We start from the raw sequence: 65,051 nt of genomic DNA, 5'->3' as shown, positions 1-65,051 counted from the left end.
TCCCCCTCTCTTGGTGTTCCTCCTCTATTCTCCCTCTCTTGGTGGTCCTCCTCTATTCTCCCTCTCTTGGTGTTCCTCCTCTATTCTCCCTCTCTTGGTGTTCCTCCTCTATTCTCCCTCTCTTGGTGTTCCTCCTCTATTCTCCCTCTCTTGGTGGTCCTCCTCTATTCTCCCTCTCTTGGTGTTCCTCCTCTATTCCCCCTCTCTTGGTGTTCCTCCTCTATTCTCCCTCTCTTGGTGTTCCTCCTCTATTCTCCTTCTCTTGGTGGTCCTCCTCTATTCTCCCTCTCTTGGTGTTCCTCCTCTATTCTCCCTCTCTTGGTGTTCCTCCTCTATTCCCCCTCTCTTGGTGTTCCTCCTCTATTCTTCCTCTCTTGGTGGTCCTCCTCTATTCTCCCTCTCTTGGTGTTCCTCCTCTATTCTCCCTCTCTTGGTGTTCCTCCTCTATTCTCCCTCTCTTGGTGTTCCTCCTCTATTCTCCCTCTCTTGGTGGTCCTCCTCTATTCTCCCTCTCTTGGTGTTCCTCCTCTATTCTCCCTCTCTCGGTGTTCCTCCTCTATTCCCCCTCTCTTGGTGTTCCTCCTCTATTCCCCCTCTCTTGGTGTTCCTCCTCTATTCTCCCTCTCTCGGTGTTCCTTCTCTATTCTCCCTCTCTCGGTGTTCCTCCTCTATTCTCCCTCTCTTGGTGTTCCTCCTCTATTCTCCCTCTCTTGGTGTTCCTCCTCTATTCTCCCTCTCTTGGTGTTCCTCCTCTATTCCCCCTCTCTTGGTGGTCCTCCTCTATTCTCCCTCTCTTGGTATTCCTCCTCTATTCCCCCTCTCTTGGTGTTCCTCCTCTATTCTCCCTCTCTTGGTGTTCCTCCTCTATTCTCCTTCTCTTGGTGGTCCTCCTCTATTCTCCCTCTCTTGGTGTTCCTCCTCTATTCTCCCTCTCTTGGTGTTCCTCCTCTATTCCCCCTCTCTTGGTGTTCCTCCTCTATTCTCCCTCTCTTGGTGTTCCTCCTCTATTCTCCCTCTCTTGGTGTTCCTCCTCTATTCTCCCTCTCTTGGTGTTCCTCCTCTATTCTCCCTCTCTTGGTGGTCCTCCTCTATTCTCCCTCTCTTGGTGTTCCTCCTCTATTCTCCCTCTCTTGGTGTTCCTCCTCTATTCTCCCTCTCTTGGTGTTCCTCCTCTATTCTCCCTCTCTTGGTGTTCCTCCTCTATTCTCCCTCTCTTGGTGTTCCTCCTCTATTCTCCCTCTCTTGGTGTTCCTCCTCCATTCTCCCTCTCTTGGTGTTCCTCCTCTAGTCTCCCTCTCTTGGTGTTCCTCCTCTATTCTCCCTCTCTTGGTGTTCCTCCTCTATTCTCCCTCTCTTGGTGTTCCTCCTCTATTCTCCCTCTCTTGGTGTTCCTCCTCTATTCCCCCTCTCTTGGTGTTCCTCCTCTATTCTCCCTCTCTTGGTGTTCCTCCTCTAGTCTCCCTCTCTTGGTGTTCCTCCTCCATTCTCCCTCTCTTGGTGTTCCTCCTCTATTCTCCCTCTCTTGGTGTTCCTCCTCTAGTCTCCCTCTCTTGGTGGTCCTCCTCTATTCCCCCTCTCTTGGTGTTCCTCCTCTATTCTCCCTCTCTTGGTGGGAGCCGGGCACTAGGAATCTTCTCAGGAAGCCGGGAGGGCTAGGAATCTTCCCAGGAAGCCAGGGACACTAGGAAACTTCCCAGGAAGCCGGGGACACTAGCAATCTTCCCAGGAAGCCGGGGACACTAGCAATCTTCCCAGGAAGCCGGGGGCACTAGGAAGCTTCTCAGGAAGACAGGGATACTGGGGGGCACTAGGAATCGTCCCAGGAAGATGTGGACACTAGCAATCTTCCCAGGAAGCCGGGGGCACTAGCAATCTTCCCAGGAAGCCGGGGGCACTAGGAATCTTCCCAGGAAGCCGGGGACACTAGGAATCTTCCCAGGAAGCCGGGGACACTAGGAAGCTTCTCAAGAAGCCGGGGACACTAGGAATCTTCTCAGGAAGCCGGGGACACTAGGAAGCTTCTTAGGAGGCCGGGGACACTAGGAATCTTCCCAGGAAGCCGGGGACACTAGGAATCTTCTGAGGAAGACAGGGATACTGGGGGGCACTAGGAATCTTCTCAGGAAGACTGGGGCACTAGGAATATTCTCAGGAAGACAGGGCACTGGGGGGACACTAGGAATCTTCTCAGGAAGCCGGGGGCACTAGGAATCTTCTCAGGAAGCTGGGGACACTAGGAATCTTCTCAGGAAGCTGGGGACACTAGGAATCTTCTCAGGAAGACAGGGATACTGGGGGGCACTAGGAATCTTCTCAAGAAGCCGGGGGCACTAGGAATCTTCCCAGGAAGCCGGGGACACTAGGAATCTTCCCAGGAAGCCGGGGACACTAGGAATCTTCTCAGGAAGCCGGGGACACTAGGAATCTTCTCAGGAAGCCGGGGACACTAGGAATCTTCTCGGGATGCTGGGGACACTAGGAATCTTCTCAGGAAGACAGGGATACTGGGGGACACTAGGAATCTTCCCAGGAAGCAGGGGACACTAGGAATTTTCCCAGGAATCCAGGGACACTAGGAATCTTCTCAGGAAGACAGGGATACTGGGGGGCACTAGGAATCTTCTCAGGAAGACAGGGATACTGGGGGGCACTAGGAATCTTCTCAGGAAGCTGGGGACACTAGGAATCTTCTCAGGAAGACAGGGATACTAGGGGACACTAGGAATCTTCTCAGGAAGCCGGGGACACTAGGAATCTTCTCAAGAAGCTGGTGGCACTAGGAATCTTCTCATGAAACTGGGGCACTAGGAATCTTCTCAGGAAGACAGGGATACTGGGGGGCACTAGGAATCTTCCCAGAAAGCCTGGGAAACACTAGGAATCTTCTCAGGAAGCCGGGGACACTAGGAATCTTCTCAGGAAGACAGGGATACTGGGGGGCACTAGGAATCTTTTCAGGAAGCCGGGGACACTAGGAATCTTCTCAGGAAGCTGGGGACACTAGGAATCTTCTCAAGATGCTGGGGACACTAGGAATCTTCTCAGGAAGACAGGGATACTGGGGGGCACTAGGAATCTTCTCAGGAAGCCGGGGGTACTAGGAATCTTCCCAGGAAGCCGGGGACACTAGGAATCTTCCCAGGAAGCCGGGGACACTTGGAATCTTCTCAGGAAGCCGGGGACACTAGGAATCTTCTCAGAGTGCTGGGGACACTAGGAATCTTCTCAGGAAGACAGGGATACTGGGGGGCACTAGGAATCTTCTCAGGAAGACAGGGATACTGGGGGGCACTAGGAATCTTCTCAGGAAGCTGGGGACACTAGGAATCTTCTCAGAAAGACAGGGATACTGGGGGACACTAGGAATCTTCTCAGGAAGCCGGGGACACTAGGAATCTTCTCAGGAAGCCGGGGACACTAGGAATCTTCTCAAGAAGCTGGTGGCACTAGGAATCTTCTCAGGAAACTGGGGCACTAGGAATCTTCTCAGGAAGACAGGGATACTGGGGGCACTAGGAATCTTCCCAGAAAGCCTGGGAAACACTAGGAATCTTCTCAGGAAGCCGGGGACACTAGGAATCTTCTCAGGAAGACAGGGATACTGGGGGCACTAGGAATCTTCCCAGGAACCCTGGGAAACACTAGGAATCTTCCCAGGAAGCCGGGGACACTAGGAATCTTCTCAGGAAGACAGGGATACTGGGGGGCACTAGGAATCTTTTCAGGGAGCCGGGGACACTAGGAATCTTCTCAGGAAGCTGGGGACACTAGGAATCTTCTCAAGATGCTGGGGACACTAGGAATCTTCTCAGGAAGACAGGGATACTAGGGGGCACTAGGAATCTTCTCAGGAAGCCGGGGGCACTAGGAATCTTCTCAGGAAGCCGGGGGTACTAGGAATCTTCCCAGGAAGCCGGGGACACTAGGAATCTTCCCAGGAAGCCGGGGGCACTAGGAATCTTCTCAGGAAGACAGGGATACTGGGGGGCACTAGGAATCTTCTCAGGAAGCTGGGGACACTAGGAATCATCTCAGGAAGACAGGGATACTGGGGGACACTAGGAATCTTCTCAGGAAGCCGGGGACACTAGGAATCTTCTCATGAAGCTGGTGGCACTAGGAATCTTCTCAGGAAACTGGGGCACTAGGAATCTTCTCAGGAAGACAGGGATACTGGGGGGCACTAGGAATCTTCTCAGGAAGCCGGGGGCACTAGGAATCTTCTCAGGAAGCTGAGGGCACTAGGAATCTTCCCAGGAAGCCGGGGACACTAGGAATCTTCTCATGAAGCTGGTGGCACTAGGAATCTTCTCAGGAAACTGGGGCACTAGGAATCTTCTCAGGAAGACAGGGATACAGGGGGGCACTAGGAATCTTCCCAGGAAGCCAGGGGCACTAGGAATCTTCTCAGGAAGCCGGGGGCACTAGGAATCTTCTCAGGAAGCCGGGGGCACTAGAAATCTTTTCAGGAAGCCGGGGACACTAGGAATCTTCTCAGGAAGCTGAGGGCACTAGGAATCTTCCCAGGAAGCCGGGGGCACTAGGAAGCTTCCCAGGAAGCCGGGGCCACTAGGAAGCTTCCCAGGAAGCCGGGGCCACTAGGAAGCTTCCCAGAAAGCCGGGGGCACTAGGAATCTTCTCAGGAAGCCAGGGGCACTAGGAATCTTCTCAGGAAGCTGGGGACACTAGGAATCATCTCAGGAAGACAGGGATACTGGGGGACACTAGGAATCTTCTCAGGAAGCCGGGGACACTAGGAATCTTCTCATGAAGCTGGTGGCACTAGGAATCTTCTCAGGAAACTGGGGCACTAGGAATCTTCTCAGGAAGACAGGGATACTGGGGGGCACTAGGAATCTTCTCAGGAAGCCGGGGGCACTAGGAATCTTCTCAGGAAGCTGAGGGCACTAGGAATCTTCCCAGGAAGCCAGGGGCACTAGGAATCTTCTCAGGAAGCCGGGGGCACTAGGAATCTTCTCAGGAAGCCGGGGGCACTAGAAATCTTTTCAGGAAGCCGGGGACACTAGGAATCTTCTCAGGAAGCTGAGGGCACTAGGAATCTTCCCAGGAAGCCGGGGCCACTAGGAAGCTTCCCAGGAAGCCGGGGGCACTAGGAATCTTCTCAGGAAGCCAGGGGCACTAGGAATCTTCTCAGGAAGCCGAGGGCACTAGGAATCTTCCCAGGAAGCCGGGGGCACTAGGAAGCTTCCCAGGAAGCCGGGGCCACTAGGAAGCTTCCCAGGAAGCCCGGGACACTAGGAAGCTTCTCAGGAAGCCGGAGACACTAGGAAGCTTCTCAGGAAGCCGGAGACACTAGGAAGCTTCTCAGGAAGCCGGAGACACTAGGAATCTTCCCAGGAAGCCGGGGCCACTGGGAATCTGTTAAGGAAGTCGGGGACACTAGGAATCTTCTCAGGAAGCTGAGGGCACTAGGAATCTTCCCAGGAAGCCGGGGCCACTAGGAAGCTTCCCAGGAAGCCTGGGCCGCTAGGAAGCTTCCCAGGAAGCCGGGGCCGCTAGGAAGCTTCCCAGGAAGCTGGGGGCACTAGGAAGCTTCTCAGGAAGCCGGGGGCACTAGGAATCTTCTCAGGAAGCCGGGGGCACTAGGAAGCCTCCCAGGAAGCCGGGGCCACTAGGAAGCTTCCCAGGAAGCCGGGGACACTAGCAATCTTTTCAGGAAGCTGAGGGCACAAGGAATCTTCTCAGGAAGACAGGGCACTGGGGGGGGGGGGGGGCACTAGGAATCTTCTCAGGAAGACAGGGATCCTGGGGGGCACTAGGAATCTTCTCAGGAAGACAGGGATCCTGGGGGACACTAGGAATCTTCTCAGGAAGACAGGGATCCTGGGGGGCACTAGGAATCTTCTCAGGAAGACAGGGATCCTGGGGGGCACTAGGAATCTTCTCAGGAAGCCTGGAGGACTAGGAATCTTCTCAGGAAACCGGAAGGACTAGGAATCTTCTTGGAAACACCGGGGGATCTGGCACTAGGAACACTGACCCAGGCAAAGCCCGGGTTAAATACAAAGGGAGAGGTTTGGCTGGTCTGGGCGTGTAGAGAACTGAACGGTGGGGATATCCAGGTGTGATGGGAGAACAGGTAACAGGAGAACCTTGCAGGTTACATCCATGTAACTACATATACCAGCATGCCTCCTGTTTTTATAAATAAAAGAGACGGATCTACAGCAAAGCTGTTGCACATATTCACTTTACCTTTGCTCCTCCTTCAAATACTTGCTTCCCCTTTGCTCCGTTCCAGCTGCACATGCTCACTTCCTCTTCGCTCCACCCAATTGCAGTTGATGTGTTTCACCCTACCAAGTTTTAATCATTGGGGGGGGGGGGGGGGGGTGATCTGTAGTCCTGTCCTAGGGTGACAACATTGCTCCTCCATATATACAGTACAGTGAGTGTTGTCACCCGGGACAAGAAGTGTGTTGCTGGCAGGATCCCTGGGTGAAAATAAAGGAAAAGAACCCAGAAAAAAAACAACCAACGTTTGTTCTTGGGTTTAGATAAACTTTATTAGTACTCATCTACACACGGTCTACGGTGATAACACCCTATTGTACTGATCACACCAGACACCACCGACCAACCAGAATACCCCTTATGGGCGGAGCTACCGGGTATAAATCTTCCTCCTCTGTGCCACACACCGGACAATTCAGTCTACGGAACGTCACCCCCCCAGATTACCGCCCACCATCAACTCATATCTACTGAGATTCCCTTCTTCCTGATACATTTCCCGCACTCGTTGCATGGAAAAGGAAGGTTGCCTGTGTGAATTCTTTAGCCTATAAGAAGCTAATTTCTTCATGGGGAAACATTTCCCGCACTTGGTGCATGGAAAAGTCTGGAGTATAAGAAGCTAATTTCCCCACATGAAACATTTTCCGCACTATCAATAGGAGATTGGGGCTTCCTGTACCCACCAAACATTTCCCGCACTCGGCACATGGGAATGCTGTTTAGCCGATGTGGGCCTTCTGGTGTCGGATCAGCTCAAAATTGTATATATATAGGATTTGGGGCAGTCTGGAGACTGATATGTTTTTTCAAGTGCGGGAGATCCACCAGAGGAGCAGCCCAAAGATGAGGATCTGAGAAGAGCGTCTAGGCGGTGTGGGCCTTCTGATGTCGGAGGAGCTCGGACTGGTATATATAGGATTTGGGGCAGTCTGGACACTGATAGGTCCTCTTCTTGGGGTGACTCCTCTGATGGATCTCCCGCACTCGGGGCGCTCCTAGGCGGTGTGGGCCTTCTGGTGTCGGAGGAGCTCGGACTGGTATATATAGGATTTGGGGCAGTCTGGACACTGATAGGTCCTCTTCTTGGGGTGACTCCTCTGATGGATCTCCCGCACTCGGGGCGCTCCTAGGCGGTGTGGGCCTTCTGGTGTCGGAGGAGCTCGGACTGGTATATATAGGATTTGGGGCAGTCTGGACACTGATAGGTCCTCTTCTTGGGGTGACTCCTCTGATGGATCTCCCGCACTCGGAATGCTCCTAGGCGGTGTGGGCCTTCTGGTGTCGGAGGAGCTCGGACTGGTATATATAGGATTTGGGGCAGTCTGGACACTGATAGGTCCTCTTCTTGGGGTGGCTCCTCTGATGGATCTTCATCTCGCACTTCGTATTGAACGGCATCCCGCACTCCACACAGGACAGAGACGTTTCGCTCAATTTCTGGTGTCTTTCAAGACTCATTTTCCGCGTGAAGCGTTTCCCGCACACCGTACAGGAAAAGGGCTGTTCCCCGGTGTGGAATCTCTGGTGGTTGACGAGCGTAGATTTGTGAGTGAAGCGTTTCCCGCACTCGGGACAGGCAAACGCTTTCTCGCCGGTGTGAAGTCTCAAATGGATATTGAGGTGTCCTTTTTGTGAAAAGCTTTTCCCGCACTCTGGGCAGGCGAAGGGCCTCTCGCCGGTGTGGACTCTCAGGTGACTGACAAAATGGGCCTTGTCTATGAACGACTTGTTGCACTCCGCACACGAGAAACGAGTCTCACCCTTGTGAATTCTACGGTGGGCATACAGACGGTCTTTCTGTTTAAAGCATTTCCCGCACTCTGGGCACGAATAGGGGCGGTCTCCGGTGTGACTTTTTTTATGTCTGTCAAGATGCGACTTCGCGGTATAGTCTTTCCCGCACTCCGAACAGGAGTAAGGCCGCTTCCCGATGTGAACATTTTCATGTCTGATGAGATTTGATTTGGTCTGAAAACACTTCCCGCACTCTGAGCATATAAAAGGGTGGTTCTCGTTGTGGGTTTGCTGATGTACGAGGGGTGATGACTTATCGGGAGAAGACTCCTCGGGATTAGGTGCATCTAAAGACCTCCCCATACTGTCAGGACTACATACTTCATGCTTGGCAACGTTTTCTGGACACGGATGTCCCATCGAGGATTTCCAGACAATGATGTCATCTGCTGGAGAGAAAACTTTATTAGTATTAGAAACTCGAACAAATTTCATGTTCTCCAGTCATTTATACAGAATACAAATCTGAAGAACATACAAGACAACTTCATGGTGAGGAATGGAGGAGGACCTTTCATATGGTGTCCAGTATCTCCTCCTCATTTGTAGGGAACATGACATTATATTGAGGAATGGAGATGGACCTTTCATATGGTGTCCAGTATCTCCTCCTCATTTGTTGGGAACATGACGTTATATTGAGGAATGGAGATGGACCTTTCATATGGTGTACAGTATCTCCTCCTCATTTGTAGGGAACATGACATTATATTGAGGAATGGAGATGGACCTTTCATATGGTGTCCAGTATCTCCTCCTCATTTGTTGGGAACATGACGTTATATTGAGGAATGGAGATGGACCTTTCATATGGTGTCCAGTATCTCCTCCTCATTTGTTGGGAACATGACGTTATATTGGAGGAATGGAGATGGACCTTTCATATGGTGTCCAGTATCTCCTCCTCATTTGTTGGGAACATGACGTTATATTGGAGGAATGGAGATGGACCTTTCATATGGTGTCCAGTATCTCCTCCTCATTTGTTGGGAACATGACGTTATATTGAGGAATGGAGATGGACCTTTCATATGGTGTCCAGTATCTCCTCCTCATTTGTTGGGAACATGACGTTATATTGAGGAATGGAGATGGACCTTTCATATGGTGTCCAGTATCTCCTCCTCATTTGTTGGGAACATGACGTTATATTGGAGGAATGGAGATGGACCTTTCATATGGTGTCCAGTATCTCCTCCTCATTTGTTGGGAACATGACGTTATATTGAGGAATGGAGATGGACCTTTCATATGGTGTCCAGTATCTCCCCCTCATTTGTTGGGAACATGACGTTATATTGAGGAATGGAGATGGACCTTTCATATGGTGTCCAGTATCTCCTCCTCATTTGTTGGGAACATGATGTTATATTGAGGAATGGAGATGGACCTTTCATATGGTGTCCAGTATCTCCTCCTCATTTGTTGGGAACATGACGTTATATTGAGGAATGGAGATGGACCTTTCATATGGTGTCCAGTATCTCCTCCTCATTTGTTGGGAACATGACGTTATATTGAGGAATGGAGATGGACCTTTCATATGGTGTCCAGTATCTCCTCCTCATTTGTTGGGAACATGACGTTATATTGGAGGAATGGAGATGGACCTTTCATATGGTGTCCAGTATCTCCTCCTCATTTGTTGGGAACATGACGTTATATTGAGGAATGGAGATGGACCTTTCATATGATGTCCAGTATCTCCTCCTCATTTGTTGGGAACATGACGTTATATTGAGGAATGGAGATGGACCTTTCATATGATGTCCAGTATCTCCTCCTCATTTGTTGGGAACATGACGTTATATTGAGGAATGGAGATGGACCTTTCATATGGTGTCCAGTATCTCCTCCTCATTTGTTGGGAACATGACGTTATATTGAGGAATGGAGATGGACCTTTCATATGGTGTCCAGTATCTCCTCCTCATTTGTTGGGAACATGACGTTATATTGGAGGAATGGAGATGGACCTTTCATATGGTGTCCAGTATCTCCTCCTCATTTGTTGGGAACATGACGTTATATTGGAGGAATGGAGATGGACCTTTCATATGGTGTCCAGTATCTCCTCCTCATTTGTTGGGAACATGACGTTATATTGAGGAATGGAGATGGACCTTTCATATGGTGTCCAGTATCTCCTCCTCATTTGTTGGGAACATGACGTTATATTGAGGAATGGAGATGGACCTTTCATATGGTGTCCAGTATCTCCTCCTCATTTGTTGGGAACATGACGTTATATTGGAGGAATGGAGATGGACCTTTCATATGGTGTCCAGTATCTCCCCCTCATTTGTTGGGAACATGACGTTATATTGAGGAATGGAGATGGACCTTTCATATGGTGTCCAGTATCTCCTCCTCATTTGTTGGGAACATGACGTTATATTGAGGAATGGAGATGGACCTTTCATATGGTGTCCAGTATCTCCTCCTCATTTGTTGGGAACATGACGTTATATTGAGGAATGGAGATGGACCTTTCATATGGTGTCCAGTATCTCCTCCTCATTTGTTGGGAACATGACGTTATATTGAGGAATGGAGATGGACCTTTCATATGGTGTCCAGTATCTCCTCCTCATTTGTTGGGAACATGACGTTATATTGGAGGAATGGAGATGGACCTTTCATATGGTGTCCAGTATCTCCTCCTCATTTGTAGGGAACATGACGTTATATTGGAGGAATGGAGATGGACCTTTCATATGGTGTCCAGTATCTCCTCCTCATTTGTAGGGAACATGACGTTATATTGGAGGAATGGAGATGGACCTCTCATATGGTGTCCAGTATCTCCTCCTCATTTGTTGGGAACATGACGTTATATTGGAGGAATGGAGATGGACCTTTCATATGGTGTCCAGTATCTCCTCCTCATTTGTAGGGAACATGACGTTATATTGGAGGAATGGAGGAGGACCTTTCATATGATGTCCAGTATCTCCTCCTCATTTGTTGGGAACATGACGTTATATTGAGGAATGGAGATGGATCTTTCATATGGTGTCCAGTATCTCCTCCTCATTTGTTGGGAACATGACGTTATATTGAGGAATGGAGATGGACCTTTCATATGGTGTCCAGTATCTCCTCCTCATTTGTTGGGAACATGACGTTATATTGAGGAATGGAGATGGACCTTTCATATGGTGTCCAGTATCTCCTCCTCATTTGTAGGGAACATGACGTTATATTGGAGGAATGGAGGAGGACCTTTCATATGATGTCCAGTATCTCCTCCTCATTTGTTGGGAACATGACGTTATATTGAGGAATGGAGATGGATCTTTCATATGGTGTCCAGTATCTCCTCCTCATTTGTTGGGAACATGACGTTATATTGAGGAATGGAGATGGACCTTTCATATGGTGTCCAGTATCTCCTCCTCATTTGTTGGGAACATGACGTTATATTGGAGGAATGGAGATGGACCTTTCATATGGTGTCCAGTATCTCCTCCTCATTTGTTGGGAACATGACGTTATATTGAGGAATGGAGATGGACCTTTCATATGGTGTCCAGTATCTCCCCCTCATTTGTTGGGAACATGACGTTATATTGAGGAATGGAGATGGACCTTTCATATGGTGTCCAGTATCTCCTCCTCATTTGTTGGGAAGATGACGTTATATTGAGGAATGGAGATGGACCTTTCATATGGTGTCCAGTATCTCCTCCTCATTTGTTGGGAACATGACGTTATATTGAGGAATGGAGATGGACCTTTCATATGGAGTCCAGTATCTCCTCCTCATTTGATGGGAACATGACGTTATATTGAGGAATGGAGATGGATCTTTCATATGGTGTCCAGTATCTCCTCCTCATTTGTTGGGAACATGACGTTATATTGAGGAATGGAGATGGACCTTTCATATGGTGTCCAGTATCTCCTCCTCATTTGATGGGAACATGACGTTATATTGGAGGAATGGAGATGGACCTTTCATATGGTGTCCAGTATCTCCTCCTCATTTGTTGGGAACATGACGTTATATTGAGGAATGGAGATGGACCTTTCATATGATGTCCAGTATCTCCTCCTCATTTGTTGGGAACATGACGTTATATTGGAGGAATGGAGATGGACCTTTCATATGGTGTCCAGTATCTCCTCCTCATTTGTTGGGAACATGACGTTATATTGAGGAATGGAGATGGAGCTTTCATATGATGTCCAGTATCTCCTCCTCATTTGTTGGGAACATGACGTTATATTGAGGAATGGAGATGGATCTTTCATATGGTGTCCAGTATCTCCTCCTCATTTGTTGGGAACATGACGTTATATTGAGGAATGGAGATGGAGCTTTCATATGATGTCCAGTATCTCCTCCTCATTTGTTGGGAACATGACGTTATATTGAGGAATGGAGATGGACCTTTCATATGATGTCCAGTATCTCCTCCTCATTTGTTGGGAACATGACGTTATATTGGAGGAATGGAGATGGACCTTTCATATGGTGTCCAGTATCTCCTCCTCATTTGTTGGGAACATGACGTTATATTGGAGGAATGGAGATGGACCTTCCATATGGTGTCCAGTATCTCCTCCTCATTTGTTGGGAACATGACGTCATATTGAGGAATGGAGATGGACCTTTCATATGGTGTCCAGTATCTCCTCCTCATTTGTTGGGAACATGACGTTATATTGAGGAATGGAGATGGACCTTTCATATGGTGTCCAGTATCTCCTCCTCATTTGTTGGGAACATGACGTTATATTGGAGGAATGGAGATGGACCTTTCATATGATGTCCAGTATCTCCTCCTCATTTGTTGGGAACATGACGTTATATTGGAGGAATGGAGATGGACCTTTCATATGGTGTCCAGTATCTCCTCCTCATTTGTTGGGAACATGACGTTATATTGGAGGAATGGAGATGGACCTTTCATATGGTGTCCAGTATCTCCTCCTCATTTGTTGGGAACATGACATTATATTGGAGGAATGGAGATGGACCTTTCATATGGTGTCCAGTATCTCCTCCTCATTTGTAGGGAAGATGACGTTATATTGAGGAATGGAGATGGACCTTTCATATGGTGTACAGTATCTCCTCCTCATTTGTTGGGAACATGACGTTATATTGGAGGAATGGAGATGGACCTTTCATATGGTGTCCAGTATCTCCTCCTCATTTGTTGGGAACATGACGTTATATTGAGGATTGGAGATGGATCTTTCATATGGTGTCCAGTATCTCCTCCTCATTTGTTGGGAACATGACGTTATATTGAGGAATGGAGATGGACCTTTCATATGGTGTCCAGTATCTCCTCCTCATTTGTTGGGAACATGACGTTATATTGTGGAATGGAGATGGACCTTTCATATGGTGTCCAGTATCTCCTCCTCATTTGTTGGGAACATGACATTATATTGGAGGAATGGAGATGGACCTTTCATATGGTGTCCAGTATCTCCTCCTCATTTGTTGGGAACATGACGTTATATTGAGGAATGGAGATGGACCTTTCATATGGTGTCCAGTATCTCCTCCTCATTTGTTGGGAACATGACGTTATATTGTGGAATGGAGATGGACCTTTCATATGGTGTCCAGTATCTCCTCCTCATTTGTAGGGAACATGACGTTATATTGAGGAATGGAGATGGACCTTTCATATGGTGTCCAGTATCTCCTCCTCATTTGTAGGGAACATGACGTTATATTGAGGAATGGAGATGGACCTTTCATATGGTGTCCAGTATCTCCTCCTCATTTGTTGGGAACATGACGTTATATTGAGGAATGGAGATGGACCTTTCATATGGTGTCCAGTATCTCCTCCTCATTTGTAGGGAACATGACGTTATATTGGAGGAATGGAGGAGGACCTTTCATATGATGTCCAGTATCTCCTCCTCATTTGTTGGGAACATGACGTTATATTGAGGAATGGAGGAGGACCTTTCATATGGTGTCCAGCATCTCCTCCTCATTTGTTGGGAACATGACGTTATATTGGAGGAATGGAGATGGACCTTTCATATGGTGTCCAGTATCTCCTCCTCATTTGTTGGGAACATGACGTTATATTGAGGAATGAAGATGGACCTTTCATATGGTGTCCAGTATCTCTTCCTCATTTGTTGGGAACATGACGTTATATTGGAGGAATGGAGATGGACCTTTCATATGGTGTCCAGTATCTCCTCCTCATTTGTTGGGAACACTGAGTTGTCAAAGTATTAATTTTTCTGGTGAAAACTTAAGATCTACCACAGTTCTATCCTACAATATGATGTTTTACACCAATTTTAGCATTTCTGCTGTCCTGGTCTACACTTTATAAATCAGTCCAATCTCAGGGATGTCATGATCTGCTATATCTTGGCCCTGTTATCAGTCTCGGCATTTAGTGTTCATTACTCACCTGGGCTGATATCAGGAGAAGAGTCCTCCTCTTTAACTGTCACCATCATTCCAGCCTCCTCCATAAACAGAGTACCCATCACATAGGTCTCTTCTTCTTCCTCTTTAATCTTAATTTTCAGTTCACTCAGATCTTCAGCCTAAATCAAGAAGATGAAATATCACCCGACTCTACAGGACAGTAAATCACTTCACATGGACTTGGGGTCTCAATCGGTTCTATCTACCTGACTGCATTGTGCGTAGCAGTGACCTTCCTGTGTGGAATCCCGGGAGTCCAGGAGGCCGGGACATCTCTCTGGTGGGTTTTTCTTGCTGGATCCGTCTGTAGGAAACACACACTGACTGAATACATTGTCTCCTCACCTTTCTCTTTCTAGAACAAACATTTTTTCCATTACTCACCTGTGCTGATTTTTAGTGAAGATTCTTCTTGTTCGGTTGTCACCATCACCAGATCCTCCTCCATGGACTGCAGACCATCCCTCTCATACGTCTCCTCTTCTTCCTCTTTGACCTCAAGATTGTTATCCTTCAGTTCTTCAAGCTAAATTAACAAAATAATTTCTGTATGATGAAACTGCATAGAGGCATTAAATCTTGGAGTCACTTTTACATTTTAGACCTTCGTTCCCATCTACCTGATCAAGGATGAAGTCCTCTTCCTGTGTGGGATCCCGGGAATACAGAGGACGGGGACATCTCTCTGGTGGGTTCCCATTACTGGATCCATCTGTAGGAAACACACACACTGACTGAATACATTGTTTCTATGTGTTTATCAGATGATGGGGGATCTAGGTGGAGCCTCCGTACTGCTCTCTCCTTTACAATAAAGTCTCCTCTTACCCGGTGATGTGAGGGGCGGCTGATTGTCCATCATGACGTCCTTGTAGAGATCCTTGTGTCCTTCTAAATACTCCCACTCCTCCATGGAGAAATAGACAGTGACATCCTGACACCTTATAGGAACCTGACACACACAATGATACAGTCACCATCCAGACACATCCCTTGTCTGTTACTGGATAATGTCCCAGAATTCCCAGAATCCTCCTCACCTCTCCTGTCAGCAGCTCCGTGATCCTATTGGTCAGTTCCAGGATCTTCTGGTCACTGTCTCCCGTAGGTTTCAAGGACTGAGGAACCTTGATGGTGAGATGATCACCAGACTTCACAGGAGGAAAACTCTGTATCAAAAAAGTAACAATGATGTCATGTGACCTCCCAGAATCCTCCTCACCTCTCCGGTCAGGTCTGTGTTTTATTAATAGAGATAAGAGTGATGTCATGTGACCTCCCAGAATCCTCCTCACCTCTCCGGTCAGGTCTGTGTTTTATTAATAGAGATAAGAGTGATGTCAGGTGACCTCCCAGAATCCTCCTCACCTCTCCGGTCAGGTCTGTGTTTTATTAATAGAGATAAGAGTGATGTCATGTGACCTCCCAGAATCCTCCTCACCTCTCCGGTCAGGTCTGTGTTTTATTAATAGAGATAAGAGTGATGTCATGTGACCTCCCAGAATCCTCCTCACCTCTCCGGTCAGGTCTGTGTTTTATTAATAGAGATAAGAGTGATGTCATGTGACCTCCCAGAATCCTCCTCACCTCTCCGGTCAGCAGGTAGATGATCTCCAGGGTGAGGTTCAGTATTTTCTTGGTCATGTGATCTTGCTTCCCATCCATCGTCCTGGATTTGGTTGTTGGTCGCTGAGGATCTTCCTTCTGTTGATGGACAATAAGGTGACAATGGTCCAGGTTGTATTGGGATGGGATGGGATGGGAAGGGCGTAGGGGGTTACAAAGGCTAAATTATACACGTGATCAGGTAATAGGAATCCCCATACTGACTGCTCTGTAGTAACCTGGGAGCTGATTACGGTGGGATGTCCAGGTTTTGTGGTGGTCATACATGGTCTTATGCCACATACACAGGATCGGAATTCCACTCAAGCTTGTGTTGCCTACACACGGTCACACCAAATTCCGACCGTCAAGAACACGGGTGACGTACAACACAACAAAATGAAGCTCAGTGCTTCCGAGCATGCATCAAATTGTTTCCGAGCATGCGTCAAATTGTTTCCGAGCATGCGTCAAATTGTTTCCGAGCATGCGTCAAATTGTTTCCGAGCATGCGTCGGAAATTTTGCGTGTCGGAATTGCCGCAGACGATATGAATTTCCCATAGAAACTTTTTCCATCGAAAAAATTGGCAACCTGCTCTCAAATCTTTTGCTGGCCGAAATTCCGCCAGCTAAAGTCCGATGGAGCCTACACACGGTCGCATTTTTCCTGACCAAAAGCTCACATCGGTCCTTTGCTGGCGGAATTTCCGATCGTGTGTACGCGGCATCCGTTTCCTACACATCGCTTCAGTTAACTAAATAATAACTTGGCAGTGATGCCGGATTTATGTCTCTTTATCTTCTATAAAAGGAGTCACTACAGCTCTGTGATCCCCATTGATGGATCCATAAAAGGTGTGACTATCCATCCAGAAGTCAGATGTCCATGTAGAGTCTCGGTTATGGGACTACTTCTACTTCTGTGGAGTTTCAGTGTAGTTTGTGTCATGGCAGATGGTGGGTGTAGCCGAAAAATGAAGGCTGGGTCAATACACAAAGGAGTCCTGATCAAAATCCATATCAGACCCAATGAGTCTGCTATGAAAAGGTGGGGAGAACATTCACCATTACATTTTATATTAAGCTATCCCCGCTTCTTGGCTTACATGGTGAGGATTCTCAGGCGTGTTAAGTGACTAGTGGCAGTGACATCGTTGGTTGCTAAGGACTTGGCCGTGCTTGCACCCGCCACCATCCTTAGCAACCATGACAGCGGGAAGCTGTGTAATGATGGAAGTAATAACGCTATTATAGATGACGTTCATCTCCCTCCATATGGGTGAATGTCCAGGCGTGTGTCTCAATGCCTGAACTCTCCACGCTCATTCTCAACTTGGGCAGGGTCCGAATCGTGAGCTCATCTCTCATTCTCAGCACCCATCTGTGGTCAGAAAGTAAGACCAGATAATTCTGGGTTGGCCGAGTCCTCTGTGGTTGGACCTTCCCAACACCTTCAATAGTTGGAAAGTAAGACCAGATGATGCTGAGTTGGCCGTGTCCTCTGTGGTTGGACCTTCTCAACACCTTCAATAGTTGGAAAGTAAGACCAGATAATTCTGGGTTGGCCGTGTCCTCTGTGGTTGGACCTTCTCAACACCTTCATTAGTTGGAAAGTAAGACCAGATGATTCTGGGTTGGCCGTGTCCTCTGCGGTTGGACCTTCTCAACACCTTCATTAGTTGGAAGTAAGACCAGATAATTCTGGGTTGGCCGTGTCCTCTGCGGTTGGACCTTCTCAACACCTTCATTAGTTGGAAAGTAAGACCAGATAATTCTGGGTTGGCCGTGTCCTCTGCGGTTGGACCTTCTCAACACCTTCATTAGTTGGAAAGTAAGACCAGATAATTCTGGGTTGGCCGTGTCCTCTGTGGTTGGACCTTCTCAACACCTTCAATAGTTGGAAAGTAAGACCAGATAATTCTGGGTTGGCCGTGTCCTCTGCGGTTGGACCTTCTCAACACCTTCATTAGTTGGAAAGTAAGACCAGATGATTCTGGGTTGGCCGTGTCCTCTGTGGTTGGACCGTCTCAACACCTTCATTAGTTGGAAAGTAAGACCAGATGATTCTGGGTTGGCCGTGTCCTCTGCGGTTGGACCTTCTCAACACTTTCAATAGTTGGAAAGTAAGACCAGATAATTCTGGGTTGGCCGTGTCCTCTGCGGTTGGACCTTCTCAACACCTTCATTAGTTGGAAAGTAAGACCAGATAATTCTGGGTTGGCCGTGTCCTCTGTGGTTGGACCTTCTCAACACCTTCATTAGTTGGAAAGTAAGACCAGATGATTCTGGGTTTGCCGTGTCCTCTGCGGTTGGACCTTCTCAACACCTTCAATAGTTGGAAAGTAAGACCAGATGATTCTGGGTTGGCCGTGTCCTCTGCGTTTGGACCTTCCCAACACCTTCATTAGTTGGAAAGTAAGACCAGATGATTCTGGGTTGGCCGTGTCCTCTGTGGTTGGACCTTCTCAACACCTTCATTAGTTGGAAAGTAAGACCAGATGATTCTGGGTTGGCCGTGTCCTCTGCGTTTGGACCTTCCCAACACCTTCATTAGTTGGAAAGTAAGACCAGATGATTCTGGGTTGGCCGTGTCCTCTGTGGTTGGACCTTCTCAACACCTTCATTAGTTGGAAAGTAAGACCAGATGATTCTGGGTTGGCCGTGTCCTCTGTGGTTGGACCTTCTCAACACCTTCATTAGTTGGAAAGTAAGACCAGATGATTCTGGGTTGGCCGTGTCCTCTGCGTTTGGACCTTCCCAACACCTTCATTAGTTGGAAAGTAAGACCAGATGATTCTGGGTTGGCCGTGTCCTCTGTGGTTGGACCTTCTCAACACCTTCATTAGTTGGAAAGTAAGACCAGATGATTCTGGGTTGGCCGTGTCCTCTGTGGTTGGACCTTCTCAACACCTTCATTAGTTGGAAAGTAAGACCAGATGATTCTGGGTTGGCCGTGTCCTCTGTGGTTGGACCTTCTCAACACCTTCATTAGTTGGAAAGTAAGACCAGATGATTCTGGGTTGGCCGTGTCCTCTGCTTTTGGACCTTCCCAACACCTTCATTAGTTGGAAAGTAAGACCAGATGATTCTGGGTTGGCCGTGTCCTCTGTGGTTGGACCTTCTCAACACCTTCATTAGTTGGAAAGTAAGACCAGATGATTCTGGGTTGGCCGTGTCCTCTGCGGTTGGACCTTCCCAACACCTTCATTAGTTGGAAAGTAAGACCAGATGATTCTGGGTTGGCCGTGTCCTCTGCGTTTGGACCTTCCCAACACCTTCAATAGTTGGAAAGTAAGACCAGATAATTCTGGGTTGGCTGTGTCCTCTGTGGTTGGACCTTCTCAACACCTTCATTAGTTGGAAAGTAAGACCAGATAATTCTGGGTTGGCCGTGTCCTCTGCGGTTGGACCTTCTCAACACCTTCATTAGTTGGAAAGTAAGACCAGATATTTCTGGGTTGGCCGTGTCCTCTGTGGTTGGACCTTCTCAACACCTTCATTAGTTGGAAAGTAAGACCAGATGATTCTGGGTTGGCCGTGTCCTCTGCGGTTGGACCTTCTCAACACCTTCATTAGTTGGAAAGTAAGACCAGATATTTCTGGGTTGGCCGTGTCCTCTGTGGTTGGACCTTCTCAACACCTTCATTAGTTGGAAAGTAAGACCAGATGATTCTGGGTTGGCCGTGTCCTCTGCGGTTGGACCTTCTCAACACCTTCATTAGTTGGAAAGTAAGACCAGATGATTCTGGGTTGGCCGTGTCCTCTGCGTTTGGACCTTCCCAACACCTTCATTAGTTGGAAAGTAAGACCAGATGATTCTGGGTTGGCCGTGTCCTCTGTGGTTGGACCTTCTCAACACCTTCATTAGTTGGAAAGTAAGACCAGATGATTCTGGGTTGGCCGTGTCCTCTGTGGTTGGACCTTCTCAACACCTTCATTAGTTGGAAAGTAAGACCAGATGATTCTGGGTTGGCCGTGTCCTCTGTGGTTAGACCTTCTCAGCACCTTCATTAGTTGGAAAGTAAAACCAGATAATTCTGGGTTGGCCGTGTCCTCTGTGGTCGGACCTTCTCAACACGGGACAGTTCTAGACTGGCTGTGTCCTCTTTGATCAGTGGGGTTGCCACCTCATCCTTTTAAAACCGAACACATATGAATTACACGGGTTCTTCGGCTGATTAAGGTGGTAATTACACTCACTTAGTGCCCCTATCTGCATTTAATTAGCCTCAGAACCCTTGTAATTCATATGAGGGTTGAGGTGGCAACCCCACTGATCACAGAGGACACAGCCAGTCTAGAACAGTCCGGTCCTACTTTGCAACTAATGAAGGTCTTGAGAGGGTCCAACCACAGAGGACACGGCCACTCAGCATCATCTGGTCTTATTCTCTGACCACAGACGGGTGCCGAGAAGTAGAGATGAGCTCATGGTTTCGGACCTAACCCAAGTTCAGACTGAGCATGGTCAGTTCAGGCCGTGTCTTCTGTGATCGGACCCAGCAACGCATTCGCTGGCACCCCCATACACCAGACATGAGCCAAACGTCTTTCTACATGACCGTTGTAGGTCTCCGGACTCGGAGAATGTAGACATGACGTGTCTGTGTACAACCAAACATTCCATATATTTGTGTCTGATTTTAGTCGTATATAACGGGAAATCTATGTGTGTCGGAAGATAATATTACATCATAGAGGTGTGTAGAATGGTCTGCCGGTGACAGGACGTTATATGTCTGGAAATAGAAAATAAGATCTCATTACCTCCTCTGCTGCCAGTTCCAGCGATGTCTCCTCTCCACTTCCTCCCGACTTACGTCCGACCCGGAACTTCCTATTTATACCTGACATCACTTCCTGTCTGTACCTGTCTGCTCTCCCTCTGGTGGTCAGTGTAGGAAGTGCTGCCTATTCCCGGAGAGCGCCCTGCACCGACCTGATATCACTGCCACCGCTGTCCCTGGTCCTCCTCTGGTGTCCCTCTCTTTGGTCTGATGTACAGACTTCTATAGAAATGGATTATTTAACTACCCCAAACCTTCACCCAACCTCCGAAATCCAATACAGGAGCAACCATGCTGGGGGGTCATCGCCCTCCGTTGCCCCTTTGCTCCCCCTCTGCCCAGCTGTACATACTCATTGCCCCTTTGCTCCCCCTCTGCCCAGCTGTACATACTCATTGCCCCTTTGCTCCCCCTCTGCCCAGCTGTACATACTCATTGCCCCTTTGCTCCCCCTCTGTCCATACTCATTGCCCCTTTGCTCCCCCTCTGCCCAGCTGTACATACTCATTGCCCCTTTGCTCCCCCTCTGTCCATACTCATTGCCCCTTTGCTCCCCCTCTGCCCAGCTGTACATACTCATTGCCCCTTTGCTCCCCCTCTGTCCATACTCATTGCCCCTTTGCTCCCCCTCTGCCCAGCTGTGCATACTCATTGCCCCTTTGCTCCCCCTCTGTCCATACTCATTGCCCCTTTGCTCCCCCTCTGTCCATACTCATTGCCCCTTTGCTCCCCCTCTGTCCATACTCATTGCCCCTTTGCTCCCCCTCTGCCCAGCTGCACATACTCATTGCCCCTTTGCTCCCCCTCTGCCCATACTCATTGCCCCTTTGCTCCCCCTCTGCCCAGCTGTACATACTCATTGCCCCTTTGCTCCCCCTCTGTCCATACTCATTGCCCATTTGCTCCCCCTCTGCCCAGCTGTACATACTCATTGCCCCTTTGCTCCCCCTCTGTCCATACTCATTGCCCCTTTGCTCCCCCTCTGCCCAGCTGTACATACTCATTGCCCCTTTGCTCCCCCTCTGTCCATACTCATTGTCCGTTTGCTCCCCCTCTGTCCATACTCATTGACCCTTTGCTCCCCCTCTGCCCAGCTGCACATAATCATTGCCCATTTGTTCCCCCTCTGTTCATACTCATTGCCCCTTTGCTCCACCTCTGCACATACTCATTCTCCCTTTGCTCCCCATCTGCACATACTCATTGCCCCTTTACTCCCCCTCTGTCCATACTCATTAACCCTTTGCTCCCCCTCTGCCCATACTCATTGTCCCTTTGCTCCCCCTCTGTTCATACTCATTGCCCCTTTGCTACCCCTCTGTTCATACTCATTGACCCTTTGATTGCCTCCTGACCAGTTGCATACTCTCATTGCCACTTTGCACTCACTCATCCCAGCTGTACATAATCATTGCCCATTTGCTCCCCCTCTGCCCAGCTGTACATACTCATTGCCCCTTTACTCACCCTCTGCCCAGCTGCACATACTCATTGCCCCTTTGCTCCCCCTCTGCCCAGCTGCACATATGCATTGCCCCTTTGCTCTCCCTCTGCTCAGCTGCACATACTCATTGCCCCTTTGCTTCCCCTCTGTCCATACTCATTGACCCTTTGATTCACTCCTGATCAGTTGCATACATACATTGTCCCTTTGCTCCCCCTCTGCCCAGCTGCACATACTCATTGCCCCTTTGCTCCCCCTCTGTCCATATTCATTGTCCCTTTGCTCCCCACCTGCACATACTCATTCTCCCTTTGCTCCCCATCTGTCCATACTCATTGTTCCTTTTCTCCCCCTCTGTCCATACTCATTGTCCCTCCCCCCATCTGTCCATACTCATTGTCCCTCCCCCCCATCTGTCCATACTCATTGTCCCTTTGCTCCCCATCTGCACATACTCATTGCCCCTTTACTCCCTCTCTGTCCATACTCATTAACCCTTTGCTCCCCCTCTGCCCAGCTGCACATACTCATTGCCCCTTTGCTCCCCCTCTGTTCATACTCATTGCCCCTTTGCTACCCCTCTGTTCATACTCATTGACCCTTTGATTCCCTCCTGACCAGTTGCATACTCTCATTGCCCCTTTGCACTCACTCATCCCAGCTGTACATAATCATTGCCCATTTGCTCCCCCTCTGCCCAGCTGCACATACTCATTGTCCCTTTGCTCCCCCTCTGCCCAGCTGCACATACTCATTGCCCCTTTGCTCCCCCTCTGTTCATACTCATTGCCCCTTTGCTACCCCTCTGTTCATACTCATTGACCCTTTGATTCCCTCCTGACCAGTTGCATACTCTCATTGCCCCTTTGCACTCACTCATCCCAGCTGTACATAATCATTGCCCATTTGCTCCCCCTCTGCCCAGCTGCACATACTCATTGTCCCTTTGCTCCCCCTCTGCCCAGCTGCACATACTCATTGCCCCTTTGCTTCCCCTCTGCCCAGCTGCACATACTCATTGCCCCTTTGCTTCCCCTCTGTCCATACTCATTGACCCTTTGATTCCCTCCTGATCAGTTGCATACACACATTGCCCCTTTGCTCCCCCTCTGCCCAGCTGCACATATGCATTTCCCCTTTGCTCCCCCTCTGCCCAGCTGCACATACTCATTGCTCCTTTGCTCTCCCTCATCCCAGTTGTACATACTCATTGCCCCTTTGCCCCCCCTCTGTCCATACTCATTGCCCCCCTCTGTCCATACTCATTGACATTGGATTCCCTCCTGACCAGTTGCATACACTCATTGCCCCTTTGCTCTCCCTCTGCTCAGTTGCACATACCAATTGCCCATTTGCTCCCCCTCTGCTCAACTGCACATACGCATTGCCCTTTTGCGCCCCCTCTTCCCAGCTGCACATACTCATTGTCCCTTTGCATCCCCTCTGTCCATACTCATCGACCCTTTGATTCCCTCCTGACCAATTGCATACACTCATTGCCCCTTTGCTCCCCCTCTGCCCAGCTGCACATACGCATTGCCCCTTTGCTCCCCCTCTGCACATACTCATTGCCCCTTTGCTCTCCCTCTGCTCAGTTGCACATACCAATTGCCCCTTTGCTCCCCTCTGCCCAACTGCACATACTCATTGCCCCTTTGCTCCCCCTCTGCCCAGCTGCACATACTCATTGCCCCTTTGCTCCCCCTCTGCCCAGCTGCACATACTCATTGCCCTTTTGCTCTCCCTCATCCCAGCTGTACATATTCATTGCCCCTTTGCTTCCCCTCTGTCCATACTCATTGATCCTTTGATTCCCTCTTGACCAATTGCATACACTCATTGCCCCTTTGCTCCCCCTCTGCCCAGCTGCTCATACTCATTGCCCCTTTGCTCCCCCTCTGCTCAGCTGCACATACGCATTGCCCCTTTGCTCTCCCTCTGCTCAGTTGCACATACCAATTGCCCCTTTGCTCCCCTTCTGCCCAGCTGCCCATACTCATTGCCCCTTTGCTCCCCCTCTGCCCAGCTGCCCATACTCATTGCCCCTTCACTCCCCCTCTGCCCAGCTGCCCATACTCATTGCCCCTTCACTCCCCCTCTGCTCAGCTGCACATACTCATTGCCCCTTTGCTCCCCCTCTGCCCAGCTGCACATACTCATTGCTCCTTTGCACTTCCTCATCCCAGCTGTACATACTCATTGCCCCTTTGCTTCACCTCTGCCTAGCTGCACACACTCATTGCTCCTTTGCTCTCCCTCTGTCCATACCCATTGACCCTTGGATTCCCTCCTGACCAGTTGCATACACTCATTGCCCTTTTGCTCCCCCTCTGCCAGCTGCACATACTCATTGCCCCTTCACTCCCCCTCTGCTCAGCTGCACATACTCATTGCCCCATTTGCTCCCCCTCTGCCCAGCTGTACATACTCATTGCCCCTTTGTTTCCCCTCTGTCCATACTCATTGGCCCTTTGCCCCCCCCCCTCTGTCCATACTCATTTACCCTTGGATTCCCTCCTGACCAGTTGCATACACTCAGTGCACCTTTGCTCCCCCTCTACCCAACTGCACATACTCATGGCCCTGTACTCCCCCTCTGCTCAGCTGCACATACGCATTGCCCCTTTGCGTCCCCTCTTCCCAGCTGCACATACTCATTGCCCCTTTGCTCTCCCTCATCCCAGCTGTACATACTAATTGCCCCTTTGCTTCCCCTCTGTCCATACTCATTGACCCTTTGATTCCCTCCTGACCAATTGCATACACTCATTGCCCCTTTGCTCCCCCTCTGCCCAGCTGCACATACTCATTGCTCCTTTGCTCTCCCTCATCCCAGCTGTACATGCTCATTGCCTCTTTGCTTCCCCTCTGTCCATACTCATTGACCCTTTGATTCCCTCCTGACCAATTGCATACACTCATTGCCCCTTCGCTCTCCCTCTGCCCAGCTGCACATACACATTGCCCCTTTGCTCCCCCTCTGCACATATTCATTGTCCCTTTGCTCTCTCTGCTCAGTTGCACATACCAATTGCCCCCTTTGCTCCCCCTCTGCCCAACTGCACATAATCATTGCCCCTTTACTCCCCTCTGCTTAGCTACACATATGCATTTCCCCTTTGCTCCCCCTCTTCCCAGCTGCATATACTCATTGCCCCTTTGCTCCCCCTCTGCCCAGCTGCACATACTCATTGCCCCTTTGCTCCCCCTCTGCCCAGCTGCACATACTCATTGGCCTTTTGCTCTCCCTCATCTCAGCTGTACATACCCATTGACCCTTTGATTCCCTCCTGACCAATTGCATACACTCATTACCCCTTTGCTCTCCAGCTGCATATACGCATTGCCCCTTTGCTCCCCCTCTGCCCAACTGCACATACTCATTGCCCTTTACTCCCGCTCTGCTTAGCTACACATATGCATTTCCCCTTTGCGCCCCCTCTTCCCAGCTGCACATACTCATTGCCCCTTTGCTCCCCCTCTGCCCAGCTGCACATACTCATTGGCCTTTTGCTCTCCATCATCCCAGCTGTACATACTCATTGACCCTTTGATTCTCTCCTGACCAATTGCATACACTCATTGCCCCTTTGCTCCCCCTCTGTCCATACTCATTGACCCTTGGATTCCCTCCTGACCAGTTGCATACACTCATTGCCCCATTGCCCAGCTTCACATATTTATTGCCCCTTTGCTCCCTCTCTTCCCTGCTGCACATACTCATTGCCCCTTTTGCTCCCCCTCTGCCCAGCTGCACATACTCATTGCCCCTTTGCTCTCCCTCATCCCAGCTGTACATACTCATTGCCCCTTTACTTCCCCTCTGTCCATACTCATTGACCCTTTGATTCCCTCCTGACCAATTGCATACACTCAGTGCCCCTTTGCTCCCCCTCTGCCCAGCTGCACATACGCATTGCCCCTTTGCTCCCCCTCTGCACATATTAATTGCCCCTTTGCTCTCCCTCTGCTCAGTTGCACATACCAATTGCCCCTTTGCTCCCCAACTGCAAATACTCATTGCCCCTTTACTCCCCCTCTGCTTAGCTACACATATGCATTCCCCCTTTGCGCCCCCTCTTCCCAGCTGCACATACTCATTGCCCCTTTGCTTCCCCTCTGCCCAGCTGCACATACTCATTGGCCTTTTGCTCTCCCTCATCCCAGCTGTACATACTCATTGACCCTTTGATTCCCTCCTGACCAGTTGCATACACTCATTGCCCCATTGCCCAGCTGCACATATTCATTGCCCTTTTGCTCCCTCTCTTCCCTGCTGCACATACTCATTGCCCCATTTGCTCCCCCTCTGCCCAGCTGCATATACTCATTGCCCCTTTGCTCTCCCTTATCCCAGCTGTACATACTCATTGCCCCTTTGCTTCCTCTCTGTCCAGCTGTACATACCAACTGCTTGCAGACGCCATGTTACCCCAAAGACTGTTGGCCCCCTTCTGACTGCTGGTATAAATACGTATATGTACCCCTTATTACATCACATGGGAGGGGGTATCTGGTAGCCCCCTTATTGTTAAGGGGGCTTCCAGATTATGATAAGCCCTCTGTCTGCAGACCCCTAGAAACCCCGATCCAGGGTTGGGGAGGGGGAGGCACTTATCCTCCTCCACATTGTATCTCCCCATGGTGAGGGCACCTGCTGTGCTCTGGTCTGGTTCAGGAAGAGGGGGGGGGGGGGGGCACTCGCCTGCCCTTCCTTTCCTCTATGCTCAGATAAGGGTCTGGTATGGATTTTTTGGTGGGAACCCCGTGCTTTTTTTTTTTTTTTTTTTTTGCATGGGGTTCCCTCTGAAACTTAGATCTGAAGGGCCTGCTATGAATTATGGGGTAACCCCCCCCCCCCCCCCCACCATTTCTTTTTGTGTGTTCACCATAAACATCTATAGAAGACCCTCATCCAGGAGAAGGATCTGCTAATGGATGAATCGGAAAGAAAGCAAAGAGTCTTAAGCCGCACATCACTATAAGAACCGGTGAAAACAGCCTCAGCCCGGGCTCCAACCAGAGGCCACCCCCAAAAGTATTGTGCCCAGGAGACGCCAAGTCAATCATTATTTGCATGTTTGTTTTATTTAGCTAGTGACTGTTCTTTGTATACTGTTATATATATATATATCTTGGTTTAGTAGATATTCTCACGGACCTATTTATTGTCCAGCACCGGCACTTTTATGCGATTCTGTCAGTCTTAACAAAAATCGCGTTGCGAATCACTTTATATCTCGTCCACTGTTTTATATATATTATTTTAGTCACTTTATGACGTAGTAGTTACTTTCACGGACCTTCTTCATACCCAGCACTGTCACTTTATGCAACTTTGCTAATCTTATAAAATCGCTTTAATTATTAGTATTCTCCTATATCCACTTGATCATTACTCAAAATACTACTACGGTATAGCAGTGAGAGCTCCTCACTATTCTCTATACACATATATTGTTTCTTACGGTTTATACATTACCTTTTAGTTTGGACGACAGGTATATTTATCACCTATTGAATCTATTAACCTGTTCTGGCCAGACTCTTCACCACAGTACTGCGCACCACTACTTTTCTACCCTCTGTCTATGGGGAATGTTTGACCCTTCTTCCAGAAGAGCATTTGTGAGGTCAGGCACTGATGTTGGAGGAGAAGGCCTGGCTCGCAGTTCTTCACTCGAATTCATCCCAAAGGTGTTCTATCGTGTTGAGTTCAGGACTCTGTGCAGGACAGTCAAGTTCCTCCACCCCAAACTCGCTCATCCGTGTCTTTATGGAGCTTGCTTTGTGAACTGGTCCAAATCATTTGGTGGAGGAGGGGATTATGGTGTGGGAGGGTGGAGGGGGGGATTATGGTGTGGGAGGGTGGAGGAGGGGATTATGGTGTGGGAGGGTGGAGGGGGGATTATGGTGTGGGAGGGTGGAGGGGGGGATTATGGTGTGGGAGGGTGGAGGGGGGGATTATGGTGTGGGAGGGTGGAGGGGGGGATTATGGTGTGGGAGGGTGGAGGAGGGGATTATGGTGTGGGAGGGTGGAGGAGGGGATTATGGTGTGGGAGGGTGGAGGAGGGGATTATGGTGTGGGAGGGTGGAGGGGGGGATTATGGTGTGGGAGGGTGGAGGAGGGGATTATGGTGTGGGAGGGTGGAGGGGGGGATTATGGTGTGGGAGGGTGGAGGGGGGGATTATGGTGTGGGAGGGTGGAGGAGGGGATTATGGTGTGGGAGGGTGGAGGAGGGGATTATGGTGTGGGAGGGTGGAGGGGGGGATTATGGTGTGGGAGGGTGGAGGGGGGGATTATGGTGTGGGAGGGTGGAGGGGGGGATTATGGTGTGGGAGGGTGGAGGAGGGGATTATGGTGTGGGAGGGTGGAGGGGGGGATTATGGTGTGGGAGGGTGGAGGGGGGGATTATGGTGTGGGAGGGTGGAGGGGGGGATTATGGTGTGGGAGGGTGGAGGGGGGGATTATGGTGTGGGAGGGTGGAGGAGGGGATTATGGTGTGGGAGGGTGGAGGGGGGGATTATGGTGTGGGAGGGTGGAGGGGGGGATTATGGTGTGGGAGGGTGGAGGAGGGGATTATGCTGTGGGAGGGTGGAGGGGGGGATTATGGTGTGGGAGGGTGGAGGGGGGGATTATGGTGTGGGAGGGTGGAGGGGGGGATTATGGTGTGGGAGGGTGGAGGGGGGGATTATGGTGTGGGAGGGTGGAGGGGGGGATTATGGTGTGGGAGGGTGGAGGAGGGGATTATGGTGTGGGAGGGTGGAGGGGGGATTATGGTGTGGGAGGGTGGAGGGGGGGATTATGGTGTGGGAGGGTGGAGGAGGGGATTATGGTGTGGGAGGGTGGAGGGGGGGATTATGGTGTGGGAGGGTGGAGGGGGGGATTATGGTGTGGGAGGGTGGAGGGGGGGATTATGGTGTGGGAGGGTGGAGGAGGGGATTATGGTGTGGGAGGGTGGAGGGGGGGATTATGGTGTGGGAGGGTGGAGGGGGGGATTATGGTGTGGGAGGGTGGAGGGGGGGATTATGGTGTGGGAGGGTGGAGGGGGGGATTATGGTGTGGGAGGGTGGAGGGGGGGATTATGGTGTGGGAGGGTGGAGGGGGGGATTATGGTGTGGGAGGGTGGAGGGGGGGATTATGGTGTGGGAGGGTGGAGGAGGGGATTATGGTGTGGGAGGGTGGAGGGGGGGATTATGGTGTGGGAGGGTGGAGGGGGGGATTATGGTGTGGGAGGGTGGAGGGGGGGATTATGGTGTGGGAGGGTGGAGGGGGGGATTATGGTGTGGGAGGGTGGAGGGGGGGATTATGGTGTGGGAGGGTGGAGGAGGGGATTATGGTGTGGGAGGGTGGAGGGGGGGATTATGGTGTGGGAGGGTGGAGGAGGGGATTATGGTGTGGGAGGGTGGAGGGGGGGATTATGGTGTGGGAGGGTGGAGGGGGGGATTATGGTGTGGGAGGGTGGAGGGGGGGATTATGGTGTGGGAGGGTGGAGGGGGGGATTATGGTGTGGGAGGGTGGAGGAGGGGATTATGGTGTGGGAGGGTGGAGGGGGGGATTATGGTGTGGGAGGGTGGAGGGGGGGATTATGGTGTGGGAGGGCGGAGGAGGGGATTATGGTGTGGGAGGGCGGAGGGGGGGATTATGGTGTGGGAGGGCGGAGGGGGGGATTATGGTGTGGGAGGGTGGAGGGGGGGATTATGGTGTGGGAGGGTGGAGGGGGGGATTATGGTGTGGGAGGGTGGAGGGGGGGATTATGGTGTGGGAGGGTGGAGGGGGGGATTATGGTGTGGGAGGGTGGAGGGGGGGATTATGGTGTGGGAGGGTGGAGGGGGGGATTATGGTGTGGGAGGGTGGAGGGGGGGATTATGGTGTGGGAGGGTGGAGGGGGGGATTATGGTGTGGGAGGGTGGAGGGGGGGATTATGGTGTGGGAGGGTGGAGGGGGGGATTATGGTGTGGGAGGGTGGAGGAGGGGATTATGGTGTGGGAGGGTGGAGGGGGGGATTATGGTGTGGGAGGGTGGAGGGGGGGATTATGGTGTGGGAGGGTGGAGGGGGGGATTATGGTGTGGGAGGGTGGAGGGGGGGATTATGGTGTGGGAGGGTGGAGGGGGGGATTATGGTGTGGGAGGGTGGAGGAGGGGATTATGGTGTGGGAGGGTGGAGGGGGGGATTATGGTGTGGGAGGGTGGAGGGGGGGATTATGGTGTGGGAGGGTGGAGGAGGGGATTATGGTGTGGGAGGGTGGAGGGGGGGATTATGGTGTGGGAGGGTGGAGGGGGGGATTATGGTGTGGGAGGGTGGAGGGGGGGATTATGGTGTGGGAGGGTGGAGGGGGGGATTATGGTGTGGGAGGGTGGAGGGGGGGATTATGGTGTGGGAGGGTGGAGGAGGGGATTATGGTGTGGGAGGGTGGAGGGGGGGATTATGGTGTGGGAGGGTGGAGGGGGGGATTATGGTGTGGGAGGGCGGAGGAGGGGATTATGGTGTGGGAGGGCGGAGGGGGGGATTATGGTGTGGGAGGGCGGAGGGGGGGATTATGGTGTGGGAGGGTGGAGGGGGGGATTATGGTGTGGGAGGGTGGAGGGGGGGATTATGGTGTGGGAGGGCGGAGGAGGGGATTATGGTGTGGGAGGGCGGAGGGGGGGATTATGGTGTGGGAGGGTGGAGGAGGGGATTATGGTGTGGGAGGGCGGAGGGGGGGATTATGGTGTGGGAGGGTGGAGGGGGGGATTATGGTGTGGGAGGGCGGAGGAGGGGATTATGGTGTGGGAGGGCGGAGGGGGGGATTATGGTGTGGGAGGGCGGAGGGGGGGATTATGGTGTGGGAGGGCGGAGGGGGGATTATGGTGTGGGAGGGCGGAGGAGGGGATTATGGTGTGGGAGGGCGGAGGAGGGGATTATGGTGTGGGAGGGCGGAGGGGGGGATTATGGTGTGGGAGGGCGGAGGGGGGGATTATGGTGTGGGAGGGTGGAGGAGGGGATTATGGTGTGGGGGGGTTGTTTTTCAGGGGTTGGGTTTGGCCCCTTAGTTCCAGTGAAGAGAACTCTTAAGGCGTCAGCATACCAAGACATTTTGGACAATTTTATCCTCCCAACTTTGTGGGAACAGTTTGGGGATGGCCCCTTCCTGTTCCTACATGGCTGCACACCAGTGCACAAAGCAAGGTCCATAAAGACATGGAGGAGCGAGTTTGGGGTGGAGGAACTTCACTAGTGTGCACAGTTCCCACAAAGTTGGGGGCATGAAACTGTCCAAAATGTCTTGGTATGCCGACGACTTAAGAGTTCCCTTCACTGGAACTAAGGGGCCAAACCCAACCCCTGAAAAACAACCTCCCACACACCATAATCCCCCCTCCACCAAATGATTTGGACCAGTTCACAAAGCAAGCTCCATAAAGACACGGATGAGCGAGTTTGGGGTGGAGGAACTTGACTGGCCTGCACAGAGTCCTGACCTCAACCCCCATAGAACACCTTTGGGAGGAATTAGAGCGGAGACTGCGAGCCGGACCTTCTCCTACAGGACTCTGTGCAGGCCAGTCAAGTTCCTCCACCCCAAACTCGCTCCTCCATGTCGTTATGGACCTTGCTTTGTGCACTGGTGGGCAGTCATGTTGGAACAGGAAGGGGCATCCCCAAACTCCTCCCACAAAGTCGGGAGCATGAAATTGTCCAAAATGTCTTGGTATGCTGACACCTTAAGAGTTCCCTTCACTGGAACTAAGGGGCCAAGACCAACCCCTGAGGGGCCAAGCCCAACCCCTGAGGGGCCAAGCCCAACCCCAGAGGGGCCAAGCCCAACCCCAGAGGGGCCAAGACCAACCCCAGAGGGGCCAAGCCCAACCCCAGAGGGGCCAAGACCAACCCCTGAGAGGCCAAGCCCAAACCCTGAGGGGCCAAGACCAACCCGAGAGCCCAAGACCAACCCGGGGCCAAGACCAACCCAGAAGGGCCAAGCTCAACCCCTGAGAGCCCAAGACCAACCCCTGAGGGGCCAAGACAAACCCCTGAGGGGGCTAAGACCAACCCCTGAGGGGGCTAAGACCAACCCCTGAGGGGCTAAGCCCAACCCCTGAGGGGCCAAGCCCAACCCCAGAGGGGCCAAGCCCAACCCAAGAGCCCAAGACCAACCCCAGAGGGGCCAAGCCCAACCCAGAGGGGCCAAGCCCAACCCAGAGGGGCCAAGCCCAACCCCTGAAAGCCCAAGACCAACCCCTGAGAGGCCAAGCCCAAACCCTGAGGGGCCAAGCCCAAACCCTGAGGGGCCAAGACCAACCCGGGGCCAAGACCAACCCAGAAGGGCCAAGCTCAACCCCTGAGAGCCCAAGACCAACCCCTGAGGGGCCAAGACCAACCCCTGAGGGGGCTAAGACCAACCCCTGAGGGGGCTAAGACCAACCCCTGAGGGGCTAAGCCCAACCCCTGAGGGGCCAAGCCCAACCCCAGAGGGGCCAAGCCCAACCCAAGAGCCCAAGACCAACCCCAGAGGGGCCAAGCCCAACCCAGAGGGGCCAAGCCCAACCCAGAGGGGCCAAGCCCAACTCCTGAAAGCCCAAGACCAACCCCTGAGAGGGATACCCTTGATGGGAACATGCGTTTTTGACCTATCTGATTTATCAGAGGTCCACTTGTTGAGGTGAGAGTTCAACTTGCTCAATGGTGAAGGGATCACTTCGTCACTTGATTTATTGATTGAAGATATATTACACAAGTGGACTCTTTCTGAATATCTCTTTCACTATATGGACTTCTTATTTATATTTTTTTCATTTTATGATATTTTCTGTATTACTTTGTATTTGCGCTGTACTGATATATTTTTTGAATTTTGAAATGTGGGATTTGGTAATTTGACCTACAGTATTCTAGCTGCACTTTTATATTTCTTTTCACTGTATTTGTTGTGTTTTTTAGCGCTGGTTGATTTTTCACTTTATACAACCCCTGAGAGGCCAAGCCCAAACCCTGAGGGGCCAAGACCAACCCGAGAGCCCAAGACCAACCCGGGGCCAAGACCAACCCAGAAGGGCCAAGCTCAACCCCTGAGAGCCCAAGACCAACCCCTGAGGGGCTAAGACCAACCCCTGAGAGGCCAAGCCCAACCCCTGAGAAACCAAGCCCAACCCCAGAGGGGCCAAGCCCAACCCCAGAGGGGCCAAGCCCAACCCCAGAGGGGCCAAGACCAACCCAGAGGGGCCAAGACCAACCCAGAGGGGCCAAGACCAACCCAGAGGGGCCAAGACCATCCCCAGAGGGGCCAAGACCACACCATAATCCCCCCTCCACCAAATAAAGGAAAAGAACCCTGGAAAAAAAAAAGACGAATGCAGCCTCCACGTGTGTTTTGGGTTTGGATAAAACTTTATTAGTACTCATCTACACACGGTCTACGGTGAGAAGACATTATTATAAAACTAGGGAAGTACTTCACACACCAGACACCACCTACAGCCAAAACAAATACCACTTATGGGCGGAGCTACCGGGTATAAATCTTCCTCACCTGTGCCACACACGGGACAATCAGCGACCGAATCGTCCAGTCTACGGAACGCCACCCTGAGATCGATGTAATTTCACGTCTATTGAGATTCCCTTTCTTTGCGATACATTTCCCGCACTCGGTGCATGGAAAAGGCCAGCTGTCCACACGAATCCTCTGGGAGCATAAAAAATAAAAATGTCCTCTTCGGAAACATTTCCCGCACTCAGTGTATGGAAAAAGAAGGCTGTCTGTGTGAATGCTCTGGGTGTACAAGAAGCTAAATTTCCTTTTCTGACACATTTCCCGCACTCGGTGCAAGGAAGAGGCCGGCAGTCTACGTGAATCCTCCTCTGTGGCATTGGGAAGAGAATTTCCTTTTCTGACACATTTCCCGCACTCGGTGCATGGAAGAGGCCGGCAGTCTACGTGAATCCTCCTCTGTGGCATTGGAAGAGAATTTCCTTTTCTGACACATTTCCCGCACTCGGTGCATGGAAGAGGCCGGCAGTCTACGTGAATCCACTGGCGCATAGGAAGAGAATTTCCTCTTCTGACACATTTCCCGCACTCGGTGCACGGAAGAGGCCGGCTGTCTGTGTGAATGCTCTGGTGTGTAAGAAGCTAAATTTCTCCATGTAAAACATTTCCCGCACTACGAACAAGAGTTGTCTCTCCCTGTTATGCCTTTTTTTATTATTAGGCTCTTGAGACGTTCTCTACCCAAGGAAACATTTCCCGCACTGGGAACCTGAAGGATTTCCCGCACTGGGGGGGGGGCGTCTTCTAGCCGGTGTGGCTCCTCTGGTGTCGGAGGAACTCGGACTTGTAGCTGAAGGATTTGGGGCACATGGAGCAGGAGTAGATCTTCTTCTTGGGGTGGGTCTTCTGGTGGATCTTCATCTCGCACTTGGTCCTGTACTGCATCCCGCACTCCCAGCAGGACGACGTGCTGTCCTTGGTGTTGAACTTCTGGTGTATGTCCAGGTTCATTTTGCGCGTGAAGCGCTTCCCGCACACGGTGCAGGAAAAGGGCTGCTCCCCGGTGTGGAACCTCTGGTGGTTGACGAGCGTGGATTTGTGGGTGAAGCTCTTCCCGCACTCCGAGCAGGAGAAGGCCTTCTCGCCGGTGTGGAGCCGCAGGTGGATGTTGAGGTGTCCCGTTTGCGAGAAGCACTTCCCGCACTCGGGGCAGGAGAAGGGCTTCTCGCCGGTGTGGACCCTCTGGTGGCTGACGAAGTGGGCCTTGTCGATGAAGGACTTGTGGCACTCGGCACAGGTGAAGGGGGTCTCGCCCTTGTGGACCCTCAGGTGGGCGTTCAGGCGGTCCTTCTGCTTGAAGCATTTCTCGCACTCCGGGCACGGATACGGACGGTCTCCCGTGTGATTTTTCTGGTGTCTTTCAAGGTGCGATTTGGCACTGAAGCCTTTCCCGCACTCCGGGCAGGAATACGGCCGCATCCCGCTGTGGATACTTTCGTGTCTGACGAGACTCGACCGGGTTTGAAAGCACTTCCCGCACTCGGTACATATGAAAGGGTGGTTCTCGCTGGGGGTTGGCTGGTACACCAGAGGCAATGTGATTATGGTGAAGCATTCGTTATAGGCAGACGTTGTAGTTATCTCATCGCCTCGCGGTGTAGAAGATCCCTCGGGATTGGGGGGATCCAGAGGCCCGTCCGTGTTACAGATTCCCGGATGGATATTGGAGGAAGTCCCATCCGATCCTTCGGGGTGAAAGGGGTCGGTGGCTTTATCGGCACTGGCGGGTTTTAGGTATATCTTCTGATCGGCAAAGTTTTCTAGCAGAGAATATCGCGCCGCGCCGTTATCTTTAGTATTATATTCCGGAAACGGGCGTCCTGCCGAGGAATTCCAGACAATCACGTCATCTGTGGGGAAGACAGATTTGTATCATCTTAGAAGCTTCTCCATAATTCATGGTTTCCAGTCACGTGTGCTGGTCTAGACAAGGTTATGGCGAACCTCGGCGCCCCAGAAGATTTGGAACTACATTTCCCATGATGCTCAACTACACTGCACAGTGCCAGAGCATCATGGGAAATGTAGTTCCAAAACATCTGGGGTGCCGACGTTCACCATCACTGGTCAGGGGGTACGGCCCAAAGAGCTCCGTCATAGAAGACCATCGATACAGAAATCAGAAATATAACATACAACTCGGGGGTGATGGATGGAGATGGACCTTCCCCATAGTCTACTCTACCTCCTCCTCATCTGTATATTGAGGAATGGAGATGGACCTTTCATATGGTGTCCAGTATCTCCTCCTCATTTGTAGGGAACATGACATTATATTGGAGGAATGGAGATGGACCTTTCATATGGTGTCCAGTATCTCCTCCTCATTCATTGGGAACATGACGTTATATTGAGGAATGGAGATGGACCTTTCATATGGTGTCCAGTATCTCCTCCTCATTTGTTGGGAACATGACGTTATATTGAGGAATGGAGATGGACCTTTCATATGGTGTCCAGTATCTCCTCCTCATTTGTTGGGAACATGACGTTATATTGAGGAATGGAGATGGACCTTTCATATGGTGTCCAGTATCTCCTCCTCATTTGTTGGGAACATGACGTTATATTGGAGGAATGGAGATGGACCTTTCATATGGTGTCCAGTATCTCCTCCTCATTTGTTGGGAACATGACGTTATATTGAGGAATGGAGATGGACCTTTCATATGGTGTCCAGTATCTCCTCCTCATTTGTTGGGAACATGACGTTATATTGAGGAATGGAGATGGACCTTTCATATGGTGTCCAGTATCTCCTCCTCATTTGTTGGGAACATGACGTTATATTGGAGGAATGGAGATGGACCTTTCATATGGTGTCCAGTATCTCCTCCTCATTTGTATGGAACATGATGTTATATTGGAGGAATGGAGATGGACCTTTCATATGGTGTCCAGTATCTCCTCCTCATTTGTTGGGAACATGACGTTATATTGGAGGAATGGAGATGGACCTTTCATATGGTGTCCAGTATCTCCTCCTCATTTGTTGGGTACATGACGTTATATTGAGGAATGGAGATGGACCTTTCATATGGTGTCCAGTATCTCCTCCTCATTTGTTGGGAACATGACGTTATATTGAGGAATGGAGATGGACCTTTCATATGGTGTCCAGTATCTCCTCCTCATTTGTTGGGAACATGACGTTATATTGGAGGAATGGAGATGGACCTTTCATATGGTGTCCAGTATCTCCTCCTCATTTGTTGGGAACATGACGTTATATTGAGGAATGGAGCTGGACCTTTCATATGGTGTCCAGTATCTCCTCCTCATTTGTTGGGAACATGACGTTATATTGAGGAATGGAGATGGACCTTTCATATGGTGTCCAGTATCTCCTCCTCATTCATTGGGAACATGACGTTATATTGGAGGAATGGAGATGGACCTTTCATATGGTGTCCAGTATCTCCTCCTCATTTGTTGGGAACATGACGTTATATTGAGGAATGGAGATGGACCTTTCATATGGTGTCCAGTATCTCCTCCTCATTCATTGGGAACATGACGTTATATTGGAGGAATGGAGATGGACCTTTCATATGGTGTCCAGTATCTCCTCCTCATTTGTTGGGAACATGACGTTATATTGAGGAATGGAGATGGACCTTTCATATGGTGTCCAGTATCTCCTCCTCATTTGTTGGGAACATGACGTTATATTGAGGAATGGAGATGGACCTTTCATATGGTGTCCAGTATCTCCTCCTCATTTGTTGGGAACATGACGTTATATTGAGGAATGGAGATGGACCTTTCATATGGTGTCCAGTATCTCCTCCTCATTCATTGGGAACATGACGTTATATTGGAGGAATGGAGATGGACCTTTCATATGGTGTCCAGTATCTCCTCCTCATTTGTTGGGAACATGACATTATATTGAGGAATGGAGATGGACCTTTCATATGGAGTCCAGTATCTCCTCCTCATTCATTGGGAACATGACGTTATATTGAGGAATGGAGATGGACCTTTCATATGGTGTCCAGTATCTCCTCCTCATTTGTTGGGAACATGACGTTATATTGGAGGAATGGAGATGGACCTTTCATATGGTGTCCAGTATCTCCTCCTCATTTGTTGGGAACATGACGTTATATTGAGGAATGGAGATGGACCTTTCATATGGTGTCCAGTATCTCCTCCTCATTTGTTGGGAACATGACGTTATATTGAGGAATGGAGATGGACCTTTCATATGGTGTCCAGTATCTCCTCCTCATTCATTGGGAACATGACGTTATATTGGAGGAATGGAGATGGACCTTTCATATGGTGTCCAGTATCTCCTCCTCATTTGTTGGGAACATGACGTTATATTGATGAATGGAGATGGACCTTTCATATGGTGTCCAGTATCTCCTCCTCATTTGTTGGGAACATGACGTTATATTGATGAATGGAGATGGACCTTTCATATGATGTCCAGTATCTCCTCCTCATTTGTTGGGAACATGACGTTATATTGAGGAATGGAGATGGACCTTTCATATGGTGTCCAGTATCTCCTCCTCATTCATTGGGAACATGACGTTATATTGGAGGAATGGAGATGGACCTTTCATATGGTGTCCAGTATCTCCTCCTCATTTGTTGGGAACATGACATTATATTGAGGAATGGAGATGGACCTTTCATATGGAGTCCAGTATCTCCTCCTCATTTGTTGGGAACATGACGTTATATTGAGGAATGGAGATGGACCTTTCATATGGTGTCCAGTATCTCCTCCTCATTTGTTGGGAACATGACGTTATATTGAGGAATGGAGATGGACCTTTCATATGGTGTCCAGTATCTCCTCCTCATTCATTGGGAACATGACGTTATATTGGAGGAATGGAGATGGACCTTTCATATGGTGTCCAGTATCTCCTCCTCATTTGTTGGGAACATGACGTTATATTGATGAATGGAGATGGACCTTTCATATGGTGTCCAGTATCTCCTCCTCATTTGTTGGGAACATGACGTTATATTGATGAATGGAGATGGACCTTTCATATGATGTCCAGTATCTCCTCTTCATTTGTTGGGAACATGACGTTATATTGAGGAATGGAGATGGACCTTTCATATGGTGTCCAGTATCTCCTCCTCATTCATTGGGAACATGACGTTATATTGAGGAATGGAGATGGACCTTTCATATGGTGTCCAGTATCTCCTCCTCATTTGTTGGGAACATGACGTTATATTGAGGAATGGAGATGGACCTTTCATATGGTGTCCAGTATCTCCTCCTCATTTGTTGGGAACATGACGTTATATTGAGGAATGGAGATGGACCTTTCATATGGTGTCCAGTATCTCCTCCTCATTTGTTGGGAACATGACATTATATTGGAGGAATGGAGATGGACCTTTCATATGGTGTCCAGTATCTCCTCCTCATTCATTGGGAACATGACGTTATATTGAGGAATGGAGATGGACCTTTCATATGGTGTCCAGTATCTCCTCCTCAATTGTTGGGAACATGACGTTATATTGAGGAATGGAGATGGACCTTTCATATGGTGTCCAGTATCTCCTCATTTGTTGGGAACATGACGTTATATTGAGGAATGGAGATGGACCTTTCATATGGTGTCCAGTATCTCCTCCTCAATTGTTGGGAACATGACGTTATATTGAGGAATGGAGATGGACCTTTCATATGGTGTCCAGTATCTCCTCATTTGTTGGGAACATGATGTTATATTGAGGAATGGAGATGGACCTTTCATATGGTGTCCAGTATCTCCTCATTTGTTGGGAACATGACGTTATATTGGAGGAATGGAGATGGACCTTTCATATGGTGTCCAGTATCTCCTCCTCATTTGTTGGGAACATGACGTTATATTGAGGAATGGAGATGGACCTTTCATATGGTGTCCAGTATCTCCTCCTCATTTGTTGGGAACATGACGTTATATTGAGGAATGGAGATGGACCTTTCATATGGTGTCCAGTATCTCCTCCTCATTTGTTGGGAACATGATGTTATATTGAGGAATGGAGATGGACCTTTCATATGGTGTCCAGTATCTCCTCCTCATTTGTTGGGAACATGGCAATATCTCTTGCTGATATCATGGTCTGCTGTATCTCTGTCTATTTTATTTTTTTCTAAATATCTTAAACTGTGGAAGTAAAATCGGTCCGGTTATCAGTTTCGACGTTTAGTATTCATTACTCACCTGAGCTGATATCTAGAGAAGAGTCCTCCTCTTTAACGGTCACCATTGTCCCATCCTCCTCTGTAGACAGATCACCCATAGTATACGCCTCTCCTTCCTCTTTGATCTCAATTTTCATATCACTCAGATCTTCAGCCTAAAATAACAAAATGAAATATCACCCGGCTCTAGAGAAAAGTACCTCCTCATTTCACACCAACTTGGGTCTCAGTCGTCTCTTTCTACCTGAGAAAATTGTGTGTATTGATGACCTTCTGGTGTGGAATCCCTGGAGTCCAGAGGACTGGAACATCTCTTTGCTGGGTTTTTCTTATTAGTTGGCTTCTTCATAACCTCCTTGTGTCCTTCAGAAAGCTCCTTCATCAGTCCATACTCCTCATCTTCATCTTTAATCTCTTCTTTTACAACAATATTGTAACCTTGAAACTTTCCACTCTGAATATAAGATAAAACGTTCATTGTAACAATCATGTTTGTGTACAAATCACAACTACCGATAATTGTTCCTCACCTACCTGATGATGGTGGGGGATGGTGTGACCTTCCTGTGTGTAATCCCGGGAATACAGAGGACGGGGACATCTCTCTGGTGGGTTCCCATTACTGGATCCATCTGTAGGAAACACACACACTGACTGAATACATTGTTTCTATGTGTTTATCAGATGATGGGGGATCTAGGTGGAGCCTCCGTACTGCTCTCTCCTTTACAATAAAGTCTCCTCTTACCCGGTGATGTGAGGGGCGGCTGATTGGCCATCATGACGTCCTTGTAGAGATAAACTTACCTGATGCTGAGAAGGTCTACAGATCCTCAATCCACATAACTTCCTTGTCTTCTTGTAATGTTGAAAGATTGACCTACATATTGGAATTCGACACGCACACAAGCGTGGCCTCTCGTTGGCCATAGACCTCGTCTCCTCGCCAACTGATTCCTCTACTCTATTTCTAACGTTTTTTACAAAAGTTCAGTAGAAACTACAACACAATTCCTTCTAAAAGAGAAATAAAAATGTGTTCATTACTCACCTGTGACCATCACCACATCCTCCTCCGTAGACTGCCGACCGTCCCTCACATACATCTCTCCTTCTACCCTTTTGACCTCAACATTGATGTCCATCAGTTCTTCAAGCTAAATGAACAAAAATTATATCCATGTGGTGAAACTACATAAAAGAAATATCATCTCATACAGTTTAGAGTCACTTCTACATTCCAGACCCTCATTCCCATCTACCTGATCAAAGATGAAGTCATCTTCCTGTGTGGAATACAGAGGACGGGGACATCTCTCTGGTGGGTTCCCATTACTGGATCCATCTGTAGGAAACACACACACTGACTGAATACATTGTTTCTATGTGTTTATCAGATGATGGGGGATCTAGGTGGAGCCTCCGTACTGCTCTCTCCTTTACAATAAAGTCTCCTCTTACCCAGAGATTGGAGGGTCTGGTGGTCCTCCATCACGACTTTCTTCTTCGTATCTTTGTGTGGTTTCTGGCATTCGTCCGTCACGACATTCTTGTTCAGATCCTTCTGTCCCTTCCGGTGGTCCTCCATCATGACGTCCTTGTAGAGATCCTTGCGTCCTTCTAAATACTCCCACTCCTCCATGGAGAAATAGACATTATTAAACCTGACCCTGACACAGCCCTCGTCTGCTATGATATAATATCCCAGAATTCCCAGAATCCTCCTCACCTCTCCCGTCAGCAGCCTAATCATCTTCTTGATGACTTCTAGAATCTTCTGGTCGTTGTTTGCATTAGGAGTCAGGGAGTCTGGTGGGGTCACTGTGATGGGGGGTGACTCTTCAGGAGAGCTGTTGTGTTTCAATGGCTCACTAGATGCCTTCTTCACCATTTCATAATCCTGAGCAGAAGAACATAACGATCATTATCAATATATACATTCCCAGAATCCTCCTCTCCTCTCCGGTCAGGTCTGTGTTTTATTAATAGAGATAAGAGTGATGTCATGTGACCTCCCAGAATCCTCCTCACCTCTCCGGTCAGGTCTGTGTTTTATTAATAGAGATAAGAGTGATGTCATGTGACCTCCCAGAATCCTCCTCACCTCTCCGGTCAGGTCTGTGTTTTATTAATAGAGATAAGATTGATGTCATGTGACCTCCCAGAATCCTCCTCACCTCTCCGGTCAGGTCTGTGTTTTATTAATAGAGATAAGAGTGATGTCATGTGACCTCCCAGAATCCTCCTCACCTCTCCGGTCAGGTCTGTGTTTTATTAATAGAGATAAGATTGATGTCATGTGACCTCCCAGAATCCTCCTCACCTCTCCGGTCAGGTCTGTGTTTTATTAATAGAGATGAGAGTGGTGTCATGTGACCTCCCAGAATCCTCCTCACCTCTCCAGTCAGGTCTGTGTTTTATTAATAGAGATAAGAGTGATGTCATGTGACCTCCCAGAATCCTCCTCACCTCTCCGGTCAGGTCTGTGTTTTATTAATAGAGATAAGAGTGATGTCATGTGACCTCCCAGAATCCTCCTCACCTCTCCGGTCAGGTCTGTGTTTTATTAATAGAGATAAGAGTGATGTCATGTGACCTCCCAGAATCCTCCTCACCTCTCCGGTCAGGTCTGTGTTTTATTAATAGAGATGAGAGTGATGTCATGTGACCTCCCAGAATCCTCCTCACCTCTCCGGTCAGGTCTGTGTATTATTAATAGAGATAAGAGTGATGTCATGTGACCTCCCAGAATCCTCCTCACCTCTCCGGTCAGGTCTGTGTTTTATTAATAGAGATAAGAGTGATGTCATGTGACCTCCCAGAATCCTCCTCACCTCTCCAGTCAGGTCTGTGTTTTATTAATAGAGATAAGAGTGATGTCATGTGACCTCCCAGAATCCTCCTCACCTCTCTGGTCAGGTCTGTGTTTTATTAATAGAGATAAGAGTGATGTCATGTGACCTCCCAGAATCCTCCTCACCTCTCCAGTCAGGTCTGTGTATTATTAATAGAGATAAGAGTGATGTCATGTGACCTCCCAGAATCCTCCTCACCTCTCCGGTCAGGTCTGTGTTTTATTAATAGAGATAAGAGAGACATCATGTGACCTCCCAGAATCCTCCTCACCTCTCCGGTCAGGTCTGTGTTTTATTAATAGAGATAAGAGTGACGTCATGTGACTTCCCAGAATCCTCCTCACCTCTCCGGTCAGGTCTGTGTTTTATTAATAGAGATAAAAGTGACGTCATGTGACCCCCCCCCCCCCCAGAATCCTCCTCACCTCTCCGGTCAGCAGGTAGATGATCTCCAGGGTGAGGTTCAGTATGTTGTTGGATGCGTGGCTTGGCGTCTCCTCCATAGTACGGGGGGTTTGGTTGTTCCTCCTGTAGATGGACAATGAAGAGTTATCTGGGGCTATCTTATGACGGGAATGATGTGTTGGGGGGGGTCGTAAAAGCTGAAATGATTTTACCTCCTCTTACTGCCAATTCCAACAAAGTCTCCTCCCTACTTCCTCCCTGCTGACCTTTCACCCAGAACTTCCTGTCTGTACCTGACATCACTTCCTGTCTTTGCGTTCCATCACTGAACTCTGGGATTTAACCCTCCACATACGGCTGTCCTGAGTCTCCTCCCCTACGTGTCTCTAGCAGACCGTTGTATGAATACGGAGATTCTTGGGTCACATATAGAGAAATACGTAGAACTGGCCAGACGTGTCCGTGTGATGCCAATCTGGCCAGTTCCTCTCCACTCTCCTCTCCCACTCCAGCCTTTCTCAACCTTTTCAACACAGAGGAACCCTTGACATATTTCCCTGGTCTCGAGGAACCCTCTGCTAAAAATGTGAAATCTACAACTCATGATACGTTAGTGTGATGGTCAATGAGAAGAACGGTCCTCACACTTGTGGGCAATGAGAAGAACGGTCCTCACACTTGTGGGCAATGAGAAGAACGGTCCTCACACTTGTAGGCAATGAGAAGAACGGTCCTCACACTTGTGGGCAATGAGAAGAACGGTCCTCACACTTGTGGGCAATGAGAAGAACGGTCCTCACACTTGTGGTCAATGAGAAGAACGGTCCTCACACTTGTGGGCAATGAGAAGAACGGTCCTTAAGCCCTTGTACACACGGTCGGAGAATCTGTCGGAATGCATCTTATCGGACCGTGTCGTCGGATAATCCGACTGTGTGTGGTCTGCATCGGACTGATTCCATCCGAATCTCCGTCCAACCCAATTTTCCAACATGTTGGAAATATTTCCCGACCAACTGGGCTGGTCAGACCTAATCCGATCATGTGTAGAGAATTTTGATCGGACCAAGTGCCACGCATGCTCAGATCAAATTCCTACATCAAAGCTATTGGCTACTAGCCTGAATGTAGTCCCATCGTAACAAAATTACGTCATCACGTTCTGAAAGATCGGATTTTTCGACAACTTAGTCCGACCGTGTGTATGCAACAGTTTCGGACACAATCCGTCAGACTAAATCCGACGGATTTGGTTGGCAGAATCTCCGACCATGTGTACAAGGGGCTTACACTTGTGGTCAATGAGAAGAAGGGTCCTTACACTTGTGGTCAATGGGAAGAATTACCTCCTTCTCAACCTCAATTAGCTAAAAAGATCAATGGTGTCGGTGGGATGGTTTTTATGTCGTTTTTATATTATTTTGGATATTAGGTGACCAATGTCTGATGATTTGGGGGTAACGTTCCAGGAAGTGGTGAAATATTTGCATGTTGGTAGTTTGATTTTCTGTTCTTTCCTTTATATTTGTTGTCTTTGTTGAATGTAATTGTATCTTAGTCATTTCCCTTTGCGAGTAATAAAGTATTCTGAATCTGAGAATCTGAACACTGGTTGGTGCCTCTCCCAGTGTAGGTGAGTGCCCCCCTGGTGGTGTAGGTCTGTGTTCCTCCCAGTGTACGTGAGCGCCCCCCTGGTGGTGTCTGGTCTGTATTCCTCCCAGTGTAGGTGAGTGCCCCCCTGGTGGTGTAGGTCTGTGTTCCTCCCAGTGTAGGTGAGCGCCCTCCTGGTGGTGTCTGGTCTGTATTCCTCCCAGTGTAGGTGAGCGCCCCCCTGGTGGTGTCTGGTCTGTGTTCCTCCCAGTGTAGGTGAGCGCCCCCCTGGTGGTGTAGGTCTGTGTTCCTCCCAGTGTAGGTGAGCGCCCTCCTGGTGGTGTCTGGTCTGTATTCCTCCCAGTGTAGGTGAGTGCCCCCCTGGTGGTGTAGGTCTGTGTTCCTCCCAGTGTAGGTGAGTGCCCCCCTGGTGGTGTCTGGTCTGTGTTCCTCCCAGTGTAGGTGAGTGCCCCCCTGGTGGTGTCTGGTCTGTATTCCTCCCAGTGTAGGTGAGTGCCCCCCCTGGTGGTGTCTGGTCTGTGTTCCTCCCAGTGTAGGTGAGTGCCCCCCCTGGTGGTGTCTGGTCTGTGTTCCTCCCAGTGTAGGTGAGTGCCCCCCTGGTGGTGTCTGGTCTGTATTCCTCCCAGTGTAGGTGAGTGCCCCCCCTGGTGGTGTCTGGTCTATGTTCCTCCCAGTGTAGGTGAGCGCCCTCCTGGTGGTGTCTGGTTTGTGTTCCTCCCAGTGTAGGTGAGTGCCCCCCTGGTGGTGTCTGGTCTGTATTCCTCCCAGTGTAGGTGAGTGCCCCCCCTGGTGGTGTCTGGTCTATGTTCCTCCCAGTGTAGGTGAGCGCCCTCCTGGTGGTGTCTGGTCTATGTTCCTCCCAGTGTAGGTGAGTGTCCCCTAGTGGTGTCTGGTCTGTGTTCCTCCCAGTGTAGGTGAGTGCCCCCCTGGTGGTGTCTGGTCTGTATTCCCCCCAGTGTAGGTGAGTGCCCCCCTGGTGGTGTCTGGTCTGTGTTCCTCCCAGTGTTGGTGAGCGCCCCCCTGGTGGTGTCTGGTCTGTGTTCCTCCCAGTGTAGGTGAGTGCCCCCCTGGTGGTGTCTGGTCTGTATTCCTCCCAGTGTTGGTGAGTGCCCCCCTGGTGGTGTCTGGTCTGTATTCCTCCCAGTGTAGGTGAGTGCCCCCCTGGTGGTGTCTGGTCTGTATTCCTCCCAGTGTAGGTGAGTGCCCCCCTGGTGGTGTCTGGTCTGTATTCCTCCCAGTGTAGGTGAGTGCCCCCCTGGTGGTGTCTGGTCTGTATTCCTCCCAGTGTAGGTGAGTGCCCCCCTGGTGGTGTCTGGTCTGTGTTTCCCCCCAGTGTAGGTGAGTGCCCCCCTGGTGGTGTCTGGTCTGTGTTCCTCCCAGTGTAGGTGAGTGCCCCCCTGGTGATGTCTGGTCTGTGTTCCTCCCAGTGTAGGTGAGTGCCCCCCTGGTGGTATCTGGTCTGTGTTCCTCCCAGTGTAGGTGAGTTCCCTCCTGGTGGTGTCTGGTCTGTGTTTCCTCCCAGTGTAGGTGAGTGCCCCTCTGGTGGTGTCTGGTCTGTGTTCCTCCCAGTGTAGGTGAGTGCCCCCCTGGTGGTGTCTGGTCTGTGTTCCTCCCAGTGTAGGTGAGTGCCCCCCTGGTGGAGTCTGGTCTGTATTCCTCCCAGTGTAGGTGAGCGCCCCCCTGGTGGTGTCTGGTCTGTGTTCCTCCCAGTGTAGGTGAGTGCCCCCCTGGTGGTGTCTGGTCTGTATTCCTCCCAGTGTAGGTGAGCGCCCCCCTGGTGGTGTCTGGTCTGTGTTCCTCCCAGTGTAGGTGAGTGCCCCCCTGGTGGTGTCTGGTCTGTGTTCCTCCCAGTGTAGGTGAGTGCCCCCCTGGTGGTGTCTGGTCTGTGTTCCTCCCAGTGTAGGTGAGCGCCCTCCTGGTGGTGTCTGGTCTGTGTTCCTCCCAGTGTAGGTGAGTGCCCCCCTGGTGGTGTCTGGTCTGTATTCCTCCCAGTGTAGGTGAGTGCCCCCCTGGTGGTGTCTGGTCTGTGTTCCTCCCAGTGTAGGTGAGTGCCCCCCTGGTGGTGTCTGGTCTGTGTTCCTCCCAGTGTAGGTGAGCGCCCCCTGGTGGTGTCTGGTCTGTGTTCCTCCCAGTGTAGGTGAGTGCCCCCCTGGTGGTGTCTGGTCTGTGTTCCTCCCAGTGTAGGTGAGTGCCCCCCTGGTGGTGTCTGGTCTGTGTTCCTCCCAGTGTAGGTGAGCGCCCCCTGGTGGTGTCTGGTCTGTGTTCCTCCCAGTGTAGGTGAGTGCCCCCCTGGTGGTGTCTGGTCTGTTTCCTTCCAGTGTAGGTGAGTGCCCCCCTGGTGGTGTCTGGTCTGTGTTCCTCCCAGTGTAGGTGAGTGCCCCCCTGGTGGTGTCTGGTCTGTGTTCCTCCCAGTGTAGGTGAGCGCCCCCTGGTGGTGTCTGGTCTGTTTCCCCCCAGTGTAGGTGAGTGCCCCCCTGGTGGTGTCTGGTCTGTTTCCCCCCAGTGTAGGTGAGTGCCCCCCTGGTGGTGTCTGGTCTGTTTCCCCCCAGTGTAGGTGAGTGCCCCCCTGGTGGTGTCTGGTCTGTGTTCCTCCCAGTGTAGGTGAGTGCCCTCCTGGTGGTGTCTGGTCTGTTTCCTTCCAGTGTAGGTGAGTGCCCCCCTGGTGGTGTCTGGTCTATGTTCCTCCCAGTGTAGGTGAGTGCCCCCCTGGTGGTGTCTGGTCTGTATTCCTCCCAGTGTTGGTGAGTGCCCCCCTGGTGATGTCTGGTCTGTGTTCCTCCCAGTGTTGGTGAGTGCCCCCCTGGTGGTGTCTGGTCTGTATTCCTCCCAGTGTAGGTGAGCGCCCTCCTGGTGGTGTCTGGTCTGTATTCCTCCCAGTGTAGGTGAGCGCCCCCCTGGTGGTGTCTGGTCTGTATTCCTCCCAGTGTAGGTGAGTGCCCCCCTGGTGGTGTCTGGTCTGTATTCCTCCCAGTGTAGGTGAGTGCCCCCCTGGTGGTGTCTGGTCTGTATTCCCCCAGTGTAGGTGAGTGCCCCCCTGGTGGTGTCTGGTCTGTATTCCTCCCAGTGTAGGTGAGTGCCCCCCTGGTGGTGTCTGGTCTGTATTCCTCCCAGTGTAGGTGAGTGCCCCCTGGTGGTGTCTGGTCTGTATTCCTCCCAGTGTAGGTGAGTGCCCCCCCTGGTGGTGTCTGGTCTGTATTCCTCCCAGTGTAGGTGAGCGCCCCCCTGGTGGTGTCTGGTCTGTATTCCTCCCAGTGTAGGTGAGCGCCCCCCTGGTGGTGTCTGGTCTGTATTCCTCCCAGTGTAGGTGAGTGCCCCCCTGGTGGTGTCTGGTCTGTATTCCTCCCAGTGTAGGTGAGTGCCCCCCCTGGTGGTGTCTGGTCTATATTCCTCCCAGTGTAGGTGAGCGCCCCCCTGGTGGTGTCTGGTCTGTATTCCTCCCAGTGTAGGTGAGTGCCCCCCTGGTGGTGTCTGGTCTGTATTCCTCCCAGTGTAGGTGAGTGCCCCCCTGGTGGTGTCTGGTCTGTATTCCTCCCAGTGTAGGTGAGTGCCCCCCTGGTGGTGTCTGGTCTGTATTCCTCCCAGTGTAGGTGAGTGCCCCCCTGGTGGTGTCTGGTCTGTATTCCTCCCAGTGTAGGTGAGTGCCCCCCTGGTGGTGTCTGGTCTGTATTCCTCCCAGTGTAGGTGAGTGCCCCCCCTGGTGGTGTCTGGTCTGTATTCCTCCCAGTGTAGGTGAGTGCCCCCCTGGTGGTGTCTGGTCTGTATTCCTCCCAGTGTAGGTGAGTGCCCCCCTGGTGGTGTCTGGTCTGTATTCCTCCCAGTGTAGGTGAGTGCCCCCCCTGGTGGTGTCTGGTCTGTATTCCTCCCAGTGTAGGTGAGTGCCCCCCTGGTGGTGTCTGGTCTGTGTTCCTCCCAGTGTAGGTGAGTGCCCCCCTGGTGGTGTCTGGTCTATATTCCTCCCAGTGTAGGTGAGTGCCCCCCTGGTGGTGTCTGGTCTATATTCCTCCCAGTGTAGGTGAGTGCCCCCCTGGTGGTGTCTGGTCTATATTCCTCCCAGTGTAGGTGAGTGCCCCCCTGGTGGTGTCTGGTCTGTTTCCCCCCAGTGTAGGTGAGTGCCCCCCTGGTGGTGTCTGGTCTATATTCCTCCCAGTGTAGGTGAGTGCCCCCCTGGTGGTGTCTGGTCTGTATTCCTCCCAGTGTAGGTGAGTGCCCCCCTGGTGGTGTCTGGTCTGTATTCCTCCCAGTGTAGGTGAGTGCCCCCCCTGGTGGTGTCTGGTCTGTATTCCTCCCAGTGTAGGTGAGTGCCCCCCTGGTGGTGTCTGGTCTGTGTTCCTCCCAGTGTAGGTGAGTGCCCCCCTGGTGGTGTCTGGTCTATATTCCTCCCAGTGTAGGTGAGTGCCCCCCTGGTGGTGTCTGGTCTGTTTCCCCCCAGTGTAGGTGAGTGCCCCCCTGGTGGTGTCTGGTCTATATTCCTCCCAGTGTAGGTGAGTGCCCCCCTGGTGGTGTCTGGTCTATATTCCTCCCAGTGTAGGTGAGTGCCCCCCTGGTGGTGTCTGGTCTGTTTCCCCCCAGTGTAGGTGAGTGCCCCCCTGGTGGTGTCTGGTCTATATTCCTCCCAGTGTAGGTGAGTGCCCCCCTCTTAGAGTCAGTGGGGGACAGTTTTGTTCCGATTCTGCAGCCATATAGATGAGTTCCCGCACTTATCCTGTAAATCCACGAAGGACGTCCAGGAGGGAAGGACTTTCATTATGAGGATGAAGGACTTGACCTCCAACTAGCAGGAGGAAAGTTCAACACTAAACCTTAGTAAATATTATTTTACCAAAAGAGTAGTGGATGCCTGGAGCTGACTTCCAGCAGAGGTCAGTCACCAGGAAGAGGATTGAGCCATGCTTGGGACAGACGGAGATCTAGAGTCAGACAACGGGGCAGATGGAGATCTAGAGTCAGACAACGGGGCAGACGGAGATCTAGAGTCAGACAACGGGACAGACGGAGATCTAGAGTCAGACAACGGGGCAGACGGAGATCTAGAGTCAGACAACGGGGCAGATTGAGATCTAGAGTCAGACAACGGGGCAGACGGAGATCTAGAGTCAGACAACGGGGCAGACGGAGATCTAGAGTCAGACAACGGGGCAGACGGAGATCTAGAGTCAGACAACGGGGCAGACGGAGATCTAGAGTCAGACAACGGGACAGATGGAGATCTAGAGTCAGACAACGGGGCAGATGGAGATGTAGAGTCAGATAACGGGACAGACGGAGATCTAGAGTCAGACAACGGGGCAGATGGAGATGTAGAGTCAGATAACGGGACAGACGGAGATCTAGAGTCAGACAACGGGACAGACGGAGATCTAGAGTCAGACAACGGGGCAGATGGAGATCTAGAGTCAGACAACGGGACAGACGGAGATCTAGAGTCAGACAACGGGGCAGATGGAGATCTAGAGTCAGACAACGGGGCAGACAGAGATCTAGAGTCAGACAACGGGGCAGATGGAGATCTAGAGTCAGACAACGGGGCAGACGGAGATCTAGAGTCAGACAACGGGGCAGATGGAGATCTAGAGTCAGACAACGGGACAGATGGAGATCTAGAGTCAGACAACGGGGCAGACGGAGATCTAGAGTCAGACAACGGGACAGATGGAGATCTAGAGTCAGACAACAGGGCAGATGGAGATCTAGAGTCAGACAACGGGGCAGATGGAGATGTAGAGTCAGACAACGGGGCAGACAGGATGGGGCACTTGGACTTTTTTCAATTTGCATTTCATTAAGAACCAAGTGTGATGGGGAGAGGAAGGGGGGAGGGGGAAGAGCTCACAGACCCCAAGCTTTATTGAAAGGACAAAGACACAAAGGAGAGTGGGGGAGGGGGAATCTTCTCAGAAGTCCTCTTATAGTCTCTGAGCAGACCAGTCTGTGACCATACACAATAGACATCCTCTCCCGATGCTTCACCATAAAGTGTCCCCAAAGCAGCAATTCACCCTCTGGTCTGATCTCCTCTCAGTGTAGGTGAGCGCCCCCTGGTGGAGTCTGGTCTGATCTCCTCTCAGTGTAGGTGAGCGCCCCCTGGTGGAGTCTGGTCTGATCTCCTCTCAGTGTAGGTGAGCGCCCCCTGGTGGAGTCTGGTCTGATCTCCTCTCAGTGTAGGTGAGCGCCCCCTGGTGGAGTCTGGTCTGATCTCCTCTCAGTGTAGGTGAGCGCCCCCTGTGGCATCTGGTCTGATCTCCTCTCAGTGTAGGTGAGCGCCCCCTGGTGGAGTCTGGTCTGATCTCATCTTGGTATAGGTGAGCGCCCCCTGGTAGAGTCTGGTCTGATCTCATCTCGGTATAGGTGAGGGCCCCCTGGTGGAGTCTGGTCTGATCTCATCTTGGTATAGGTGAGCGCCCCCTGGTGGAGTCTGGTCTGATCTCATCTTGGTATAGGTGAGCGCCCCCTGGTGGAGTCTGGTCTGATCTCATCCTGGTATAGGTGAGCGCCCCTGGTGGAGTCTGGTCTGATCTCATCTCGGTATAGGTGAGGGCCCCCTGGTGGAGTCTGGTCTGATCTCATCTCGGTATAGGTGAGCGCCCCCTGGTGGAGTCTGGTCTGATCTCCTCTCGGTATAGGTGAGCGCCCCCTGGTGGAGTCTGGTCACCTATACTAAGAGGGGATCAGACCAGTGGTTATACAGTACATTTTTTATAGATATGCATCCTGCATACATTCTCCTGAAGAAGTAAAAATGACTCCACAAAACGCGTTGAGCCTTCTGATGCAGTTATAACTGAACCACGAGCATAGATCAGGTGAAATCTCTGTAATCATGAATGACTTGTATTCAGTGTTTATTGTGATCTATGGATTTAGATGTCAACTCATCATACAAATCAGCCCACAACAGTATCATTTATAGCTATATTTTTTCATGATGTTAACCTTTGTGTATATATATATATGAATTTACCAATAAATATGTTCTGGTGTATTAATCATCAAGTGTTGTGCCACTTGTCTCATTTAAAGTCCCGACCCTCCTCTTTATTTCTGATCTAGGGACGGAGGCACTTAGCTTTAGGTTGTTGTGGCCTCCTCATCATAGACCTCACCTGTGTGGAGGAACTTCTCACTTCGGGATCTGTGATGGTCTCAATCAATCTGCAAGGTGACCCGTCTACACATTTCCTCCACAACTTGGTCAGCACAGAGACAACCCAACAGAGACACACGGAGAAAGGCTTAATGTTCATTTTCTGCTCATCGTTGTCACAGTCCCTACCGTGCCAAGCAAGACGGCCAGGCATGGTCATGCCCCAAGTGGCTTAAGGTGGTATTGAACCCGTAACCTTCCATTGCTTTACCTCGGAGCCACGCTTCAGTTCTCTATGCAGCCTCCTTTCCAGCTTTTCCTAGTTCTGCATGAAATACTAGAGCCATACTCTGGATCTTGTTCCACTTTGTACTCGTCACTCCGGGTTCAGCTGAGGCAGGTTATCCAATGAGCTGGGTATCAAACACTGCCTCACTCTGAGGACTTGGTCAGTTCATTGTCTCTTGTCTCTATCTTTGCCAAAGGTTCCCGAGTTTCTTGTTTTGCCTAAGAGCCCATTCACACAGGGGCAACACGACTTGTAGGCGACTTGAGTCAGGCAACTTGGACACGACTTGAGTTAAGATCACAGCGCGACTTGGGACGACTTCAAAACGACTTGTGATGACTTCAAGCCCGACTTGGGACGACTTACAAGTCGCCCCAGGCCAGGCGACTTTTGCCGAGGCCAAGCAGAGAATGAGCTCAAGGGGGAACTCCACGGCAAATTTCTGAAAAAAATTTGGCGTGGGTTCCCCCTCCGAGAGCATACCAGGCCCTTAGGTCTGGTATGGATTCCAAGGGGAACCCCCTACGCCAAAAAAACGGCGTGGGGGTCCCCCCCAGATCCACACCAGACCCTTATCCGAGCACGCTACCCGGCCGGCCAGGAAAGGGGGTGGGGACAAGCGGGCGCCCCCCCCCCCTCCTGAGCCGTACCAGGCCACGTGCCCTCAACATGGGGGGGTGCCTTGGGGGGAGGGGGGGCGTGCGGCCCCCCCACCCCAAAGCACCTTGTCCCCATGTCGATGAGGACAAGGGCCTCTTCCCGACAACCCTGGCCGTTGGTTGTCGGGGTCTGCGGGCGGGGGGCTTATCGGAATCTGGGAGCCCCCTTTAATAAGGGGGCTCCTGGATACCGGCCCCCCACCCTATGTGAATGAGTATGGGGTACAATGTACCCCTACCCATTCACCTGTAAAAAAAAAGTAAAAAAAACACAACACACAAGGGTTAAAATAGTTTATTGCACAGCTCCGGGGGTCTTCCGTCTTCGGGGTCTTCTCGCCGGACTCCTCCGCTATCTTCTGCTAGCTCTTTTACTAGCGGAGGAGTCCGGCTTTCTTCCTCCCCGCCGCCGGCCTCTTCTCCCGACTTCGGGGGTCTTGTCCCCCTCTTCGGTTCTTCTGCTGGGCCACCGCGCCTTCTTATAGCTCTTTTGCAGGCGGTGGCCCGGTCTTCTGTCGCCGCCGCCGCCGCCGCCGCCTTCCGTTCTTCTTCTTCTTCTCCAGGAGATGTTGACACGACGCTCTCTCCGGCCACAATGCCAGGGACGCGCTCCGCTGCCACTTATATAGGGACAATGGGGCGATGTCACATGGGTTGATGTCACATGGGTTGGCCACATGGGTTGATGTCACATGGTAAGGGGGCGGGGTCACCATGTGACATCAACCCATGTGACCAACCCATGTGACATCAACCCATGTGACACCGCCCCATTGTCCCTATATAAGTGGCAGCGGAGCGCGTCCCTGGCATTGTGGCCGGAGAGAGCGTCGTGTCAACATCTCCTGGAGAAGAAGAAGAAGAAGAAGAAGAAGAATGGAAGGCGGCAGCGGCGGCGGCGACAGAAGACCGGGCCACCGCCTGCAAAAGAGCTATAAGAAGGCGCGGTGGCCCGGCAGAAGAACCGAAGAGGGGGACAAGACCCCCGAAGTCGGGAGAAGAGGCCGGCGGCGGGGAGGAAGAAAGCCGGACTCCTCCGCTAGTAAAAGAGCTAGCAGAAGATAGCGGAGGAGTCCGGCGAGAAGACCCCGAAGACGGAAGACCCCCGGAGCTGTGCAATAAACTATTTTAACCCTTGTGTGTTGTGTTTTTTTTTACTTTTTTTTTTACAGGTGAATGGGTAGGGGTACATTGTACCCCATACTCATTCACATAGGGTGGGGGGCCGGTATCCAGGAGCCCCCTTATTAAAGGGGGCTCCCGGATTCCGATAAGCCCCCCGCCCGCAGACCCCGACAACCAACGGCCAGGGTTGTCTGGAAGAGGCCCTTGTCCTCATCGACATGGGGACAAGGTGCTTTGGGGTGGGGGGGCCGCACGCCCCCCCTCCCCCAAGGCACCCCCCCATGTTGAGGGCACGCGGCCTGGTACGGCTCAGGAGGGGGGGGGGCGCCCGCTCGTCCCCACCCCCTTTCCTGGCCGGCCGGGTAGCGTGCTCGGATAAGGGTCTGGTGTGGATCTGGGGGGGACCCCCACGCCGTTTTTTCGGCGTAGGGGGTTCCCCTTGGAATCCATACCAGACCTAAGGGCCTGGTATGCTCTCGGAGGGGGAACCCACGCCAAATTTTTTTCAGAAATTTGCCGTGGAGTTCCCCCTTCAGAGCTAATAATTCTGTCAAAGTCGCCTCCGTATAGACGGAGATCCGACTTGGAGGCGATCTCCATTGAAATCAATGGGTACCGGTCGCCTACAAGTCGGATAGAAGTAGTACAGGAACCTTTTCTGAAGTCGGAGCAACTTCAGTAGTGTGCATTAAGACGGCTCTCATTCACTTACATTGCTTTTTAAATGTTGTCCGACCTGAGGCGACTAGGGGCGACCTGAAGTCGGATCAGGAGTTGCCCCTGTGTGAATGGGCTCTAAGTGTTCAAGTTCCAGTGTTCCAAGACTGACCATGGCTTTATCTATAGTTTATTCTGACTTCTGGAATCCCTGACTACGGCTTTACCTGGACTATCCTTTGGCAAATTCCTGTCAAGCCCCCGTGCACAGATTCACAGCCCAGGTAGCTTCTTACCTTGTTACCGCGGGCTGTGTGTATTTTCAAGGGTGAGTATACATCTCTGCACTATGGACTCCAACCTAGGTAAGTCCTTACAATCATGGACCTCACCTACGTGGTGGAACTTGTCTTCTTGGGATCTGGAATGGTCTCAATCAATCTGTAAGGTAACACATCTACACATTTCCCCCATAATTTGGTCAGCATAGAGACAACCCAACAGAGACACATGGAGAAAGGCTTGGAGTCCATGTTCTGCTCATCATGACCTCACCTGTGTGGAGGAACCTCTCATCTGGTGATCCATGATGGCCCCAATGTCTTTGTGTAAGGTAACACATCTACATATTTCCTCCACAATCTGGTCAGTACAGAGACAACCCAACAGAGACACATGGAGAAAGGCCTGGAGTCCATGTTCTGCTCATCATGACCTCACCTGTGTGGAGGAACCTCTCATCTGGTGATCCATGATGGCCCCAATGTCTTTGTGTAAGGTAACACATCTACACATTTCCTCCACAACTTGGTCAGTACAGAGACAACCCAACAGAGACACATGGAGAAAGGCCTGGAGTCCATGTTCTGCTCATCATGACCTCACCTGTGTGGAGGAACCTCTCATCTGGTGATCCATGATGGCCCCAATGTCTTTGTGTAAGGTAACACATCTACACATTTCCTCCACAACTTGGTCAGTACAGAGACAACCCAACAGAGACACATGGAGAAAGGCCTGGAGTCCATGTTCTGCTCATCATGACCTCACCTGTGTGGAGGAACTTCTCAACTGGGGTGTCAGGAAAGGCAAATATGCTAACATCCAATCTGGTCTCGTTAATGCGCACATGCGGCATCCAATGGCGAATCTGCATACGCAAAGCATGCTAATTGCCAGTATCCATTGGCCTATATAAGGACAGCAGCTCCTCTCACAAATTTCTGGATTGTCGTCAGCCTCCCTGAGCCCCTGTGCATTTACCCTTGGGTTCCCTCTTGTGGCCTGGCTGATCTCCTCTCCTGGCTTTGACCCCTGGCTTGTTCTACCGCCTCTGCTGCTGTCTCCAGTATATGACCACGGCTTGCATTACGGACTTTACTATTATTCCTGTGTATGACCTTGGCTAGTTCCTGTTTTTCTACCTGCATCTGCTCCTGACGTATTCACTGTGTTTGACCCCTGGCCTGGCTTTCACTACCGTCTCCTGTGTGCACTACTGCTAAGTACTACTGAGTTTCTCTAAGAGACTCTTGGCCAGTTGTGCATCCACTATAAAGCAGGTGACCATCAGTCCTACTCTTCAGAACCTGTCTGGCAACCTGAGCTTCTTTGGGCACCACACCTCCTGTAGCATCTTCAGGGGTGTACTGCACTTAGCCGCAAGGGGAGCCCTCTCTGCATTTTGGCCTTCGTCCAGGTACTTGATACGGGGATCTGTGACTGTCCCAATCTATAAGGTGACACATCTACACATTTCCTCCACAACCTGATCAGCACAGAGACATCCCAACAAAAACACATGGAGAACGCCTTGGAGTCCATGTTCTGCTCATCGTGACCTCACCTGTGTGGAGGAATTTCTCACCTGGTGATCCATGATGGTCCCAATGTCTTTGTGTAAGGTGACAGATCTACACATTTCCTCCACAATTTGGTCATCACAGAGACAACCCAACAGAGACACATGGAGAAAGACTTATGAGTAAAATCCTTACACAACTCAAGTCATTGATTGAAATATCTTAACCCAGCATGACATACACTACGGGGGGGGGGGGGGGGGGGGTGACCAATGGAAGCCGGACTCTGGGGGAAATTCAAAACTACCTTTTTTGTTTTACTTACCTTCTCCCACACTCCTACAGGAGTTCTCATATCCATGTGATCTGTCCCCCGAAACCCCCTTTCTTTGGTGTTCCATCAGTGGCCGGCACTATGAGGTCATCACAGCCTGTAGAAAAGCCCATTTATACCTACCTTTCTGTCAGCCCGTAGGAATACACGCTCCTCCCTCTCTGAGCGTGGGGAATACATGCTCCTCCCTATCTGGGTGTGGGGACTACACGATCCTCCCTCTCTGGGCGCGGGGAATACACGCTCCTCCCTCTCTGAGCGAGGGGAATACACGCTCCTCCCCCTCTGGGCGAGGGGAAAACACGCTCCTCCTTCTCTGGGCGCGGGGAATACACGCTCCTCCCTCTCTGGGTGTAGGAAATACACACTCCTCCCTCTCTGGGTGTAGGAAATACACGCTCCTCCCTCTCTGGGCGCAGGGAATACACGCTCCTCCCTCTCTGGGTGTAGGGAATACACGCTCCTCCCTCTCTGGGTGTAGGGAATACACGCTCCTCCCTCTCTGGGTGCGGGAAATACACTCTCCTCCCTCTCTGGGTGTAGGGAATACACGCTCCTCCCTCTCTGAGCGAGGGGAATACACGCTCCTCCCTCTCTGAGCGAGGGGAATACACGCTCCTCCCTCTCTGGGCGAGGGGAATACACGCTCCTCCCTCTCTGGGCGAGGGGAATACACGCTCCTCCCTCTCTGGGCGAGGGGAATACACGCTCCTCCCTCTCTGGGCGCAGAGAATACACGCTCCTCCCTCTCTGGGTGTAGGGAATACATGCTCCTCCCTCTCTGGGCACGGGGAATACACGCTCCTCCCCCTCTGGACGAGGGGAATACACGCTCCTCCCTCTCTGTGCGCAGGGAATACACACTCCTCCCTCTCTGGGCGCAGGGAATACACGCTCCTCCCTCTCTGGGCGAGGGGAATACACGCTCCTCCCTCTCTGGGCGAGGGGAATACACGCTCCTCCCTCTCTGGGTGCGGGGAATACAGGCTCCTCCCTCTCTGGGCGAGGGGAATACATGCTCCTCCCTCTCTGGGCGAGAGGAATACACACTCCTCCCTCTCTGGGCACGGGGAATACACGCTCCTCCCTCTCTGGGCACGGGGAATACACGCTCTTCCCTCTCTGAGCGAGGGGAATACACGCTCCTCCCTCTCTGGGTGCGGGAAATATACGCTGCTCCCTCTCTGGGTGTAGGGAATACACGCTCCTCCCTCTCTGAACGAGGGGAATACACGCTCCTCCCTCTCTGGGTGAGGGGAATACACGCTCCTCCCTCTCTGAGCGAGGGGAATACACGCTCCTCCCTCTCTGGGCGAGGGGAATACACGCTCCTCCCTCTCTGGGCGAGGGGAATACACGCTCCTCCCTCTCTGGGCGAGGGGAATACACGCTCCTCCCTCTCTGGGCGCAGAGAATACACGCTCCTCCCTCTCTGGGTGTAGGGAATACATGCTCCTCCCTCTCTGGGCACGGGGAATACACGCTCCTCCCCCTCTGGACGAGGGGAATACACGCTCCTCCCTCTCTGTGCGCAGGGAATACACGCTCCTCCCTCTCTGGGCGCAGGGAATACACGCTTCTCCCTCTCTGGGCGAGGGGAATACACGCTCCTCCCTCTCTGGGCGAGGGGAATACACGCTCCTCCCTCTCTGGGTGCGGGGAATACAGGCTCCTCCCTCTCTGGGCGAGGGGAATACATGCTCCTCCCTCTCTGGGCGAGAGGAATACACACTCCTCCCTCTCTGGGCACGGGGAATACACGCTCCTCCCTCTCTGGGCACGGGGAATACACGCTCTTCCCTCTCTGAGCGAGGGGAATACACGCTCCTCCCTCTCTGGGTGCGGGAAATATACGCTGCTCCCTCTCTGGGTGTAGGGAATACACGCTCCTCCCTCTCTGAACGAGGGGAATACACGCTCCTCCCTCTCTGGGTGAGGGGAATACACGCTCCTCCCTCTCTGAGCGAGGGGAATACACGCTCCTCCCTCTCTGGGCGCAGAGAATACACGCTCCTCCCTCTCTGGGCGCGGGGAATACACGCTCCTCCCTCTCTGGGCGCAGGGAATACACGCTCCTCCCTCTCTGGGCGCAGGGAATACACGCTCCTCCCTCTCTGGGTGTAGGGAATACACGCTCCTCCCTCTCTGGGTGTAGGGAATACACGCTCCTCCCTCTCTGGGTGCGGGAAATACACTCTCCTCCCTCTCTGGGTGTAGGGAATACACGCTCCTCCCTCTCTGAGCGAGGGGAATACACGCTCCTCCCTCTCTGAGCGAGGGGAATACACGCTCCTCCCTCTCTGGGCGAGGGGAATACACGCTCCTCCCTCTCTGGGCGAGGGGAATACACGCTCCTCCCTCTCTGGGCGAGGGGAATACACGCTCCTCCCTCTCTGGGCGCAGAGAATACACGCTCCTCCCTCTCTGGGTGTAGGGAATACATGCTCCTCCCTCTCTGGGCACGGGGAATACACGCTCCTCCCCCTCTGGACGAGGGGAATACACGCTCCTCCCTCTCTGTGCGCAGGGAATACACGCTACTCCCTCTCTGGGCGCAGGGAATACACGCTCCTCCCTCTCTGGGCGAGGGGAATACACGCTCCTCCCTCTCTGGGCGAGGGGAATACACGCTCCTCCCTCTCTGGGTGCGGGGAATACAGGCTCCTCCCTCTCTGGGCGAGGGGAATACATGCTCCTCCCTCTCTGGGCGAGAGGAATACACACTCCTCCCTCTCTGGGCACGGGGAATACACGCTCCTCCCTCTCTGGGCACGGGGAATACACGCTCTTCCCTCTCTGAGCGAGGGGAATACACGCTCCTCCCTCTCTGGGTGCGGGAAATATACGCTGCTCCCTCTCTGGGTGTAGGGAATACACGCTCCTCCCTCTCTGAACGAGGGGAATACACGCTCCTCCCTCTCTGGGTGAGGGGAATACACGCTCCTCCCTCTCTGAGCGAGGGGAATACACGCTCCTCCCTCTCTGGGCGAGGGCAATACACACTCCTCCCTTTCTGGGTGAGGGGAATACACGCTCCTCCCTCTCTGGGCGCAGGGAATACACGCTCCTCCCTCTCTGGGTGTAGGGAATACATGCTCCTCCCTATCTGGGCGAGGGGAATACACGCTCCTCCCTCTCTGGGTGAGGGGAATACACGCTCCTCCCTCTCTGAGCGAGGGGAATACACGCTCCTCCCTTTCTGGGCGAGGGGAATACACGCTCCTCCCTCTCTGGGCGAGGGGAATACACGCTCCTCCCTCTCTGGGCGTAGGGAATACACGCTCCTCCCTCTCTGGGTGTAGGGAATACATGCTCCTCCCTCTCTGGGCGCGGGGAATAACGCTTCTCCCTCTCTGGGTGTAGGGAATACATGCTCCTCCCTCTCTGGGCGCAGGGAATACACGCTCCTCCCTCTCTGGGCGAGGGGAATACACGCTCCTCCCTCTCTGGGCGAGGGGAATACACGCTCCTCCCTCTCTGGGCGAGGGGAATACACGCTCCTCCCTCTCTGGGCGCAGGGAATACACGCTCCTCCCTCTCTGGGTGTAGGGAATACATGCTCCTCCCTCTCTGGGCGCGGGGAATACACGCTCCTCCCTCTCTGGGTGCGGGGAATACACGCTCCTCCCTCTCTAGGTGCGGGGAATACACGCTCCTCCCTCTCTAGGTGCGGGGAATACACGCTCCTACCTCTCTGGGTGCGGGGAATGCACGCTCCTCCCTCTCTGGGTGTGGGGAATACACGCTCCTCCCTCTCTGGGCGTAGGGAATACACGCTCCTCCCTCTCTGGGTGCGGGGAATACATGCTCCTCCCTCTCTGGGTGTGGAGAATACACGCTCCTCCCTCTGAATGCCCATTTGTAGTGTTAAAATCTAAAGTGAAACTTATTGATCGACCATAAACCTGTTTTAGGAATAAATATTGTATCTTTATTTGTTCTACGCAAAAATTTGATTCATATGAAAGACATTTCCTACACCTCCAGGGTTCTGTGAGTTCTCTGATGTCTGGTAAAATGGTGCTTCTGTGAAAAACATTTCCCGCACTCGGGACAGGAATAAGGCTTCTCCCCTGTGTGAGATCTCTGATGTATTTGGAGAAGTTGTTTACGCCCAAAACATTTCCCGCACTCTGGACAGGAATACGGCTTCTCCCCCGTGTGAGACCTCTGATGGCTGTCGAGTTGTTTTTTGTGCGCATAACTTTTTCCGCACTCAGAGCAGGCTTCTCACCCGTATGGCATTTCAGATGTCCAGAAAGATGGGGCTTCTGCGAAAAACATTTCCCGCACTCGGAACAGGAAAACGGCCTCTCCCCAGTGTGGGATCTTTTATGTACGATAAGTTCTGACCTCTGTGAAAAGCACTTCCCGCACTCAGGACAGGAGTAAGGCTTCTCTCCCGTGTGGGACCTCTGATGTATTTGGAGAAGTTGATTACGCGCAAAACTTTTCCCGCACTCAGGCTTCTCTGTGTGGAATTTCTGATGTTTGGCTAGTTCTGATTTTGTAAGAAAACTTTTCCCGCACTCGGGACAGGAATGAAGCTTCGGCCCCATGTGAGATCTCTGATGTACGATAAGAGTTGATTCAGAGCTAAACCTTTCCCCACATTCAGGACAGGGAAAGGTCTTCTCCCCCTGAATTCCGGCACCATCCCTCACAGTACGAGGTTGCTCTGAGGGATTCCATGGTCTACCCACACTGTGAAGTCCACCATCCATAGAGGAGATCATTGTCTTCTCTCCACCACCATCCCTCACAGTACGAGGTTGCTCAGAGGAATTCCATGGTCTATCCACACTGTGAAGTCCACCATCCATAGAGGAGCTCATTGTCTTCTCTCCGGCACCGTCCCTCACAGTACGAGGTTGCTCTGAGGGATTCCATGATCTACCCACACTGTGAAGTCCACCATCCATAGAGGAGATCATTGTCTTCTCTCCACCACCATCCCTCACAGTACGAGGTTGCTCAGAGGAATTCCATGGTCTATCCACACTGTGAAGTCCACCTTCCATAGAGGAGATCATTGTCTTCTCTCCGGCACCGTCCCTCACAGTACGAGGTTGCTCAGAGGAATTCCATGGTCTATCCACACTGTGAAGTCCACCATCCATAGAGGAGATCATTGTCTTCTCTCCGGCACCGTCCCTCACAGTACGAGGTTGCTCTGAGGGATTCCATGGTCTATCCACACTGTGAAGTCCACCATCCATAGAGGAGATCATTGTCTTCTCTCCGGCACCGTCCCTCACAGTACGAGGTTGCTCTGAGGGATTCCATGGTCTATCCACACTGTGAAGTCCACCATCCATAGAGGAGATCATTGTCTTCTCTCCGGCACCGTCCCTCACAGTACGAGGTTGCTCAGAGGGATTCCATGGTCTATCCACACTGAAGTCCACCATCCATAGAGGAGATCATTGTCTTCACTCCGGCACCGTCCCTCACAGTACGAGGTTGCTCAGAGGGAGACATGGCCAAACCAAACTCCCCAATGGATGTGGCCAACCCAAACTCATCCGATCATTGTCTTGGGGTGGAACTTACTGAACAAGACAAGTAGATGCAACAGACCAAAACGCACCAGTAGACATGGCCAACCCAAACTCCTCCGATCATTGTCATATGTCTTGGGGTGGTGAGTTCAGTTGATGGTCCAAGCTGAGACACCATCAGTATCAGGGAACGTGTTTTGTGCCGATGTTTTCATATTCTGATGTAGAGTGTTCAACACGTCCTTGTTTACTGACATGTTTTTTGGCTGCCCAGTGGATTTCTCCCACCTTCCTTTCCTCTCTACCTTCTCTTTATCTCCTCTCCCCCCTACTTTTTTCTTCTTCCCCTTTCCATTCCACCTTTCTCTTCTTCTCTCTTCCCTTTTCCTTTCCCCTCATTGCCATTTCGCCCCTCCTTCTGCTCTTCTCTCTGGAGGAGGCTCCCTTTCTTTTCCCTCTTTCTGCTCTACCTTCTCTCCATCTCCTCTCTTTCTTCTTCTCCTTTCTTTCACTCAACCTTCCTCTTCTTCCCTCCTCTTCTCCCTTTTCCTTTCCTCTCATTCGTATTCCTTTCTTCTTTTGCTCTTCGCTCTGGAGGAGGAACCCACATCCTGACCTCATCAATGTGGAGACAAACCATCAGAGACACGTGGAGAAAGGCTTGGAGTCCATGTTCTGCTCATTTATGAACCTCACCTGTGTGGAGGAACTTCTCATCTTGTGATCTGTGATTGTCCCAATTGACCTGTAGTAAGATGAGACATCTACACATTTCCTCCACAAAGTGGTCAGCATAGAGACAACCCAACAGAGACATGTGGAGAAGGGCTTGGAGTCCATGTTCTGCTCATTTATGAACCTCGCCTGTGTGGAGGAACTTCTCATCTTGTGATCTGTGATTGTCCCAATTGACCTGTAGTAAGATGAGACATCTACACATTTCCTCCACAAAGTGGTCAGCATAGAGACAACCCAACAGAGACATGTGGAGAAGGGCTTGGAGCCCATGTTCTGCTCATTTATGGACTTCGCCTGCGTGGAGGAACTTCTCATCTTGTGATCGGTGATTGTCCCAATTGACCTGTAAGAGGACGCATCTACACATTTCCTCCACAAAGTGGTCAGCATAGAGACAACTCAACAGAGACACATGGAGAAAGGCTTGGAGTCCATGTTCTTCTCATTTATGGGCCTCACCTGTGTGGAGGAACTTCTTATCTTGTGATCTGTGATTGTCCCAATTGACCTATAAGATGACACATCTACACATTTCCTCCACAAAGTGGTCAGCATAGAGACAACCCATCAGAGACACGTGGAGAAAGGCTTGGAGTCCATGTTCTGCTCATTTATGGACCTCGCCTGTGTGGAGGAACTTCTCATCTTGTGATGCGTGTTTTTCCCAATTGACCTGTAAGAGGACACATCTACACATTTCCTCCACAAAGTGGTCAGCATAGAGACAGCCCAACAGAGACATGTGGAGAAAAGCTTGGAGTCCATGTTCTTCTCATCACGAATCACCTGTGTGGAGGAACTTCTCATCTGGGGATAGTTGATTGTCCCAATCAATCTGTAGCATGACGCATCTACACATATGCTCCGCAACTTGGTCAGTACAGAGACAACCCAATACAGACACACGGAGAAAGGCTTGGAGTCCATATTCTGCTCATCCTGGACCTCACCTGTGTGGAGGAACTTCTCCAACAAAAACACATACAGAAAGGCTTGTGTGAAGGAACATCTCTTTGGGTATCTGAAAATTCCCCCCAATGAATCTGTAAGGTGACACATCTACACATTCCCTCCACCACTTGGTCAGCACAAATACAACCCAACAGAGACCCATGGAGAAACTTAAGTCATTAACTGAAATATCTTAACCCAGCATGATATACACCAAGGGGGTCGACTAATGGAAGCTTGACTTTGGGGAAAATTCAAAACTAAATTTGCAATGGGTCTAGTTTTACTTACCTTCTCCCACAGGTGTCCTCGTAATCCATGTGACTTGACCTCCGAAACCACTTTTCCTTTGGTTCACCAGTGATTTAGGCACTCTGAGGCCATCTTATACACCCCAGCCTGCAGAAAAGCCCATCTATACTTATCTTTGTGGTGGTCCATGCAGGGCCGTCTTTAATATTGATTGGACCCTGGGCAAAACTTTTTTTGGGGCCCCATCTAGCAGCTATACTCGAAATCTGTTTACAGAATCAGAGGCAGCTATTGCGATTGGTTGCCAGAGGTTACAGTGTGTCATTACCGCTCACTGACTGGTTGCCAGAGGTTGCAGTGTATCATTACCGCTCACTGACTGGTTGCCAGAGGTTACAGTGTATCATTACCGCTCACTGACTGGTTGCTAGAGCTTACAGCACACATTACCGCTCACTAATTAGTTGCTAGAGGTTACAGCACAGGATTTCTGCTTGTTGATTGGTTGCTAGAGATTACTGTGGATATGACCTCAGGGGGGTATGATATCCCCTATTTACATATCAATGCTGCCACTATTTACATATGAATGCTGGTAATTTACATGTAAACGCAGGGTCTGCAGGTGAGTCCTCTTTACACAACAATAAGGCAGAGCTGGACGACTTTAATTGCAGCATTTCACACTGAGATACTGGGACACAGCACAGGACTAAAACCTCAGGGGACGAGAGAATTTAAACCTGGATAGTTGGCAAGTATGAAGC

At 51.2% G+C, this 65,051-nt stretch overlaps 1 protein-coding gene across 1 annotated transcript; it reads right to left on the bottom strand.

Annotated features, from left to right (window-relative positions):
• Positions 1–6,492: 6,492 nt before the first annotated feature.
• LOC143956124 (uncharacterized) lies at positions 6,493–43,557 on the bottom strand. Its single transcript, XM_077466257.1, has 11 exons — positions 43,497–43,557; positions 43,305–43,407; positions 41,754–41,924; positions 41,486–41,660; positions 41,287–41,369; positions 41,076–41,181; positions 40,559–40,656; positions 40,269–40,478; positions 40,044–40,179; positions 34,788–35,696; positions 6,493–8,294 (listed from the first exon to the last, which is right to left on the bottom strand). The coding sequence occupies exons 2-11, from the start codon at positions 43,380–43,382 to the stop codon at positions 7,516–7,518; spliced, it is 2,745 nt and encodes a 914-aa protein (XP_077322383.1). The 5' UTR covers positions 43,383–43,407; positions 43,497–43,557; the 3' UTR covers positions 6,493–7,515.
• Positions 43,558–65,051: the final 21,494 nt, after the last annotated feature.

The sequence above is a fragment of the Lithobates pipiens genome, unplaced genomic scaffold, assembly GCF_037356315.1.
Source record: "Lithobates pipiens isolate NorthernLeopardFrog02 unplaced genomic scaffold, aLitPip1_a1.2 Scaffold_35, whole genome shotgun sequence".
In the NCBI taxonomy this organism is placed as follows: domain Eukaryota; kingdom Metazoa; phylum Chordata; class Amphibia; order Anura; family Ranidae; genus Lithobates; species Lithobates pipiens.
Note: the sequence above shows the minus strand (reverse complement) of the source record. Positions and strands in the feature narration are given on the sequence as shown.

Coding starts and splice junctions, on each gene's coding strand:
- LOC143956124 (XM_077466257.1), bottom strand. CDS start 43,382: ATGGAGGAGACGCCAAGCCACGCATCCAACAACATACTGAACCTCACC. Junction 41,925..43,304: donor TCTACCTGCTGACCGGAGAG/GTGAGGAGGATT, acceptor TCTTCTGCTCAG/GATTATGAAATGGTGAAGAA. Junction 41,370..41,485: donor CCAGACCCTCCAATCTCTGG/GTAAGAGGAGAC, acceptor TGTTTCCTACAG/ATGGATCCAGTAATGGGAAC.